The sequence below is a fragment of the Nicotiana tabacum genome, chromosome 11, assembly GCF_000715075.1.
Source record: "Nicotiana tabacum cultivar K326 chromosome 11, ASM71507v2, whole genome shotgun sequence".
NCBI lineage: Eukaryota > Viridiplantae > Streptophyta > Magnoliopsida > Solanales > Solanaceae > Nicotiana > Nicotiana tabacum.
Window position 1 is genome coordinate 115,436,588 of NC_134090.1, and position 72,089 is coordinate 115,508,676.

Below are 72,089 nucleotides of genomic sequence, written 5' to 3' on the forward strand. Positions count from 1 at the left end.
TCTACCGTTTGATCGAGTATATCTGACAGGAGTTCACTACAGAAAGTTTAAAGGGAAACCTACTTATCCAGATGCAATTAATCCTTACTTACGAATCACACAGTTTTTCATGCATACTTCCTTGATATAGCCATTCCCCATTCATGTAGGGGATAGTTGGTTTTTTTTATGTATTTAATTAATATATTAAATACTTAAAAGAGGGTGAATGGGAAATGGAGGGAAATAAAAAAATTTAGTGAAATTTGAAGTTTCCCCCTTGGTAAATGGACATTATCTCATATTGGAAGAGGAAGAGGTTTTTATGGGTATATAAGCAATTGCTCTTCTTCTAGCTCTAAAAGAGTTGAGAAGAAGACAAGCCTCGTACCGTCATCGTCGTCGTCGTCGTCACTCGCTTGGCTCGGCTTCGGATTCGAATTCGGATTTGGATTTGGTCAATGATCGATTGATTGATTAACTTTTTGGGCCAAATTTATTTGTTGATAGTAAAATATTAACAGAAATGTTATTAAATATTTGTTTTAATAACATAATATTAATATTAAACATTAATATTAAATCCAATCCGTTTTTCTGTTTTGGTAACAAAAAATTAACTACTATCTTCAATTTTCCCTCTTTATTGTTGAGTAAATAGCCATTTATATAATGGCATTTATGGTGTGGCCATTTTGCAGAAACAACCATTCTGAAGAGTTGCACCTCTTCAGATTTCAGCCCAACTTTGGCTATAAATACAACACTATTCTGCTCAGAATTTCACTACGATTTTCTGAGATTCTCCTCCTTCTTCTGCATACTTTTAGCATTAAACAAAGCAATAGTAAGTGTGATTTGCTACCGAACTTTATGTTCGCTATAACACTGGGGTTTGAAGTGCCACTACACCAGTGTGTAATTCGTTCTATCCTGGGAGAAAATAATCCATAACCTTGGGTACTTGGAGGGGATTAAATTCCTTAAGGAAACACTGTGAATTCAGTGGGCTCGAATTGATTTTCTGTTATTTCATTGTTCACTTCTGTTTATGTTCATTTATATTTTCATAATTATTTTACAAATACAGTTTACTAACAAGTTTAAGGAATTTAACTATTTTCTGTATTTGTACTCACTGTTTCTGGAGAATAAAACCTTTGTGGTTTTGTACTCTATTGGAGATTAAAATTTACGTGATTTTAATGTTCATCTCATTCTTTTACAGAAATGACTAATGATAATGGAAACCAAGGTGTTTCGATGGTGACTGCCAATGCCTCAATGAGCCGAACAAACCGACAGCATTGGCACCAACGGAGAAACCTGAAAAATTTTCCTGGATTGATTTCAAGCGCTGGCAGCAAAAGATGTTCTTCTATTTGACTACTCTAAGTCTCTAGAAGTTCATCAAGGAAGATGTTCCTGTTCTGTCCAATGAAACTCCAGAAACTGAACGCTTTCTCGTGATTGAGGTGTGGAAGCATTCAGATTTTTTGTGCAAGAATTATATTCTAAGAGGGCTGGAGGATGCTTTGTATAACGTCTACAGTGGCGTGGAAACGTCAAAAGAACTGTGGATTGCGCTTGAAAAGAAATACAAAACCGAAGATGCCGGGTTGAAAAAGTTTGTTGCTTCAAAGTTTTTGGACTACAAAATGGTAGATAGCAAGTCTGTTATTACCCAAGTCCAGGAATTGTAAGTGATTATTCACGATCTCCTTGCTGAAGGTATAAATCAAATTAATATTGATGTTCAAAGTAGTAATCTTAGTATTTTTACTAACAGAATTTTCTTTGAAGGCCTTATCATCAATGAAGCATTCCAAGTAGCAGCGATGATTAGGAAGTTTCCTCCTTTGTGGAAGGACTTCAAAAACTACTTGAAACACAAACGCAAGGAGATGTCCCTTGAAGATCTCATTGTTCGGTTGAGAATCGAAGAGGACAACAAAGCTGCTGAAAAAAGAGGCCGTGGAAACTCAACAATAATGGAAGCAAATATTGTTAAAGAGAACAATAATAGAAAGAAGGCTTCTAGACAGAAATACAACCCAAGCAAGAAGCGGTTTAGTGGAAACTGTTGCAACTGTGGAAAAATCGAACACAAATCTACGGAGTGTCGTGCTCCGAAAAAAGACAAGAAGATGGGTCCAGCAAACATGGTTGAAAAGCATGATGATGTTGATGACTTATGTGCCGTGATTTCGGAATGCAACTTGGTAGGCAATCCTAAAGAATGGTGGATTGATTCTGGAGCCACTCGCCATGTTTTTGATGTTAAAGAAACTTTTGCTACTTATGCTCCTGTTGGACCCGATGAGACGATTTCTATGTGAAATGATGCAAAGGCCAATATTGAAGGATGTGGGAAGATATTTCTCAAAATGACTTCCGGGAAAGTGGTGAATTTGAACAACGTCCTTCATGTTCCCGAGATTAGGAAGAATTTAGTCTCTACTGGACTTCTTATTAAGAATGGTTTTAAATGTGTTTTTGTTTCCGATAAGGTTGTAATAAGTAAGAATGAAATGTTTGTAGGAAAAGGTTACCTCGATGAGGGCCTTTTCAAGCTGAACGTAATGGCTATTGAAAATAATAATAAAATTTCAGTTTCGTCTTACTTACTTGAGTCAAATAAACTATGGCATATACGTTTGGGTCATGTTAATTATAAAACCTTGCGGAAAATGATTAATTTGGAAGTATTGCCTAAGTTTGAATGTAACAAATCAAAATATCAAGTATGTGTGGAATCTAAGTATGTTAAGCATCCTTATAAGTCAGTTGAAAGGAATTCAAATCCTTTAGACTTAATTCACACAGATATTTGTGACATGAAGTCAATACCATCTTGCGGTGGAAAGAAGTATTTCATAACTTTTATTGACGATAGTACTCGATTGCTATGTTTACTTACTTAATAGTAAAGATGAAGCAATAGACGCATTTAAGCAATACAAAAATGAAGTTGAAATGCAACTTAACAAGAAAATCAAAATGATAAGAAGTGATATGGGCGATGAATATGAATCTCCTTTTGAACAAATATGTTTTAAATCCGGAATTATTTATCAAACAACGGCCCCTTACACACCTCAATCCAATGGGATTGTAGAAAGAAAGAATCGTTCATTAAAGGAGATGATGAATGCGTTATTGATAAGTTCTGGTTTGCCACAGAACTTGTGGGGGGAAGCCGTTCTTACAGCTAGCTAAATACTAAATCGAGTACCCCATAGAAAAACACAATCCATTCCATATGAAAAATGGAAAGGAAGGAAGCCCAACTTGAATTATTTTAAAGTGTAGGGGTGTTTGGCAAAAGTGCAAGTTCCTAAACCCAAAAGGGTAAAAATAGGACCGAAAACCGTTGATTGTGTTTTCATAGGATATGCGACTAATAGTAAAGTATATCAATTTCTGGTTCATAAATCAGAAAATCCAGACATTCATAATAATACGGTTATAAAATCAGATAATGCTGAATTCTCTGAAATATATATCCATATAAAAAGGAATATGAGTCGATTGGTGAAGGATCTAAACGACCTCGGAAAGAAACAAAAGAAAGTACACTTAACTAGGAGGATCCAAGATGTAGTAAACGTCAAAGAACGTCTACTTCATTTGGACCAGATTTTGTGACTTTCTTATTGGAAAATGAGCCTCAAACATTTAAAGAAGCTATGTCTTCTTCGGAATCATTATTATGAAAAGAGGCAGTCAATAGCGAAATAGAATTCATATTGACCAACCATACATGGAAATTGGTTGATCCTCCTCCTGGAAATAAACCGTTGGGGTACTAAATGGATCTTTAAGAGGAAAATGAAAGATGATGGAACTATTGACAAATATAAGGCAAGACTTGCGGCCAAAGGGTATAGACAACGAGAAAGTCTTGACTATTTTGATACATACTCTCCAGTTACAAGAATTACGTCCATACGAACGTTAGTAGCGTTAGCTGTAGTTTATGGTCTTGAAATTTATCAAATGGATGTAAAGACGACCTTCTTAAATGGAGAGTTGGAGGAAGAAATCTACATGGAAAAATCTGAAGGGTTTGTGGTTCCAGGTAAAGAAAAAAAGGTTTGTAGACTTGTTAAGTTCCTTTACGGATTAAAACAAGTACCCAAACAATGACATGTAAAATTTGACCAAACAATGTTGTCAAATGGATTTAATATAAATGAATGTGATAAATGTGTGTACATTAAAAATATTCCAAATCACATAGTCATTGTTTTTTTATATGTGGATGATATGCTCATAATGATTAATGACATTGCCAACATAAAGGCTACTAAGCGTATGCTAACTAACAAGTTTGATATGAAAGACTTGGGAGTTGCTGATTTAATTCTGGGAATTAAGATCCATAAGACTTCTCAAGGTCTGGCATTGTCATAATCTCATTATATTAAGACAATACTTGAAAAATTCAAGCACTTGGGCTTTAAATTTGCAAACACTCTAATTGACGTGAATCTTGCATTAGCAAAGAACAAAGGCCAAAGCATATCACAATTGGATTATGCTCGTGTGTTGGGTTGCTTAATGTACATCATGAATTATACACGCCCAGATATATCTTGTGCTATAAGTAAATTGAGTCGATTTACGAGCAATCCAGGCCAATCTCATTGGATGGCAATGAAATGAGTTTTGGAATATTTAGAACATACCCAGGGCTTTGCTTTGCACTACAATAAATATCCTGCAGTGATAGAGGGATACTGTGATGCAAAATGGATCACCGATTCAACTGATTCTAAGTCCGCAAGTGAATATGTATTCACTATTGGTGGAGGAGCGGTTTCTTAGAAGTCATCCAAACAAACTTGTATTGCCCGCTCTACAATGGAGGCTGAGTTCATAGCCTTGGATAAAGCTGGTGAAGAAACTGAATGGCTCCGAAATTTCTTGGAAGATATTCCATTTTGGCCCAAACCGTTGGCACCAATATGCATACATTACGATAGTCTAACGGCAATTGGAAGGTATGGGAGCGTTATGTATAACGGTAAATTTCGTCATATACGACGAAGACATAAAACCGTTAGACAATTGCTCTCTAGAGGAATTATCACGATTGACTATGTAAAGTCAAATGATAATGTGTCGGATCCACTTATAAAAGGCCTAACTAGAGAGATAGTTGAGAAGTCATCAAGAGGAATGGGACTGTGCCGAGAACAAGTCATAGTGGCGGTAACTCTACCTAGAAAACTGGAGATCCCAAGATCTAGTTTCAAGGAGATCTAACAAAGTCATTAATGATGGTTTAACATTGTCAACAAAACTTTTGGTCCATTCTCGTGATGAGACAATGTTCAGTACCAAGGATAAATCATTAAGGCTTTTTAATGATTTCTAATTTTGATACGGGGTATATCAAATAGTGTATCTACGAGATGACACGTTTAAGAATCACCTATGTAAGTGTGAAGTGTTAGCCGCTTCAAGGAGAACTTTGTAAAGCCAGTTCTCTATGCACTTATGAAACCAGGCAGTGTTCATGGCTGAAACGAACACAACAATGAGAACTAAAGACAGTTAAGGTTGGTTGTGTAACTTGTGGTTGTCTAGGTATACACCAAAGTTTGACGGTTCAAAGATATCAAATCTACCGATTGATCGAGTATATCTGATATAAGTTCACTACGGAAAGTTAAAAAAGAAACCTACTTATCCAGATGCAATTAATCCTTACTTGCGAATCACACAGTTTTTCATGCATACTTCCGTGATATAGCCATTCCCCATTCATGTGGGGGATTGTTGGGTTTTTTATGTATTTAATTAATATATTAAATACTTAAAAGAGGGTGAATGGGAAATGGAGGGAAATAAAAATTTTGAGTGAAATTTTAAGTTTCCCCCCTTGGTAATGGACATTGTCCCATATTGAAAGAGGAAGAGATTTTTTATGGGTATATAAGCAATTGCTCTTGTTCTAGCTCTTAAAGAGTTGAGAAGAAGGCAAGCCTCGCGCCGTCGTCGTCGTCGCTCGCTCGGCTCGGCTTCGGATTCGGATAATGATTGATTGATTAACCTTTTGGACCAAATTTATTTGTTAATAGTAATATATTAACAGAAATGTTATTAAATATTTATTTTAATAACAGAACATTAATATTAAATCCAATTCGTTTTTTTGTTTTGGTAACAGAAAATTAACTACTCTCTTCAATTTTTCCTCTTTATTTTCCAGTAAATAGCCATTTATGTAATGTCATTTATGCTGTGGCCGTTTTGCAGAAACAGTCATTCTGAAGAGTTGCAACTCTTCAGATTTCAGTCCACCTTTGGCTATAAATACAACACTATTCTGCTCAAAATTTTACTACGATTTTATGAGTTTCTCCTCCTTCTTTTGCATAATTTTAGTATCAAACAAAGTAATAGTAAGTGTGATTTGCTACCGAACTTTGTGTTCGCTGAAACACTGGGGTTTGAAGTACCACTACACCAGTGTGTAATTCGTTCTATCCTGGGAGGAAATAATCTATAACCTTAGGTACTAGGAGGAGATTAAATTCCTTAAGAAAACACTGTGAATTCAGTGAGCTCGAATTGATTTTCTGTTATTTCGTTGTTCACTTCTGTTTATGTTCATTTCTGTTTTTGATCATTTATATTTTCAGAATTATTTTACAAATACAGTTTACTAACACGAAGTACATCTAGGTTGTCTCTAAGGTGACCAATATCTTCATATACGTTCTGCACAGATTAAGGTGATGAATTCTGTCCCCGCAATATCAGTACCAATTCCTTCGCACCTAATTAATAGGACATGAATCTTTCTCCATCCTTTATGAAATGAATCTGTTATCCTTATTTATCAAAAATCGTAGACTAATATGTTTCTCATGCTCCTAAATACTGAATAAAATAATTCGACCCCGTATGGTCGTAAATTACATTACAAGTAAATCAGAGGGAAACTATAGTTGAGAAAACTTGAAATTATATTGTGTAATAAAAATCATGTTAAGGCCTTCATCTCTTTCTATTTTTCCTTAATTTGCTTGAGTTTTTTAGCTATTTAAAAGTAAAAGAAAATTGTAGCTTACAACAACAAAACTATGATTAATTTTTAGACTAATTACAAATGGTTTCATACACGAGAGCATCCTACTAGGCAAATCTTCTTTTCTAGTAATTAAGAGCATATTATAATAAATTTCGTAAAGCTCAAAGCTATGCCACATGGGTGGAAGACTGAAGAGTGTCTCTGTTGCCACTTGTACGTCTCCTTTGCGTCCCAAGGCGTTGTTAGACTTTGAGAAAATTTATTAGTATTAACTTTTTTGAAGATTTTATATTATATACGGGTAAATATTTTTATATTATTTGAGTAATTTAACTTATTATAACATATTATCTACTCTATTTCTTGGTTATAGGATCATGCTCGTATATAAAGTAGTTACCCCGTTTCATATTAGATGATGTACTTTCCTTTTTAGTCCGTTTCAAAACCAATGACACATTTTTAAATTTAAAAATAATTCAACTTTAAACTCTTTCATTTTACCCATTTACCTTTAATGAAAGACTTTTATAGCCACACAAATGTCATGGCCCCACAAACTTTTTAACAACTTTTAAGACCACAAGTTTCAAAAATCTTCTTCTTTTTTCTTAAACTCCTTACCGAATCAAACTACCTCATCTAATATGAAACGGAAGGAGTACATATTATTGTAGCCAATTTAACCGCATAGTGTATAAATTATATGCTATCAGTATACATAACATAAATGGAACTTTTTTAAAGGGGGAATAAATATACCTCTTGTTGGTAGAAACATATATGATGCTTCAACTTCAATCTCAAAACTTTCTAATTAATATTTCACCTTCTTATATAGTATATAACTACTTTTCTTTCCAAGGCAAAAACTATTTTTACATCAAATTTTTTCTTTTCCTTTTCTGTTTTATTTGTAAAAGCTGTGGCTATCTTATTAGGAGTATATCATTGCTAGAATATTTTATTATTGAAGGAAGTTTCTAAATCAAATAAATAAACAAACTGTGATCCCCATTTAGGAAGGTGGGCCCCATTTTCAATCTTTTAATACTCACTCTATTCCAGTTTATGTGAACCTATTTACTTTTTGGTCCGTTCCAAAAAGAATGATCCATTTTTAAGTTTGGAAACAATTTAACTTAAATTTCCAATTCCATCCTTAATGAGGAGCTTTTATTACAACACAAATACTATGAACCCCTTTATGAATTGTTTAAGACCACAAATTCCAAGAGTACTTATTTTTTCTTAAACTCCGTGTTCGGTCAAACTAGGGATGTTCTTCGGTCGGTACGGTACAATATTTAGATATTTCGGTTCGGTATTTTCGGTATTCGGTTTCTTAAAATCCTATACCAATACCTTAACCTAATTAAATTTGGTATGGTTCGATTTTTCTCCTTTCGGTTTCGGTTTATTCGGTTCGGTAGCTTCGGTTTATTCGGTTTGAATACTAACTAATGCATAAAGCCATACACTCTAATATTCCTAATTAAAGTACTCAAAAATATAAAATTGAAAATATTTTTTGACAAAAAATTTGTCCAAAACTAGCAAATATCGAATGAAATAGAGAAAATTGTACATAAAAGAATATTTGATCATTAGAAATGTCTTGTTAGTTGTTTAGAGTTAATTGATGAACTTTGAGAATAAAGGAAAGTAAAATTTTAGATTATTTTATATTTATATTATAATTGATAATATGTGTTTTGTGTAATATAATATATTTTTCGGTACGGTATCGGTATTTCAGTATTTTATTTTAAAATACCAAATACCATACCTAATACCAATTCTTTAAAAAACTTAAACCAAATACCATACCAAATACCAAAATACCATATATCAAATACCAAAATTTTCGATTTCGGTACGGTAATTGGGTATCTACCAAATTATGCCCAGCCCTAGGTCAAACATATTAATATAAATTAGAATGGAGGGAGTAGTATTTATAAAGCAGATGAAACTTCCCTTCCTCGCTTCCCTCCTGACACAAACACCTTCAAAACCAATGTACATTTAACAGTTACACATAGCTCAGTATTAAAATATTCTTGTATAAGACCATACATACAGAAGAGTGATTCTTTTCTTCTTCTTTTTTCCTCTTTCTCTCATTGTAGGTTGTGCCATTCCTTAGCCAGTTAGCCAGCTTGTGTTTTCTTTCTTCTAATTTTTACCTCTATGTTGAAGACAATCAAGCCAAGTTACTGAACGTAAAAAGGACCGATTTTTCTATTGAGAAATTCATTTTGGTACAGGGGTTGAACTTGGAAAATGCAGAGTGTCAATGTGTTACTGTTGCTGTCTTTGTTTTTCTCTTTCTTTTCATTATTTTGCTCCTCTGTTAGGGCCACTGTTTCATATGATGACAGAGCTATAATCATCAATGGGAAAAGAAGGATTCTTATTTCTGGTTCAATTCATTACCCAAGAAGCACTCCCGAGGTAATTATGCAAAAATTTAGTTGTAACGTTTTCATATTTTTTCATGGCCTTTTTGACAAATGGATATTTTTGTGATTTGAGAATGGTTTCTGACAAATGGTCGTCTTCTTTTTGCTGTAATTTATGTTTACTTTAACGCTATGTGGCTGTGAGAATTTTTCTGAAGGTTGTCATTTTTGCAGATGTGGCCTGGTCTTATTCAAAAGGCTAAAGATGGAGGCTTGGATATTATAGAGACTTATGTCTTCTGGAATGGGCATGAACCCTCTCCTGGAAAAGTAATGCTTAAATATTCGTCATGCTATTAATATCAAGAAAAAGATAAATTGACTTTTTCCTTCTGTTTTCAGTTTAATTTTGAGGGGAGGTATGATCTGGTTAAATTTATCAAATTGGTACAACAAGCAGGCCTCTATGTTAATCTCCGCATTGGGCCTTACATTTGTGGAGAATGGAATTTTGGGTAATTCAAATAAAAGCAAATGGACTTTATTTTTCCAGTTTTCTCTGGTTTTACAATCTTTATTTTATGCAGGGGATTTCCTGTTTGGTTAAAATATGTACCTGGTATGGAGTTTAGAGCAGACAATCGCCCTTTTAAGGTTTGATTTATGACTTTGGATTTCTTCCTCAGTTACTCCAAATGGGATAATTGTTGACTATGTTGCAGTTGGCTATGCAAGGATTTGTACAGAGAATTGTCAACATGATGAAGTCAGAAAATTTGTTTGAACCTCAAGGTGGACCAATTATTTTGGCACAGGTTTGAAAATATGCTCATTTCTTGTCTTTAGTTTCTAATTATCTGTAGTCCCATAATTTGAAAATTTGTAGTGCAGATAGAAAATGAGTATGGACCAATTGAGTGGGAAGTTGGTAGTCCTGGTAAAGCTTATACAAAATGGGCAGCTGAAATGGCTGTGGGTTTAGAGATTGGAGTCCCATGGATCATGTGTAAGCAAGAGGATGCCCCTGATCATGTGGTAAGCAATTCTCAATTTCTGAAACAAAAACCTAGAATTCCTAAGACTTGTGTCAAGATTTTTTGGTCATTTCTCCCCAGAACTTACAGTTGTTGATTCTGCTGCAGATTGATACTTGCAATGGCTTCTACTGCGAAGATTTCCTGTTACAACCCATGTTTTTGTACCTGAAAGTACGTCGTGAGTCAATTGATGTAAGCTCAAAAAGGATGAAATCCTTCTACAAGGACAAGAAAGGTTTGCCGAAGTGTTAAGCAAGTTAAGATGAATATGAGACTTTTTAATCAAGATTTAAATGAGTTTAAAGTCACGATATGACTATATATGATGTTTGTATATGAAATATAAAGTTTGAGAAAAATCGGATTTAAGTTGCGGAAAAACCGACTAAGGATTTGCCTTGTAATGAAGCTTTTTGAGTAATAAATTTCGTGTGCTATGTGAGGTCTTTTTGGGACATATTATATACCAAATTGAAGGTCTTGGAATGTAGTTTCCAATTCTTTTAACCGTTTGCTCATACGACACCCGGATAAAAAGTTATAAACGTTGGAAGACGAGCCAATTATAGGGTGCCAAGTAGCACCTTTTGACTTTTCAACAAAATGGAGATTATCTCCTTTATCTCGTCTCTTTCTGCATATTTCCAGAGAGCACGACCAAATAAGACCCCTAACATCACCCTTAAGCTCTCTACAAGGGTTTCAAATAATACCATCATCCCGGGCACGAAATCAAGAAGCAATAACACTAGAACGATCCCCACAACGTAAGTATTGCTATATTGCCTCTCTTTGTAGTTTGAGTTTTGAAAGGTATTTAATAGTTAAGGAAATTCTTAATTTCTGGTTTTATTCTCTTAAATATCAAGGAAGGTTGATTAATTGATTTCATAATAGTTAGAACTCACGGGACGGTGATCGGAAGCCGTGAGTTCGAGTTATTTGACTTGTAATGGACTGTTTTTGGGCTGTTTCGTGTAGCTTTTGGGTTGTCTATTTTGTTGCTGTTAAATGGAGTTTTTGGAGGATAAATGGTGTGGAGAAACACCACATAATGGCAAAATCATGGATTAGTCATTATGTTTGACACTACTATAGTAGTCGTTTTGGATATGAATTGATTGGGGTGTATTGGGTTGTTGTAAGCTAAATATAACATGGGTTTCAACTTGCATCTACTGTATGAGGTAAATATATTGTGTTCCTACATGTTCTTAAGGTTATCTTGACATTGGTTAAGTTATATGGATGAACTAGACATGAACTAGTGAATAAAGTTGCTAATTAAGAATAATTGGAGTTGTGAATCATTTTCTTTGTTATGGATATATGGTATAAGGCTAGAATTATTGATGAATGACTTCATTATCATGTTAATGATACTATTAAGTTAAAGTAAAAAGTATATAAGGGATGATATGGGGTATATGAATTCCAATTGGAGCTTGTCGCTCGTCGTAAAATAGTTATGACTTGTTGTTGTTTTATGGTGTCTTGTTAGTGATAATTATGTATTGCTGGATTTCTCTGGTAATTGTTGTTGGTATATGATATTGGAGGAGGCTCTTGTTACAGGGGAGATGCTGCCCGAATTTATATAAACGAGCTACAAGTTTAAGTTGCAGACTTAGCCTTTATTCAACATTGATTTTGAATCTCCTTATACAATGGTAGATTGAGTTGAGTTGTTTGAAGAGTAGCTTGGGAGGTATTAAGGACTCACCATGGTTAATGTATGTTAAGGCACTTCCCTCTTCCTTTTGGCATGATCTAAAGTGAAATGAATACGCTATTTCATAACGGATCTACTCCTAGAAACTAAGGTTGCCCATGTTGTTCTTTCCTTATAAAGTTATTTTAAGCAAGTATGTATGATCCTTGAATCCTATAGAAGCTCATATTGATGGTATGATGTCCATAATGTTAATCGAATGTGCAACGACCTTAAGTCACTCCAAAAGATTTAGAACGTGATTCCATGAGTCTAGCATGCATTATATATAGTATCTATTTTACTTTACCGAGCCGGCTATAGTAGGCCGGGTACGACACCTATTGTGCAACCACTGATTAGTTGGATTTACCGAGCTCCACGTGGCCGGGTACGATTCTACCGAACCTTATTATGGCCGGGTACATTTTTACCTAGTCCTCTTTGAGGCCGGGTACAATATGATGGTGATGATGATGCCTACAGAGGTGTATGTTTTTAAAAGTTTATGTATATATATATGTATTATGCATTTCATGTCAGTAGCCCCAGAGGCACGCAGATGTTACAGGTTGTATCTCCTCTATCTCTCTTTATATTACTGTTCTTGTTTATGCTTTCATGCCTTACATACTCGGTACTTTATTTGTACTAACATCCCTTTTTCCTGGGGACGCTGTGTTCATGCCCGTAGATCCCAATTGATAGGTTGACATTCCTCCTAGTAGGCTATCAACTCAGCGGAGGTTTTGGTGCACTCCACTTGCTCCGGAGTTGCCTATTTGGTCAGTATGCTTTGGATATATATTGATTGATATGGCGGGGCCCTGTCCCGACCTTTATGATTTTATGTACTCTTAGAGGCTTGTAGACAGATGTCGGGTTTATGGATACTTGTATGACCTTGTTGGCCTATGTGTTGAGTTTACACATGGTCATGTCGGCCTTATAGACCCGTATGTCACATGTATAAGTTTGTATATCATGTTGGGTCGTCATATGTTGAGTATTCCCTTATCTTTTATTCTTGTTATCTCATGACGGGTTTCTGGCTCATTTACTCAAGATAGTATAATAAGAAAGATATGTTATGTTGGTACTCGGTTGAGTAAGGCACCAGGTGCCTGTCGCGGCTCTTCGGTTTGGGTCGTGACATTTCCGTCCTAATAAGCCCTACAAACCTAAAATGTGGACAGAAGTCTGGACTGCCTGGTAATTTCCAAGAGTTTAAAAATATTTTGTTTTTGGTTAAACTGAAATTTTTTATTTAACCATGTATGGAAATATGTACAATTTGACTCATGAGTCAGTTCTCAAAAGGAAACAAAACTTTCAACAAACTACTCCTATACAGGATAACTATTCAAATATTCCAGATGCCTTTGCCATGTATCTATAGTACTTTTGCCCATAGAGGTGAAGTTGCACAATGTTCTCTCTAACTAGTTGACACCCTTCTCTTCTATGAGATCTGAACCTACGACTACGAGTATTCCTTTCAGCTGCAGACAGAAAACAAGTGATGCAATGCTCTTGGTTTAGAGTTGTTAGTCTTCCCAACAGCCCATACTACCTCAGCCACCTTCCTTATCATTAGTTTAATGTCAATTAACTTTCTATTCTACTTGTTCAGGTATACGAAATTCGGTGGTCCAGTTCCTCGTAGACCAGCTGAAGATTTGGCTTTTTCAGTTGCAAGGTTTATTCAGAACAATGGCTCATTCTTCAATTACTACATGGTTAGTTTTGTTTTTGTTTAAGTGAAATTGTTAACTAGAGGATCTTATTAAAGATGAGCATCTTTTTAATTAAAATATTTTTTTCCATGTATATGCAGTACCATGGGGGAACAAATTTTGGTCGGACAACTTCAGCACTTTTCATTGCCACTAGCTATGATTACGATGCTCCGCTAGATGAATATGGTATGGAAAATAAAGCAAGTCATATAACTGTGTTTTCTCAAATTTAGACACATTTGCACATAAAAAGTAAAATAATGGAAAGGTGATTTATTCTATGATGTAATAGGGCTGTTGAATGAACCAAAGTATGGGCACTTGAGGGATTTGCATAAAGCTATCAAGCTATCTGAACCAGCTTTAATTTCCTCATATCCCACAGTAAATTGGCTTGGAAAGAATCAAGAGGTCATTCTAATATAGAATCTTTAGCCTTCTAGTTGAATTATGATCTTAATTTTCATCTAACTATGATTTACATTTTTATATCCAGCAACAGGCTCATGTCTTTAGATCAAAATCCGGGGATTGTGCTGCGTTCCTATCCAACTATGACACTAAATATTCAGTTAAAGTCACCTTTCAGACTATGCAGTATGACCTGTCTCCATGGTCCATCAGCATTCTTCCTTATTGCAAAACTGCTGTTTACAACACCGCTAGGGTGATGAGAGAAACTCTTACTGAATCTATCTTTACTAGTTCTGATTTTCGTTGTTAATCTGGAAAGACGTCATTCTGATAAGATATACTAATATTTTCTTAAAAAAATATAAAAGATTTGTTAAAATGCATATGAATGTTCAGGAGCAGAGTTTCTAATATCTTCTTGCAAACTGCTGCAGATTAGCTCCCAATGCTCACAGATGATGATGGCACCTGTAGTTGGCAGTTTATCTTGGCAGTCATACAGCGAAGAAACTCCATCTGCTGAAGAAAGCGACACGCTTTCAGCCAATGGACTACTGGAGCAGATAAATATTACTAGAGATTCCTCAGACTATCTGTGGTACATGACAGAGTGGGTACCTTCATCTCCTTGCTTCTTTCAAAAGATTTTTATGTTTAGTTGGTAGATTCAATATTTTTTATAATCTTTTGGTTACTTGCCCCAGTGTAAACGTAGGGCCTGATGAAGGATTTCTAAAGAATGGAAAGGACCCTTTTCTCACTGTTATGTCTGCTGGCCATGCTATGCATGTCTTCATCAATGGCCAACTATCAGGTAGTGACACCTGCACTCTATTTGGGAATAGGGATTGATAAATACGTCTAATTGTCCGTTCTTATCTCCATTTCGCTTCTATTTGGCTTTACCTTGTGGTAGGAACTGTTTATGGGGGATTAGATAATCCAAAACTGACATATAGTGGCAATGTGAAACTAAGAGCCGGTATTAACAAGATTTCTTTGCTCAGTGCTGCTGTTGGTCTCCCGGTTAGTTCTACTTCCTGTTTCGCTGTTCTCTTTAAAAGGAAAATTTAAACTTTCATGGTATTTATGCTAGTAAATGCATTTCAGAATGTTGGTTTGCACTTTGAGACATGGAATACTGGAGTTCTTGGTCCAGTTACATTGAGTGGTCTCAATGATGGGACAAGAGACTTGACAATACAAAGATGGTCTTACAAGGTTTTTTCCCTAATAACTCTCCCTCTTTTCTACCAAGTGTTTTGTCCAAATCTAAAAGCCAGTGTCTTCCAAGATAACAAGAAATTTTGCGTTTATGTTTCTTTGAATAGACAACTGTAGATACTAGGATCCACTCCCATCTGTACATTCCAAGCTATTAGAATGTAGGAGAAACCAAGAGAATGGAGGTGTAAAACATCTATGGTTTTTTATCCGCAGGTTGGTCTAAAAGGTGAATCATTAAGTTTTCATACCTCAAGTGGAGGTTCCTCTGTTGAATGGGTTGAAGGTTAACTTTTGGCTCAAAGGCAGCCCCTCACTTGGTACAAGGTAAATTCCTTATGTAAATGTCAACATTATGATACAATTTTTGATCACATTAAATGTACACCATCGGACATGGTTTGTCAGTTTTACGACTTGAATAAAATAGCACAGTTAATATACCAAAGATTTTCCAGGCTACATTTGATGCACCTGAAGGAAATGATCCAGTAGCGTTAGACATGGTAAGTATGGGAAAAGGTCAAATATGGGTAAACGGTGAAGGTGTAGGCCGCCACTGGCCTGGATACATAGCAAAGGGCCACTGTGGGGAATGCAATTATGCTGGAGAGTACACTGAAAAGAAATGTCAGACAAACTGTGGACAGCCTTCTCAAAGATGGTAAGGGATTTATATTATTTCCAGCAAATTTTGGGTTGGATTATGGACTACACTGATTTTCCTACTTTGGGAATTGAGGGGATGCATTTATGCGTCATATTCACTAGAATCAAACATGCTTTTAAAAGCTAACAAGATTGACCATAGAGAAAATTAGCCTACTTCTTCAAGGTGCAATCTGAAGAGAACTTGAGCTTGTTGTCTGAAAGCAAATGAATTGTGAAACTGATGATTTTTAGGTATCATGTCCCAAGATCATGGCTGAAACCAAGTGGAAATCTGTTGGTAGTTTTTGAAGAATGGGGTGGTGTTCCAACAAGAATTTCTTTGGTTAGAAGAGCAACTGCCAGAGTTTGTGCTGATATTGTTGATGGGCAGCCAACTCTAAAAAACTGGCGAACGGTGAGCTCTGGGAAATCAAATAATATGCATCCGAAAGCTCACTTGTGGTGTCCAGATGGGAAGAAAATCTCAAAAATACAGTTTGCTAGTTACGGAGTGCCACAAGGAACTTGTGGAAACTTCCGAGAGGGTACCTGCCATTCTCACAAGTCATATGATGCATTTGAAAAGGTGTGTCATTTTTTTTACATTATGTAATTACTTCAAAGTTTTCTGAGACCAAAGTGCTGACTGATGACTGGAAATTGCAATTACCTGGTTTCCTGATTCAAAGTTCTTTATTTTGCTTCGTGTCTAAACGCAAGATTCAGCTTTAGCCTCAGTTTTAACATATAGTCTGTTTGCTAGCCAGTTAAAGGCGTTCGTGATAAATATTCCTATGCTTTGCTTACATTTGCTAACTTTCAAATGGATATCACAGAATTGCATTGGACGGCAGTCTTGTTCACTAAATGTTGTGCCTGAAGTTTTTGGAGGAGATCCGTGTCCAAATACTTCAAAGAAGCTATCTGTGGAAGCTATTTGCAGATGAGATTATTAAAGGGAGTTGGAGACAAAGTGAAACCAAAATCAATTCATTATAAATGCAGAAATACGTGATTACAGGAATATCATTTTCAGAAAAAATTTCCTTGCTTCTCTGCAAGCTCTGATTTCAGACACGAGGGCTGCTGATTCGGTTATTGGATTTGAAGAAATTGTACAGCATCTCGATACCATAGGCCAGTATAATTTTGAATTTAGATAAGCTTCTTGTATGGATATACAACTACAATTCATTGATCCAGGCCACCATTCCTCCAAAATGGTTGAAAACCTGGAATAGAAAGGGAATATATAAAAACTGTGTTTATGAAATAACCAGGGAGCCAATTTTCCCTTTATATTTGTAATAATCTCACTGTGTAACAGTTATTTGAAAAAATTCTATAAAGGCATTGCATCGTTTTTTGCATCTTACTATTAGGACTCTTAAGGATTTATCTCATAGCAATATTTGTAATTATCCCATATATGTGAAGGACTCTATACTTATATGATATATTTATCCTTGTATATACCCATATTACTGTAAATATAGCAATACTGGTTCTCTGTTCATTGAGCCATTTATTAAAGATTATTATGGTATCAAATGAGCCAGCAAAATCCTCATATAAACTGTGGTGACTGAACGAAACATCAACATAGAATCAATATAATGCATACTATCCTTACTTACCATCCCAATTTTGGGTTGATGCTGTTTTTTATGTTACTGTAAATATAGCAATATTGATATTCTTGTAGTTACTGCACCTTTATCTCCTTTGCAGATATATGCCCACTTTAGCTCTAGTGGGTCCACTTCTAAGTCGTCTTCTCCGCCTCCCTCAAGTGTTTCTCCCCGTGCTCTACATTAAAATCCACTGATCATGTGTCCATCATAGATCCTTCTGCTGGGTATTGCTCTAGTGTTCTCTCTTCGTGATCTCCACCTTGCTCACTGCAAACTAGCACTTCTTCCCCTCCTACTTCGGTATCTCTGCTCATTCAATACAAACTCACTCTAGGTCTGGTATTTCTAAACCAAAAACAAATATTTTCTTTGAACGCTACTGTTCAAGAAATTGAACCTTCTTGTTTCTCTTAGGCAGTGAAAAGTTCAAAGTGGCAGCAGGCCATGGCAAATGATATTAATGCACTTTTATCAAATAATACTCGGGTTCTTATTCTTTTTCAACCTCACTTGAACTTAGTCAATTGTAAATGGGTTTATCGTAATAAATATAACCCAGATGGATTAGTTGTGTGATACAAGACACGATTTGTTGGACGGGGATTTCATCAACAACCTGACCTTGATTATCATAAAACTTTTAATTTGTTGCCCACGCTGCCACTGTTCGTATTGTACTCTCCCTTACTGTTTTCTTTTCTTGGACTATTCGTCAATTTGATGTCAGTAAAGCTTTTTTGCATGGTGTTCCTAATGAGGAAGTTTTATGAAACCTCCCCAGATTTTACTCATCCTAACTATCCTCAACATGTTTGCAAACTAACCAAAGCGCATTATGGTTTGAAGCAGGCACCACATGATTGGTTTATCGTTTAGTTCATTTCTCCTAACTCATGTTTTTTTTTTGCAGCAAATTAGATGGTTCCATGTTTGTTCGCCATTTTTTGTCTGGTATTCTTATTTTATTACTTTATGCTGATGACATCATTCTTATTGGCAACCATTCTTATCCTCTTGATCAATTAGTCGTCTCTCTGGGCAATTGTGATGAAAGACTTGTGATCTTTATTATTCTTGGTATTCAAGCAGTTCGTTCTTCTAATGGTCTTCATTTGTCACAACAAAATCATATTTTTGATTTGCTTCTTAATTTTCATATGCATACATGCACGCCGACTCGCACCACTATTACTTCACCCACTCTCTTTCTATTATAGATGGTGAGTTAATTTCACATCTTAGTAAATATTGGAGTATGGTTGGCACTCTTCAATGTTTGACTATGGCTCGTCCAGATATTGACTATGCTGTTAAAATTATTTTTAATTTATGCATGCTCCGGATACTACTCATTTTCATTAAGTCAAGCGTATTTTCAGTGTACATCACATTTGGACTGTTCTTACGTACCCCCGCATCCACCTATCTGATTGTTGCTTATTCAGATGCTGATGGGTCTGGTTGTCCTGATAGTTGACTGTCCACCACAAGGTATGCATTTTTTGGGTTCTAATCTTATTTCGTGGAGTGCAAAGAAACAACCAATAGACTCAAACTATTCTACAGAGGCCGAGTACAGAGCTATCGCATATACTGTTGTTGAGACATCTTGGATTCATAATATTCTTTTTGACATTGGGCTCCGGTCCAGATTGAGGGGGCGTATCAGGAGTTTGAGGATTTATCTCATAGAATTATTTGTAAGTATCCCATGAATATGATAGGCTGTTGGTACTTATCTTTTATAGGTGATATACTTATCCTTGTATATATATCTATATCCCTATAAATAACGGTAATAATACTGGCTTTGTGTCATTTAGTCATTCATTAAAGTCTATCACTTACCACATATTTGCTTCATTGAAAGTTGAATTTGATAGCATTTTCAAATACTTCCTTAAAAGAATGAAAAAACTTAATGAGCTAAACTATTACCATCTCAAACACCTGATAATTCAAATAGTTCGGGCGGCCAACAATAGAGAGATGATTTTTGACATTAAAATATGTCGAGTAAAATAAAAATGCAGCAACAGAGAGAATTATGTTTCAATAGTTAGAATTGGTATTAATGTGAAGCATCTAAACAAAATGAATTTTTACGTGCATAATTGGAAGCAAAATCGTTGCTTAAGCATAATGCTAAAATAACACCATGTCTATATTGTTTAACCAAAAAATAAATTTTTAGTCAAAGCTAGAATTTAGAAGAACACGAGTTACTGATAATCAAAAGAATGTATAAAAGGAAGTAATTTAAGTAGCAGGAGAGTAATCAAGAGAAAAACAAGTAAACCAAAGTTTTATAGCAATAGTATTTCGTGTCATTACAATTGATCAGATGTCTCCCTTTTATAGATATCTTGGAGATATACGTTTTACCCAAATCATAATGAGGTTATTATGAGTAATTAAAGACATTTAATGCTACGTTACATAATCATTATAATACAAATTCTCTAACGTATTCTACATTTAATGCCTATTAAATGTCGTATCTGCACTCTTTTCTATTGTCAGATTCATTCCTTTTGATTCTCGGACATAAATGACTTAGATAGGTACGGGTGCTGGGTTATTTGTATTCCTGCCCGTGCCTCTTCCTCTGCCATTTGCTCGTATCTGTTGCAACTCGTGCTTCCTGGCTAGTTGTAATTCTTTGACCATTTGACCAGTCCACGTGTTTCGATACGTATTCGTCACGTCACCTTTATATTTAAATACAATTTTTCCCAATACAGATAGTCCCCCCACTTTCCATTTATTCATCAGTTGAATATTTGGGAAGTGGATTTCATTAAAAGAGAATTTTTGTCACCATTAATGCTATGACAAATTAACGCTTCCATTTAATGCTCCGTACACGTGTCTTTTTTTCATTAGTTCTGCAGTTTTGCAGCCCTTTTTCAAGGCTTTTTACGGCTCCACTATTCACGAAGTGCCAGTTATCATTATTATGGTCCTTCCATCACTGCACTTTTACCTTTGGCGGTGGCGTATTAATATAAATATAACTTCTCTCATTGTCTTTTACCACATAAAGTTTATTGAACACTTAATTCCTGACATTCTTCTTCTTCTTCGCTATGTCTTCACCAAATCCTAACCCTAGGAGAGTTCCCATTGTTGATACCTTCCCTAATGCCCCTATTAGACATAGAAAGGGCGGTAGACTTCGTAGCTTTGGGTTTACTCGCGGTGGTGGTTCGTCTATACCTTCACCTAGTTCTGGTCCTTCTTCCAGAACCAGAGGTTCCCTTTCTCATAGATCTTCTTCTAGGGATAAAGAACCTCCTGAACCATTACGTGAACCTTTAGTAGAGGAAATAGTCCCTATAGAATTATCTTTTTACCATGATAGGGAATATCTTAGAAACCAGGTTTCCGCCTTAGATCGTGCTGGCGCTTACCCCACTCAAATTACAGAATTTTTAACTCCTGTAGTTCGCAAAGACTGCCATTGGAGTAATGCTTTTCCCATTATTATCCCTAATACAAATCAAAGAATTACTTCTTACTTGACTGGGTTCTCTTTTGTTTATACATACCCTTTCACTTTAGGGTTAATACCAGCTATTGACCCAGTTATTCATGAATTTTGCCGTTTCTTTAACGTCTGTTTGGGTCAAATTGGCCCAATCATATGGAGGGCTATTGCCTGTTTGAGGCATCTAACCAATTTGGCTGACGTTTCCTTTACTTTCCCTCAACTGATTCATCTTTACTCCCCTAGACTTTTCCATAATGGCGTTTTTACCCTAGTGGTCAGGAGTAAGAGGGTTTTAGTGAGCCTTGAAGATGACAAAGACCATGGCTGGTACGCCCGATTTGTTGCTGCCCCCACTGTTGGTTTAGTGGGTGAGAAAACGTTCCCTTCCTTGAGAAGCGGAATTTTTCATGTAAGTCTTTTATCTATCTCGTACCTTTTTCCTTCAAGTTTATCAACTTCTCTAATTTTTGCTCCTCCTTTTTTTTAGCAATCATGGGAGTGGTGGAAAATATTTCTAATTTTCGTTGTTGGGTAGATAAATTGCGGAAGGCCGCACCAATAGATGGTAGATCTTGAAAAATACTTTCTAACCGTTACGGTTGGAAAGTAAAGACTCATGGTAAGAGTTTTATTTCATCTTTCATGCATGTATATATTTTTCTTTATGGTTCTAACTTCCATCCTTCTTTTTATCAGGATTTGCTATTCGAGGAGTTACTGCTGAAGCAGTTGCGGCCTCTCGTGTCTTTTCGGGAACTCGTACTCCTTCGGAAACCCGTATCTCTTTAGAAAGAGCCTGAGAAATAGTCTTGGGTTCTTTTTCTGCAAAAAGGAAAACTGTTGAAGAAGGATACTCTGAAGAAGAGGAAGATGGGGGTTCCCTGGTGACGAGGCCACGAGCTAGGAGACGCATCGTCTCTGATGACGAAGTTGAAGTTTCCCCTCGTCTTTCTGTTCCTCTTACCGAACCTGTTGAAACCCCAGTAATAATTCCTGACGATGACGTCACTCCCCATGATACCCATGAATCTATGATCAACTTTTCTTCAGTGGTTTTGGCAGTGGAAGTTTAGGGCCTGTTTTAGACGAAATACCCTTATCTTCTTTCTCAACTTCCGTGCCTATGATTCCTTCCTTACCAGCCCCAGCTGTTTCTGTTACTTCTTCTACTGTTTTCACTTCCTCTACCTCTCCTCCTTCAACAACTCGCCCTCCTATCGTTCACCATACGGAAGCGAGCTCTTCAAGTAGAAGTGCCACTATGAGGAGGGTAACCATTGAAGTTCCTGCTGATAGCAGCCTTTTGAGGAAGTCAGGTCAGGCAGACGTATGGCTGGAACCTTTAATCGGTCCAATTGAAAAAGCAAAGCTGGAAAGCCATAGTTCCCCGACTCTAATGAATGATATCGTGCATGCCACTTTGGAGGTACTTTCCTTCTCTCCCTTCTTTACCTTATAATTTTTTTTATCTTTGGGATTCTTATATTCTTATTTCCTTTCCTTTTTTTAGGCCAATCTTATCGGCACAGAAATGATGAGCAGAATCCCTCTCTTGGAGAAGGTAACACGTGATTCCCAATTGGAGGCGATCAATTGGAAGGAACAATTTGAGAGTGCACAAATTGATATGGAAGATTTACAAGAAGGCAAGAGTACCCTAGAACAGCAGATGCGAGCTTTAACTTCAGAGTTAGCGGTTGCAAAGGTTTCCTCAAGCCAAGCAGAAAAAGACAAAGAACGTCTCGAATCTTCTTTTTCAGAGCAACAATCTAAAGCCAGCGAAGAGAACAGAGAGTTGAAGGCTCTTTTGAGTCAAAAAGAAGTTTACGCTGGGGATCTCGTGCAAAGCTTAACTCAAGCACAAGAAGAACTTCGAGTCTCGGCTGACAAGGTTCGTGCTTCAGAGAGCTCCCATGCCTCTCTTCAAGCTTCTTACAACTCCGCCTTGGCTGAATACGAAGAGCTAAAGAATGAGATTGCTGTTTGGGAAAAGGATTATGAGACCCTTGAAGAAAAATCTGCTATTGAGATAAGTTGGGCATTTTTGAATTCTCGTCGAGATACCCTAATTGAAGCTAGCCAAGAAAACTTCAACCTGGAGTCAGAGTTAGCTAAGATCAATGAAACCATTGAAAAAGCTCAGCAAACTCAGGACTTCCCTTCTCCCGTGGTTGAAGCTCCCGTAAATGTTGAAGCTGATATGGGTATCCCAACTCTTTCAAGCCCAATCTTTCCTGTTGCTGCAAGCCAAGTTGAAACCACATCTGTTGATGCACCTGCCCAAATTGAGCCCACTGCTATTGATGCTCCTGGTTTAGTTTCGCAAACTTCTTAGTGAGCAGTTTTAATCATTTAAATGATTTTGTTTTTTGTTTTTATTTTGGAAAATTGTAATCAAACCCTTAGCTTTATTTGAGGGTTGGATTTGGAAACACAAGTCCCCATGTCTTTTATGGGGAAATTTGTATAAATAATTTCATAGCTTTATGACTAAGTTCGTACTTAGTCTTCAGTTTTTAGATATTAAGAAGTTTTTCATGTTATTATCTTAAACTTCTGTCAACTTTATTCTTGCCTTTATTTTTAAGGAATTATAGAGTAATTCACATTTTTGTTCTTCGAAAATGCTTATGTTAATCTCATGACTAACTAATTAAACATGAGTTTCATAAAAGAGGGCCCTTTTATATTTCGACACTTAATGAAGAAGACGTCTCAACTTCATAATGGTGTTATCATACGATAAAAGAAATAGGAACACACATGTTTCTTTGAAATAACTTTGACAAGTTTTGAATAATACTTTACATGTATTTGAATTACATCTATAACTTTCTCGTAACTGTTTTTCTTGTAACAGATTTTTTCAAAAGAAGAATAATAGAAACGGGGTTTTCTCTTATAACCCGTTTTAGTACATAGCGTTTACCCTAACTATAGTGAGGTTTTTCTTTAGCCTTAGATCGTGGCTTCATCTCGTGACCTTATGACTTTTACTTTGCACTTGACTCTTTTAGGCTCGATTTTTCTTAATCTTCTTTGCCTCTTTTATACATATATGTGTATATTATGTAGTCCCCCAAGTGTTTGAGTGTTGAAGTATGAAGCCTCGAGCACTTGATAGATTCTCTCATTTGGTCCTTTTCCTGAAAAAGAAAAACATACGGGACTCGGAGATGCGATTTTAGATGAAGACTGCTTAACCCGTATGAATTTCTATTAGATTAATTGTAACCCTAGGCCAGGAATTTTAGGTTATTCCATGTGCCTTATAGGTTGTGACTCATGATTTGGTAAGGGTTAGTTTTTTGCGTATTATCTAAAATTGTTAATAAAATTTTAACAATTCAAAAATTAAATTTGAAATAGTGATACCTGACCGTGGGTATTTCTTAGAAATAGTTTCTCTTCAAATGAACAACATTCCAATGTGAAGGTAGTATCTTGCCATCCATTGTCTCCAGCTCATATGCTCCCTTGGCTGCAATATTACGAACTCTATAGGGTCCTTCCCATGTTGGACTTAATTTACCCGCGTTAGCTGCCTTTGTGGATTGAAAAACCTTTTTAAGCACGAAGTCCCCCACTTTGAAGAATCTGAGGCGTGCTTTGCGGTTGTAATATCGTTCTTTGACTTGCTTTTGTGCTGCCATTCTTATCAATGCAGCTTCTCTCCTCCCCTCGAGTAAATCTAGATTGACCCGCATGTCCTCGTCATTATATTCTTGTGTCGCCTGTGTGAACCGTGTACTTCGTTCCCCTATCTCAATTGGAATTAAAGCCTCAGCTCCATAAACCAACAAAAACGGTGTTTCTCCTGTACTTATTTTTGCAGTTGTGCGATATGCCCATAAAACTCCAGGTAACACTTCGGGCCAGTTACCTTTTGATTCCTCTAATCGTTTCTTTAAATTATTGATAATAACCTTGTTCGTTGATTCTGCTTGCCCATTACCCTCCGGATGATAAGGTGTTGATGTAATCTTTTTAATTTGCCAACTTTGAAAGAACTCTGTGATTTGTGCTCCAATAAATTGAGGACCATTATCACACACAATCTCCTTTGGTACACCGAATCGGCATATGATATTCCGCTAAAGAAAATCTTTGACTTCCTTTTCTCGCACCTGTTTAAATGCTCCTTCCTCCACCCATTTAGTAAAATAATCAGTGAGTACGAGCAGAAATTTTACCTGTCCTTTTGCTTGTGGTAATGGACCCACGATATCCATTCCCCATTTCATAAATGGCCATGGGGCAATGACCGGATGTAATAATTCCGCAGGTCTATGCATATTGTTACCGTACCTTTGACATTTGTCACATTTGGCCACAAAACATTCTGCTTCTTTTTCCATTTTAGGCCAATAATAACCTGCCCTAATTAAGGTTCTTACCAATGACCTTCATCCTGCGTGATTCCCGCAATGCCCCTCGTGTATCTCTTTCATTACATACTCCGTTTGTGAAGGTCCGAGGCATCTTGCTAGGGGACTACCGAACATTTTACGATACAAATTGCCTTGCTTTAAGAAGTACCGAGCAGCATTCTTTCGAAGCGCATGAGCTTTCTTCTTATCATCAGGGACGGTACCATACTGCAAAAAAGCAACAATCTCGTTCCTCTAATCCCAAGTTAAATTATTAAAATTTACCTCATTCTTATCAGGATCGAGAACTGAATGAAACAAATGTATAACTGAGGCATTTGCATCGCTTGCCAAATCAGCTGCAGATGCGAGATTAGCTAGGGCACCTGCTTCAACATTTTCATCCCTTGGTATTTGTATAACTTTCCAGGTTTGAAATTGCTTTATGAATTCCCGTACCTTTTCTAAGTATTGTTGCATCCTTGCTTCCCTAGCTGCATAAGTCCCCAGCATTTGATTAACCACGAGTTGCGAATCACTCTTAATTATAATCTGATTTATGCCAAGCTCTCGTACCAATTCTAGACCTGCAATCATAGCCTCATACTCCGCTTCATTTTTAGTTATAGAGTGACATTTAATAGCTTGTCGAATGGTCTCACCCGTAGGTGGTACCAAGACAATTCCTAAACCTGCACCTTTTACATTAGATGAGCCATCAGTGAATAAATTCCAAGTTCCCAGGTTTGCCCCATTGAATACCTGTAATTCTTTTTCTGCTTCTAATTGCATCTCTTGGCTAAAATCGACCATGAAATCAGCTAACACTTGTGATTTTATAGCAGTTCTGGGTTGGTACATGATTTCGTATTCACTCAACTCTATTGCCCACTTAGCTAACCTATCTGATAACTCATGCTTATGTAATATATTACGTAAAGGGTAGGCAGTTACTACAGCGATAGGATGACACTAAAAGTAAGGTCTTAACTTTCTAGATGCCATGATTAATGCAAGTGCAAGTTTTTATAACTGAGGATACCACGTCTACACATCTAACAAAGATTTACTAACATAGTAGATAGGGGATTGTTTACCTTGTTCTTCTCGGCCCAAAACAGCGCTTACCGCAACTCCCGAAATAGTAAGGTAATGAGTAGTCTTTCCCCAGCCTTTGGTTTTGCCAGCAAAGGTGGATTTGATAAGTACGTTTTCAAATTCCTGAGTGCCTGTTGACATTCCTTATTCCATTCGAAATGACCCTGCTTCTTAAGGGCTGAGAAGAATTTAAAATACTTCTCTAATGATTTAGAAATGAATCTTCCCAAGGCTGCAATTCTCCCTGTTAATCTTTGAACTTCTTTCTTGTTTGAAAGTATATCGGGGATTTTCTCAATGGCCTTGATCTGTGCAGGATTTACTTCAATACCACGGTTAGAAACAAGAAAACCCCAAAACTTGCCTGATGCAACGCCAAATGCACATTTTTCGGGATTTAACTTCATATTAAATTTGTGCAAAATTGAAAATGTGTTAGATAAATGTGATATATGATATTTTGAATACTGAGTTTTAACAAACATATAATCTATATATACCTCCATAGTCTTTTCTAAATGTTCATGAAACATTTTGGTAACTAACCTTTGATACATTGCACCTGCATTCTTCAGACCAAAGGGCATTACTTTATAACAATAAGTCCCCCTGTCTGTTATGAATGAAGTTTTTTCTTCATCTCCCGGATCCATTTTAATCTGATTATAACCTGAATATGCATCTTAAAAAACTTAATAGTTCGTGACCTGCAGTTGCATCAATCAATTGATCTATGTGTGGTAGTGGAAAAGAATCTTTAGGGTAGGCTTTATTAAGATCTGTGTAATCTACACAAACCCGCCACTTACCGTTCTTCTTTGGAACTACAACAGTGTTAGCTAACCAGTTAGGATATTTTACCTCACGAATAGAACCAATTTTTAGCAATTTTTGAACTTCTTCCTGAATCACCTGATTCTTGAAAGTTCCTTGCTTTCTTTTCTTTTGCTTGACAGGAGGTTACGATGGATATTCATTTAGTTTATGGGTCATCACCTCCGGGGGTATTCCTATCATGTCAGAATGGGACCAAGCAAAGCAATCCACGTTAGTTTTCAGAAATTCAATTAACTTACCTCTCATACCTTGGTTAAGATTGGCTCCAACATAGACTTTTTTATCTGACCATTGAGCAAATAACACGACAGGCTCTAATTCCTCTATTGTTGTTTTAATATTTTCATTCTCTTCTGGTTCTTGAATGGTATCAGGCCTTGAATCTACATCTGTTTGCCCTTGTTCAGTTGAGGTTTGTGTTGTGGTGACCTCAACTGTCTTCTGTGATTGCTATTTACCTTCATTTCTCGTGTTTGTATCTGCAACAGAGTTGATAGCCCTGGCTGTATGTTTATCTCCACGAATTTGAAAGATTCCCTATGGCGATAGAAATTTAATAACTTGATGCAAGGTTGAAGGAATATCATCCATTTCGTGGATCCATGGTCTCCCAAGAATCATGTTGTAAGCCATATCCATATCTACCACCTTGAACTTTGTATCTTTAATGACTCCTTCAGCGAATGTGGTGAGTGTTACCTTGCTTTCGTGAGGACACTAGAATTATCAAATCCAGATAGAGTATGCGCCTTTGGTATCACTTTATCTTCAGCTTGCATCTCACGTAATACTCTCAGTAAAATAATGTTTACGGAACTACCTGGATCAATCAAAACTCGTTTCATATTAGTATCATGTATAATTAAAGATATTACCAATGCGTCATTATGAGGGGTTAATACGCCATCTGCATCATTGAATGTAATGTTGTCTTCCTCTAAAACATGCCGCACCCGTTTCCCTTGGGTAATTGTTACTTTGGAAACTTTGTTAGCTGCAGTATATGATATACCCTTGACGTTTTCACCCCCACTTATAACGTTGACAATTCTTTTGGGAGAAGGTGGTTTTGGAGGCTCCTGCCTGTTCTTCATGTAAGCTTGCTTGCCTTTCTTACTGAACAACTTAGTAAGGTACCCTTGTTTTAATAAATGATCAATTTCACTTTGTAAAAACCTGCAATCTACTGTTTTATGTCCGTGGTCATTATGAAACTCGCACCAATGGTCAGGGTTACGCCTGTTTGGGTTCGATCTCATTTCCTTTGGCCATCGAACCTTATCTCCCATGCTTCTCAAAACAGCTACGAGCTCGGAGGTGCTGACGTTGAAGTTGTAACCATCGAATTTTGCTTTTAAATTTTTATCATCATCTCGTGACTCATAGTTATTTCTCTCGTTCCTGAATCTTGATAAAGAACCTGATTCTCTGTTTCTTGATCTATGATCGTACCTTTAATTATCCTGCTTTGACCGTGAATCCTTTCCCGCAGGTCCCATGTAAGGCTTGTACCTATTTTTACCGGATCTTTTTTCGGTCTCCGCACGTCTCGAACTTACCTTTTCTTTTTTTTGAAATCGCGAAACAGTATCTTCCGCAATCCTCAATTTCATGCTATACCTGTTATAAACATCATTCCACATTGTAGCAGGGAATTCTCGAAGGCTTTACTTGAGCCTCCTCGTAGCTTCCGAGCTTTTTTCGTTCAAATTACTTGTGAAAGCTATAGCTGCCCAGTTGTCATTCTTACACGGTAATGTCATTCTTTCTCATTGAAATCTGTCCACGAATTCTCTAAGCAGTTCTGAGTCCCCTTGCTTGATTTTGAAAATATCCTCCATTCTTTTCTCTACTTTTTGAGCTCCCGAGTGTGCTTTGTTGAAAGAATCTGCAAGCTCAACAAAAGAATTTATAGAATTTTCGGGTAAAAGAGAATACCATGTTAGCGCTCCTTTGGTGAGAATTTTACCAAAATTTTTGACTAATACTGATTCAATCTCCTGCTTAGTCAAATCGTTGCCTTTTACACCCATCGTGAATGCAGTCACGTGATCTCGTGGGTCTGTCATTCCATCATATTTTGGAATATCAGGCATTTTGAACTTTTTTGGAATTGGGAGTGGAGCAGCACTAGGCTTCCAGGTTTGTTGTGAATATCTATCCATATTTACCCTTTTGATTATGGGCGGCACCCCGGGTATTTGCTCTATGCGTTCACTTTGCTCCTTGAGCTGTTTCTGCAAGGTTAGTACCAAGTTTTGTAAATTTGAATTAACTAAATTACCTGGTTCTCCATCGTGAGATTCACTAGGGGTTCCACCGCTGCCTGAATTAATAAGCCCGGAACGAGGGTTCTTCAGAGTGTTCTTTTTTGGAGTAGGGGTGGGGGGTACGGTAGGTAACTGGCTAACCAAGGCTTGAACGACTTTATTGACCTGTGCGGTAATAAGTTTTTGCAAAGCCTCATCCATAGCTTCAATATTTTTGAATTGAGCCTGTCCATCAGTATGAGATCCCTCAGGAGTGCCTTCACGAGATCGCTGAGGAGAGCCTTGTGGAGAAATAATCAGTGCGTTATTATCCTGAGGGTCTATCTGAAGTTGTTGGTTTATCTGGTTTTCTTGGTTTCCTTGGATGTTGTCATTGTTGTTCGACATAGTTGATGCAACAAGGAAAGTTAAGCGAAAAGAAAATAGATTATCAGATTCCCGGTAACGGAACCAATTTGTTTAACCAAAAAATGAATTTTTAGTCAAAGCTAGAATTTAGAAGAACACGGGTTACTGATAATGAAAAGAATGTATAAAAGGAAGTAATTTAAGTAGCAAGAGAAAAATAAGTAAACCAAAGTTTTATATCAATAGTATTTCGTGTCATTACAATTGATCAGATGTCTCCCTTTTATAGATATCTTGGAGATATATGTTTTGCCCAAATCATAATGAGGTTATTATGAGTAATTAAAGACATTTAATGCTACGTTACATAATCATTATATTCAATACAAATTTTCTAACGTATTCCACATTTAATGCCTATTAAATGCCATATCTGCACTCTTTTCTATTGTCAGATTCATTCCTTTTGATTCTCGGACATAAATGACTTAGATAGGTATGGGTGCTGGGTTATTTGTATTCCTGCCCGTGCCTCTTCTTTTGCCATTTGCTCGTATCTGTTGCAACTCGTGCCTCCTGGATAGTTGTAATTCTTTGACCATTTGACCAGTCTACGTGTTTCGACACGTATTCGTCACGTCACCTTTATATTTAAATACAATTTTTCTCAATATATATATGACAACTAAAGTTCCTTAAAGGTCTGTGCTTTTCATTTTGCAAAATTCAGATTGATATTGCACGAGGTCTCTCAGATTATGCTGAAGAGCAGTCATCAATTATTTCATCCAACTTCTGAAATTTTGAAGAACGTATTTCGCTTGACGCCTCCCAATGGAGCATTCTATATGTAGATTTGTTGCATTTGTATAAGCTTTTGACATTGTTATATGAAAAGCATACTTATTATCTTCCTCGCACCTTATTATTAATATGTTCTTATGAATTGTATAAGTTATATAAAGTGAGTATCTTTTGACTAAAATATCGTCACTACTTTGTTGAGGTTAGTCTTGATACTTACTAAGTACACGAGTTTGGTTGTACTCAAACTACACTTCTGCACTTTGTGTGCAGATTCTGGAGCTGAGCGATTATGGATTCCAAGAGAGGGAATTAAGGATATATTAGCGTTCCATTTATTATCTGCCATTTTTTTAGGGTAGTCGAGGATTTTATATTTCTGTTAATGTTCAAAAAATGTTGTAGCTCTCTTTACATTGCTATTGTAAATTTGTTCTTAGTGACTAATGACTTGTGAGACTAGTTCTTGGGTAGTTAATAAAATTTTGCATTTTTGCTTCTTATCTATATGATTTTCTTTAATTGTGGGTTAAACTTATGTTGCTTGGTTTGCCTAAATGGCTGGGCTAGGTGCTATCACAACCTGGTGAGATTTGAATCATGACAAAGTGGTATCAGCTCACTAGGTTCACATGTCTTACGAGTCATGAGCAGTTTTTTGTAGAGTCTTGTTTAAGAATAGGTAAAGCTCCATATATATAAGCGAGAAGCTATAGAGACATTAGGAAAGTGTTCCTTTCTTTAATTAAATCTTCATGCTATAGGCCTGGAGTAGGATCCTAACATCCTTTCTTGTCTTTCCTATGCGATGGTGGGATACATTTTCTGCTTGGGTGCTAGCGGCTTGTGATGATATCGCGGATGAGGTGAAATATATTTTCCCATGATATACGGGTAGGCCAGTCTGGAGGACATAGTGTCCAGTTATAGACTGCAACTTAGGCATGGTGGATTCACTTGAATGAGGTTGTGATATAGGACTTATTAGTCCGATATGTCCCTAGAGTTAGGAGAGATGGTATGATGATCTATGAGATAGCTAAGTGTTCATAGTTAGTTGCATGGAGATTTAGGAGTACCTCCATAGCCTTTAGGATAATAGAGTGTACTGTTGCGGAGTTGGATTGGTTACCGAGATGGCTATACAATAAGTCTTATGTGTCTAAGAACTACACTTGGAAAGTTTAGGTATAAAAGAAAGAGCTTGCTTGAGATGCAAAGTGAAATTGAGAATACATCAACATCGACTTGGTTGACTACTAAAGTCTTATGACATAGACGTACCAATGGGATCTCAGTAGTTCATTAATAGTGTGGAACGAATTCTTACATCTAATGGATGAGTGAGATGGGGATAAGGACAAAGATGGGTAAGATTATCGTTGGTTTGGGAGATCCAATGTTTGTATAATTCCTTATGATATATTTTCCTCCTATCCATCAGAATGGATGTGTCACCATGAGAGTTTGTATGGCTTGAATGTAACGATCCATCCGGTTATTTTGAATTCCAAAAACCCATTATCATATTTGAAGCTTTCTGTAGGTTTATTTGATAATTTATGACTTGTGGAGATGGGTAGTTTGGGTCGCAAAAGGTGCGGGAGTGTTTTGGAATGCCTAGTCTAGGCTTAAAACTAAAAGAGTTGACCAAAGTCAACATTTTGGGTAAACAGACTCGGATTGGTGATTTAAAGCTTCCAAATGATTCGTATGATGATTTTTTGTTTAGTACGTATGTTCGGATCGGGTCTTGGGTGACTTGGGGAGGATTCAAAACTTTTGGTTGAAAGTTGAAAATTTGAAGAACTTAGAGGTGCGGGAGTGATTTGGAATACCTAGCCCCTAACTATAGGCTTAAAACTAAAAGAGTTGACCAAAGTCAACGTTTTGGGTAAACAAACTCGGATTGGTGATTTAAAGCTTCCAAAAGATTCGTATGATGATTTTTTGTCTTGTACGTATGTTCGGATCGGGTCTTGGGTGGCCCGGGGAGGAATCAAAACTTTTGGTTGAAATTTGAAAATTTGAAGAACCTTAGAGTTTGTAAGTTTGACTTGGGATTAACTATTGTGTTATTGCATTTCGCTTCATGCTTGGAGCCCTTGGATAGGTCCATATAGATAGGGATAAGGTCCGCATACATACTACCCTCCCCCAGAATTCACTTATGGGCTTACACTGGGTTTATTATTGTTGGATAGGTCCATATAGTTTTTTTAATTGTAATCACTTTTTCATATATATATAATATAATGTACAACAAAGGAGGGGGACATAAACCTGGCCTCCAGACATATGATGAAAGAACACTTGGTTGTCCAAACTTGACAATCAAATGGATCCTGAATGCTATGATGGGTTAGACCTATGATGATTTTCCAATTATCTACCCAGAAATGATAGATAATTGGATATACAAAAATAAGTTGAAGTAAGCCTAGGCCAACTATACAAAATTGCACAAGTGATCCTAAATCTACCAAAGTATTGAACTGGAATATCATCTTCTATGTACAAACAATTCTACATCAAATAAAAGTGTAAAAGTTCCATATTGAGTGTGACAAAAGACATGTGAAGGACTATCTTCAACTCTGCTTTGACATTGAATACAAAGAAAGCTAGGTTGAAGATAGTTATCAAAAAGGCCCAGGGAAATAGGTTGAGTATCTGCCGCTTGTTGTTGTTGACAGAAGGGATTGAGCGTTGTCTTGCTTAATTTGTCTAGTAGAGGTTGTGGCCTAAAACTGCCTTCTGATTGCTGGGTAAACTGTTGTCATGAGTGTGCTTTTGTTGCTGAGGGCTGATATGTGGAGAAGGCAATGTGACTAGGTCTGAGTCCCTAAAAATTTCATGCTTTGGACTTGAATGGATGGCAGGTTGTTGTGAGTGCTGCTGCTGCTGCATGAGATCAGGATAAAGAGGGATCTCCTGGTAGTGTTTGCTTTGTGCAAGCAAAGAGCAACATATTTGGAGCTACCACTCACATAATGGTGAATGCATCAAAGTTGTGATGTTTACTATAACATGTGTCCAAGAGTTGAAGAATTGGTGTGTGTGTGTGTAGATGGGTTGGGAGATGGATTGTCAGACTTGGTAAAATTGATGCACTTTCAGCAGAATGGGCATCTGAGATGCTGATACCACTGACTGAAAGTGCAGCAATTGACTAAGCTAGTTCCATGTACTAGCAAAAAATAACAAACATGTTGGTGAAAGAAGACTCTGTTTTCAGGTTCTTGTGGGGTATGGAAATGAGCGTTGGTGTAGGAAAGGAAATGGTATCTCTGCTTTTGGTTGAGAAAATGTTTGCAGGTTCTTGTGTTGGCTTCAGGCAGTTGTATGGTTATTTCTGTAGTTGAGAGAGTATGAAGTAGGTGGGGAGGTACATGTGTAGATATAAGGAACCTTATTGAGGGTTGGAGCTGGAACTGATGCTTTATTTTTGGTTTTTGTAGGATGTTCTACTATTATTTGACTGATGATATTATTGCAGTGGTGGTATGCTTTATCCAGTTGATATATTTCTAGAGGAATGAGCATCGTAGATTCTATTACCACACTTTGAAGATATATCAATTGGTTAATCATAGGAGGAAGATGGAACCTATAAAAAAGAGAGCAGAGTTAGGTAAAATTTGAGAATTTCTGCCCAGATTTCTGGATTTGCTGCTGTCATGAGGTTCAATGTTGTTTGCATTTAGGTTCTTGTGAATACTGATGCAACATGAATGAGGTGGGTGATTATTGACTGGTACATGTAGGTATATGGTTGGTTATATGGGTGTTTCTGTGGGTTCTTGTGTTTGGAAGGAACAAAGAGGGTGCTGTTGTGTTCTTTCATGGGTAGTGAAATAAAAGTGTATCTGTGGGGTCATATTGTATGCCTTAGAGGGTGAACTTCCTTATCTCTATAACCTATATCATTCCTTTGTTGTGATTCCAGGAGAATGAGTACAACGGCTAATACCACACCCTGAAACAACAACAAAGAACTGGGTAGGTCAGAGGAGAGCAAAACCTGCAAAAGAACTAACAGAGTTAGTGAAAACTTCATCACTGTACAGTTCCACAGGAGAGAGGAACTATTGTTATTGGTGCTGCCATACTCAATGGTAATTTGTACTGTTGAGACTATCCCACTATGTTGATCATGGTCGACCATAAGCAGTAGAGTTGTCAATAAGCATCTGTGGTGGTAATACCAAATATGCTTCAGCTGCAGTAGCTTGTTGTGATGGAAGTCTATTTTTTATGGTCTTCTTGTGCCTGAATGCTGGGGGTACCTAGAGAGCCTTGTAAGATCTGACCTCTTATGTGACTAGGCAGTGAGGAGAGTGTGGTACAATTGGTTAGAGTTGGTAGTTGATGGCTGAGCTTTGATAGAGAATCTGCAGGATAGTTGGCTTCTCTATAGGCATGTGAGCATATGAACTCCCCACATTGTTGACAGAGATTTGAGAGTTGTTGAAGTTTCATCTTCATGGACCAGGGAAAGCCTTTCCCATTATTTAACCATTGAACTAAGAGAGTAGAATCTGATTCCAGATAGATCTTAGAGAATCCATTACTCAAACACCATTGGATACCTAAGAGAGCTGCTTCAATTTCTGCAAGGTTATAGGTACCTTTCCCTAAAGGTGCAGCAATGAAACCATAATTATGATCCCTAATAATCATCCCTGCACCAATCGTTTCTGGGTTTGTGAGTGCACTCCCATCACTGTTGATCTTCACAAGGCCATGGATTAGCTTCTTTCAAACTACCTGGGTGGAGATGGTTTGATGTTGGAGGTTCTCAATGAAGGGGTATAACTCCTACCAGTTAATGAGCCATTTGATTTATGAAAAGTTGGCTCGAAGCAACAGGTTGATGTCAGAGTTAATGGAGAATAAAACTCTGGTCAAAGAGGATGGTTTGGCTCCATATTTGGCACTGCACCTATTCTTCCACAAATTCCGACATATTATGATAGGCAAGGTGTTTAGGATGAGTCTTTGGACTTCATTGTGACTGCTAAGAAGCCACCACTTCATCAGAAGTATTTTGAGTGGCATGTCTTCAGTTTGAATTCCAACTGGTCCTCCAAATTTCCTCCACACAATTCTGGCAAAGTTACTCACACTAAAGAGGTGGTCGATTGTTTAACTGGAATGAACAGAGCAGCAAACACACCTAGAAATAATAGGATTGCTAAAAACTAGTACCCTGTCATCAGTTGGAAGTTTATTTCTGAGGGCTCTCCACAAACAAAAGGACCATTTGAATGGAATCTTTTTGTGCCATGTCATCTTATTGGAGATCTTGGGTTGCTTCTTTTTTCTAGTTAATTCCCATACAGAAGCACAAGTGAACCTACCATCCGTAGTATGGGTTCAGATAATTTCATCTTGCAAGTTGTTGTTGAAAAAGATGGGGATCTGAATGATCAAATGGATCATGTGAGGTGGTGCACTCTCATTGAGTCTTTGAAGGTTCCACTGGCCATTTTTCCAAAAATAGGAAACTGAAACATTCTCAGTTCTGCCTCCTTCATTTCTATGAGATGCTAGAGGGCCTGACCCAAACCAGTTATCCCACCAAAAGCTACAATTTCCAGAGTGAATTCTCCATTGGATGTTCTTTTCAGCTTCTTTCTTATTAACAGTCAATCTTTTCCATGCTTGTGATTGTTGTGTATCCTATTTTTTGGAGATGGGATTAGATCTTTGACACTACTTTCCTTTAAGAAAGCTACTCCACAAAGATTGAGTAGATCTGAAATGCCACACCATTGTTTGTATTCCATTGATTTGCAAATGCCTTCTATGGTTTTGAATCCAAGAACCCCTTCATTCATAGGGAAACATAACTTGTGCCATGATGCCCAGTGGTACTTCCTTTTGTTATCTTCCATGCCCCAGAAGAAGTTTGCTGCTAGCTTCTCAATTTGTTTCATGACTGTCTTCGGAGGAGAGACTGCTGATAGCACATGGATTGGTATATATTATAGAACATGATTTATCAGATTAGCCCTTCCTCCATGTGACAACATTTTGCCATGCCAGCCCCTAATTCTTCCCTCAATTTTGGAGATTAGGTTGTTGAAGTGGATGATTTTCAACCTGCCAGTGTACAATGGACATCCCAGGTAAGTGAGAGGGGATAGCTTCCTGGAGAAACCTCTAACTGCTTGGATTCTTCTAACTGTTGACTAGAATGCACAGAGAGAGGTCATGAAGTGACTTTTGTGCCTATTAATCTGTTGTCCAGAAGTATCCTCATACTTATTCAATATCCACATGATTTTCTGAAGTGATGACCTTTTCCTAGAAGTGAATATGATGATATCATTTGCAAAACTGAGGTGATTGACTTAAGGGCCCCTTCTTTCCATATAGAAACCATTGAAAAATTGATTATGATTGAGGGTGTTAAGCATTCTAGACAAAAGCTCAGCCCCAATGATGAACAGAGAAGGGGCAAGAGGGTCTCCTTGCTTTAATCCACTTGTAGAGTGGAAGAAACCACGCCTAGTTCCATTTATAATGATTGAGTACCAGTTGTTGGACATGGTTCTCCATATCATATCAATGACCAGCTTACAAAAACCCATTCTCCTCAACATTATACAAGTGAAGCTCCAGGAGACCCTATCATATGCTTTAGCCATATCTAACTTGATGACTACATTGGATCCTTATTTGGTTTCTTGATACCATGGACAATTTCCTGAGCAAGCATGATGTTCTAAAAAATATTCATTCCTTTTACAAAGCCAGATTGGTTAGCAGAGATAATTCTGGGAAGTATAGGCCCAAGTCTAGTACCTATGACTTTAGAGATGGTCTTGTTTATGAAATTGCTCAGGCTGATGGGTCTGAATTCAGATAGAGAATTTGGAAATTTCACTTTGGGGAGAAGAACCAAGCATGAACTGGTAATGTATGTTGGCATAGCGCAACCGCCAAAGAAATCTAATACAATATTTAGAAGATCATTCTTATTGATGTCCCAACAAGATTGGCAAAATTTGCCATTGAAACTATCTGGCCCTGCAGCACTGGTGGGGTTCATAGAGAAAACAATCTCTTTGAGTTTAGGTAAGGTAAGATCTACATACAGAATAACATTATCTTCCGGAGTGATCATGGAGGGGATGCATGATAGTAGATCTTCCCTGATAGCTCCTCCTGGATTTGTGAAAAGGTTTTAGTAAAATTCACAGGTTGCATTACCAATAGCCTCATTACCTTGGATCCACTATCCATTCTCATATTTGATTTTGTGGATATAGAGTTTCCTTCTTCTGCCTCTAATAAGACTGTGAAAGTATTTACAGTTGGCTTCACCTTCTTTGAACCACTGAAGTTGTGTTTTTTGTTTCAAGAATTTCTCCTCTAACTTCATATATCTGATGTATTAAGCTTTAAGATCATGCAGTGTTGCTCTATCAGATTCATCATTGGTCTGAGCTAGAACCATTTATGATGCCTTCACTTGTTCTTCAAGTTCTTTTTTTTGGAAGATGTCACCATATTCTTGTCTTGACTATTTACTTAGACCAGTGCAGAGTGCCTTAAGCTTTTGATGAAATACCCATATAGCACTCCTATTCACTTGTTTGTCCCAAATGCCTTTAACAAATGGTTTGAAGTTAACATTATCAACCCAGAAGTTAAGAAATCTAAAGTACTTGTTGCCAGTGTCCTGTCTAACATTTATTTCCATGAGAAGGGGATTGTGGTATAACCTTGTTGAAGCTAGATGAGAGACAGTAGTAGTGGGAAATGCAGCTAACCGTTGATCATTCACAATACCTCTATGTAATCTTTTCCAAACAATAGAGCCTTGCCCTCTACCATTGGACCAGGTGTATTTAGGACCATAAAAACACAGGTCGACTAGTCCACAGTCTTTAATCATGCAAAAAAAATCCATACTCTTGCTCATTTGGTATAGAATTCCCCTTATCTTCACTTCAACAGAGGCAATTACATTGAAGTCTCCAATTACACACCATGTAGAGTCATAGGTGGCAGATTTTTGCCTCAACACCTCCTAGAAAGGTCTTCTCAGAATTGGCATACATTTGGCATAGATTACTGTGAGGAAAAAGAAGTTGTTATTTTCAACATGCCTCATCTCTTAGGTGAGTTGTTTTTCATCATGATCAGTAACTGATATAGTGAACTCTTTATCCCAAAAAACCTAGATTTTATTATTAACATTGGAGGCCGCTTGGTGCATGGAGAGTTGGATTTTGAAATGGTTGATATGGAGAGTTGGAGTTTGAAGGAAGGGTTCTAAGACAACAATAAAGGATAATTTATGAATGTGTTTTAGAATTCTGAGCCTTTCAATAGCTCCAGAGGTTCTGATGCCTCTTGCATTCCAAATGATTGTACTAATCATTGGAATAAGGAGGAGGTTTTGTGGGATGGTGGGACACTTCTATTCCTAGTAGCTTTGCTTCTGGTGATCTTTGGTGAGGGTCTATTTCTGGAAGGAATTCTTGTAGATGCAATATTGTCCTCCTTTACAAATCTATTTACTGCAGCAATCAGAAGGTCACATTGATGTTATTCTTCAGGATCTTCCTTACTAGATCCTTTTTCATCATCTTGATCCCCAATTATGTCATCCTCAAATTGTATTGGCCTGTATTCATCTTCCTGCCAAGGATATCTGCTGAGTGGCCATTCCTCTAGGATCTTTTCCACTGGATTGCAGATGTTGGTTTTCTTTGAGGTTATTGAGAGGAGCAGGAGTGATTTTATGCGTTCTGGATGAGTGGTTATCATTATTGGTTGGTCCACCAGAGGTTGTTTTTTTCTTGGACAAGAGAGGTTGGGAAAGGGAAGGATTGGCAATTACAACACGTTTGTAAGTAGGGGCTTCCTTTAATTCATTAGAAACAAGACTACATCTTTTCTGGGAAGCAGGGCTCAAAAAAGGATTGTCATCATGAGGCTCATTATGTTCATTAATACTAATTCCTGCATTTTATTTTCTCATAGCTTTTCTTCTTTTCTAACTGGGTTTGTTACTTGATTTTGTGGCTTAATTTGGAAGTCAGCTACAACATGAGCTTTTTCTTTAAGCAAGACTCTCATTTAAGCAGAATGATCTTCTTCAGAACTGAGGTTCTCAGAACCCTCCTCAGTATCCACATTTTCTAACTACTGTGCCATTTGTTTATCTGAATTTGAAACTGTGGTGGCAGGGGTTGGTTGGTCAATCCTATGGTCAGTCAATTGTGCAGAAGTACACTCATGCAAAACATGAGGAATCCCAACCCCTGATGGTACCTCTTCCTGTTTTTCTATTGGTTTCTCCTGACAATACTCCATTCCTCCTTGAACATCCTTGTCAAACATATTAACATTAGGTGTAAGGGATTGATAAATAGTCGGGTGACTTGTTCCTGGACACCTAGAGTCACCAATTGAGAACTAGAAGCCATATCTGACTCCTTGTTCTGCATGGTGAATGCATTGCTGACCTACTGTTGTGATGGTTGTTTTTGTATGTATGTCTGTTGTTGTTTCTTGATTTGGTTATTGCCTTTGAAGTTCTTTTTCTTTTGGGTTTTCCATTCATCTTTTGATATTTCAGTTACTGCATTTTGTTGACTTGTTTGCTTTTGGTGCTCTATTGCATTTTGCTTGTTTTGGTTCTGTGCAATTGCCTTTGTTTCTTCTCCTCGAGTCTTCTTTTGGTTTTTGCTTGTATCTGCATCATCTTTGCCCTTGTTTTGATTGTTGATCTGGTATTCACTAACTTCAACAACTTCTTCTTCCTTTCTTCTTTTCATTTGCTCATCCTTACTTCTAATTTCGCATGCATATAGAGAGTGTCCCTAGTGTCTGCAGTAGGTGCAATATGCAGGAACATTGTCATATTAAACTTCAAGCCATTGACCATCTCTATTAACATCTTGGTCTTCATCATAACCTAGCCAAACATGACTAGGTCTTTCTTTAGTGAGGTCAATTTGCATTTTTACTTTGGCCACACTACCTTTGATTTTTTGAAATGTTGCTAGGTCTAGAAAGAGAGCCTTACCAATATGAGATAACAAAGGGGTAAGTATCTCCATATCGTAAAGGTGCCAGGGAAGTTCAGGGATTACAGTCCATACTGGAACAATAGGGGAGTCCTCGTTAGGATTGAACACTGAATTCCATGCTTCAATTTTCACCATCTGACCTTGGATGTACATGTACTGCTTGGTCCATATTGTGGAGTGGTCGTATTTGTTGTCCAAGTCAATGTACACTGTTTTTGCATTGGAATGAGCTATTTGGCACCACCTTTGAGTTCAGTTTGAGCTATAAAGCTTTTCCTGATCACTTCCATCTTGGGCATGGTGTTTGCAAACTTGCCCACTACTATATATTTGCATATGTCAGCAAATTTCACCATATAATCCTCTCTTCTGAGATAACTGCTGGTTTTCCTTGCTTGGTAGTGATAATGGGAGGGGAGAATTCAATGGGGGCTATCTCTGCTTCATGCTTAGCTATCAACCTATTAACATACGAGTGTGTGACTGTTGGTGGTGATGGAGGGGGTATATTAGTTGGTTGTTTGTTTTTGTTTTCGCTGGTATTGGGTTGTGGAGTGATGACTATAGTTGGGTTGGGCTGGGAAGGTTGCATAGCTTTTTCCTGAGGTTTTATGTTGTTCTTTTGGTTCCTTTTTGGAATGCTTGGTCTCTCAAAGTTAGAAGACACCTTGAGGGGAGGAGTGTGGATTGGTTTAATAGGGTTTTGAATAGTTGAGGGGGCATGATTACCTAAATTGGATTGCACTGCTACAACAACAACTGATGGAATAATGTTATTACCTGCAACCAATAATTGAGAATTTTGAGGTTGTGCTTCTTTGTGGTTATCAGAAGTAGTGGCAGAAACATTTGTTGTGGCATCAGGAAGGCTATCCTCTTGGATTTGCTCAGCTTGGACAGTTGGAACACTATTATAGACCCCCTGTGTAACTGGTGAAGATGACAACAAATGATCGTCATTATTTTGAATTGGTTCTTGTAAATTGACTTGACGACTATCTTTTGGAGGAATTTGGGAAGCATGAACAATAGATTGCCTCTCAATTTGGACCTTAGAAACGGCTGTGGCATTTTGTCGAGCACTTGGCTTGCTCGACTCTGCAGAGATAGAGTTTTTGCGGAATTTGAATAATTGGGCTACTGATGTTGTGGTTTGAGATGTTAGAGACAATCTCTATACCAACATAAATCAATACACATTGGTTTCTATTATTTTGGACTACGAGAACTCCATTTCCATCCACTTGGTGCTCAGCGGAGAGTTGCAGCGCATTTGGGACGACGATTGGCACGGTAGAGGGGGCTAAAATTTGATGAGTAACTGGTATTTGACTTGGAGAACAATCTCCGCTGCTTTGAATCATGTAATTTGGCCCCGAATTGGGAGGGGTGTTTTTTGAAGTGCCCTGGCTAAGATTTGCTACAGTGAACCCTGCTGTATTTAGAAGATTTGGGGCAGCTGGATTCGAATTGGGATATGAAACCATTTGAGGGTTTTGCGTAATGTTGGTGCTACATCTCGCGTTTTTGTACGTTAAACGTTTCATCTTCAGTTAATTGACATAGACTCGGGGATGATATTATCTTGAGGTTAACATATTTACGCTATTATAAAAAGCAATAAATAAGTGTCATGAAGGATAAAGAGTACACGAATTAAAGAAAACGAGTTTCGTTGAAGGTTGCCAATTTAGGATAAAATACGGGTCGGGTGATAATACCCGATATTTATGAACTAGTACCATACACGATACCATATGACCACGGTAGTATGATGTATAAAGTATATTAAAAATAAGTAATATTTTAAGTAGTTGAGATAATTCTTAATTATACGGGTAATTGGTTAATTATCGGGTAATGAAATATTACCTAGTTAATTATTAAATCAGGAGGATAAGATATGTCAGAAAAGGGAGCAACAAAACCAATGACTAATTAGTCACATAAGATTAGTGGCCATCTAATATAACGTGTAAGACCTTTAGACACTCAAAGTGTATCTAAAATGTTTGGTCTATATTAAAGTTGGTCTCTTTTAAAATTCTTGGATCATTTCTGACAGAGAATAACGAGTGGAACTATAATTCTTTCTTCCTAATTCAAAATCTTCAAGCATAGACGCTAAGTTTCTAGCCTTCAACGAAATTCTTGCAAATAGTTGTAGAATCTGGATTACATGGGCCAGACCTGGTTCAGCAAGCCATAAAAAAAGTAAAGTTGATTCGGGATCGACTATTGACAGCTCAGAGTCATCAGAAGTCATATTTTGACGTGTGGCGACGAGATTTAGAGTTCGGGGTTGATGATTGGGTATTCTTAAAAGTGTCACCTATAAAGGGTGTGATAAGGTTTGGCAAGAAAGGAAAACTTAGCCCACAGTATATTGGGCCTTACATGATCAATCGGAGGGTGGGCCAAGTAGCTTATGAGTTAGAATTGCCCTCATAATTGGAGTCTGTCCATCCGATTTTCACGTATCTATGTTACGGAAGTGCATTAGCGATCCTACCGGAGTGCTGCCCATGGATGATGTACATATTATAGAGGACTTGTCATACGAGGAAACTCAAGTTGCCATCCTAGACCGACAAATTTGCAAGCTACGGAATAAGGAGGTAGCCTCCGTGAAAGTACTTTGGAGGAACAACAATCTGGAAGAAATGACTTGGGAGACCGAGGAAGACATGAATTCTAGATATCCCTGCTTATTTACTCCTCCAGAGAAGGGTTCGAGTGAGACGACATGACCATAAAGTCCGCGTATAAATTCTTGTGTTAGTTATTGTCGTTGGTCGTGTAAGGCCATTGTCATTATTGATAATTGTGGTCCTGTGTGGCATTGGATTATTAAGTTTCTACAGGGAGAGTTGGTAGTAATGTTGTTACAAAGGCGACCCTGCCAAAGTTATATAGATCCCGGGGAGTTGAACATTCAAGGACAAAAGTTTCTAAGGGGGTTCCTACGTTAAAAGTTTCGTCTTCAGTTAATTGACATAGACTCGGGATGAGATTATCTTGAGGTTAACGTATTTACGCTATTTATAACAAGCAATAAATAAGTGTCATGAAGGATAAAGGTTACATGAATTAAAGAATATGAGTTTCGTTTAGGGTTGCCAATTTAGGAAAAAAGTACGGGTCGAGCGATAATACCCGATATTTATGGACTAATACCATACATGGTACCATATGAGAACAGTAGTATGATGTATAAAATATATTAAAAATGAGTAGTATTTTAAGTAGTTGAGATAATTCTTAATTATACGGATAATTGATTAATTATTAGGTAATGACATATTACCTAGTTAATTATTAAATCAGGAGGATAAGATGTGGCAGCAAAGGGAGCAACAAAACCAATAACTAATTAGTTACATAAGATTAGTGGCCATCTAATATAATGTGTAAGACCTTTAGACACTCAAAGTGTATCTAAAATGTTTGGTCTATATTAAAGTTGGTCTCTTTTAAAAAGCTTGGATCATTTCTAACAGAGAATAACGAATGGAACTATAATTCGTTCTTCCTAATTCAAAATTTTCAAGCACAGGCGCTAAGTTTCAAGCCTCCAACGAAATTCTTGCAAACAGTTATAACGAGAATTGTTAGAATCGTATCAAGGTAAAGTTTTGCGGTTCTAAAGGAGTACATTATAATCTTTTCCAAGAATATTATACGGGGTTTTCTTTGCTCTAGTTATGTTAAGGCCATCCCTTCTTTCTTTTTCGCATGGTCCAAGTTATACATAAGAAACGAGAAAATGCACAGTTTTCTATAAACGACTCTATTCATAGAAATACTAGGGGTCTCTGTGTTTTTGATTCCCCATGTGACAAATTATTATATCTTCTGTTCATGGGTCTCAGAATAATACGTAGTTGAAAAAGTTTATCCGAAAGGAATATTGAGATTATTACATATTTTTCATGCATTTCATTTATTTATACATGTACATTGACCCATGACCACATGGCATTATATATGCGTATTTATATGTATATAGGATATGAGAAAAAGGTTACAGCGTTATATACGTACCACCACTTGATCAGTTGGTATATGTTGATGATATTGCCCACAATGGCCGAGATGATATCATGTGATGCCTTCAGTGGCTTGATGATGTTATGTACACCTATATCTATGCATGACACGACATTTATATGCATGTGCATGACATTATAAATGTTTCAGAATTTACAAAATTATACAGATTTACAGTTGGATCTCTTTATTTTATCTTTTATCTATGTCTTTTACGTACAAATTTTCATGCCTTACATACTCAGTACATTTTTCGTACTGACGCCCTACTTTACAGGGCCTGCATTTCATGCCCGCAGGTGCAGGTAGGCAAGCTGACGGTCCCCCTTCTTAGGATCCTTGATCAGCGAGAGTTGGCGTGCTCCACTTGATCCGGAGCTGCTTTTGATTTTGGTACGATATGCTTGTATATATATGGTATGCCGTGGCTCAATCTCGTCTTTGTACAGTTATATATATATATATGGGATATGGAATTTGTACAATTGTATTTCTATTAAAGGTCTATAGACAATTATGTACAACTGGATAGTATGTGGTCTTGTCGGCTTTTGATTTTAGATATATATAGTTATCTATAGCAGCCTTGCCGGCTCGTCCCACTGTATTCCGCATGTTTATGTATATATTTCTTTGGGATAGGTGCCTCTCACGTACATTATTCATGTTTATATTTTAAATGCCTGCTTAAGGATATTCGACATGTAGGATTCAGGCACCCGTCGCGGCCCATCGGTTTGGGTCGTGACAGCTGGGACACGTATTTTGGGGTTGGTCCGATGGTTTTCCACCACCGGACGACGTCGTGGTGGCCATATCGCCGCTTTTGGACTACTATTCAATTTTGTCACACTGTACAGAGAGGATTATCAAGTCTCTTTTGAATTAATTTTTTCCCCAAATCTAGAGTTTCATGGTAGAATTCTATATAGGTTATTTGGACTTGTTAGAATGGTTTAGAGGTGATCCAAATGGTTTGAAACTGGTTTAGACCTATTTGTGAAATCGGAACTTGAAGAAATTAAGAAAGTTCATATTTTTGGCTTGGATCTCGATTTTTAATGGGAACACACATAAGAATTGTAAAATTTCGAAAAAAGAAAAAAAATTTCCAAGTGAAAACGGTATTTGAAAATTAGAGCTGTGTTTGAACATGAATATAATTTTTGGTTATTTTTGAATTTTTGTGAGTTAACTGCGTGAAAATTTTGAAAAATAACTTTTTGGGGCTTTTTAAATTTTCGAAAATTTTTAAAATTTATCTTCAAGTGAAAATTGGAAATTTTATGACCAAACACTGATTTCGAAAAAAAGGTAAAAAATTTTCAAAAAAAAAAAATGAAAAACTTTTCATGGCCAAAGGATCTCTAAAGTTGTGATGTTTCTCAAAGTATTTTGAGCCCTTGAACAAGCTTATATAGGATGTACGAACTAGTAATTGGAAAGCGTCTGTTGGGGCTCAAGTGAATTTCAATGTGTTTGAAGAAGATTTGGAACTATTTTGGACGCACAGCTAGTCTGAGCACCTATATCACCGTGATTAGTGGCTGGGGAGCCCAAACCAATAGGTTTTGGGGAATACATATGTTGAGTGCCAAGCCCACCGATATGCGATGGCTGAGGCTCTGTAAGCAGATTTTTGCCCAATATTTAACGACCGGATTTTGTAATTTCTTATCTCATTTTTTACCATTTTGGAGACTTAGGTAGCTTGATTTTGAGAGGTCTTGACCGATATCTTCATCCAAAAGCTTGAGGTAAGTTATTCTAACCTAAATCTATGATTTATACATGAATCTATCATTAGACTTAACATCAAAATATGTGATTGAATTAGAGAGATTGGGATTTTGTCCAAACTCTGTAAAACTGTATTTTAAGGTTTTGGATACCAATTTTGGACCCGAATTTGGGAGCTAATCACATATTTAGACTTTTGGGGTTATGGGTCAATGGGATCCAACCTTGTACTCAGGTTTTGACCAAGTGGGCCGGGGTGTATATTTTGTTGACTTTTGAGATTTGATTAAATATTGAAGTTTTCTCGTTAAGAGTTGGATTTATTTGATTTTGTTGTCTATTATCTGGTTAGATTCGGAGCGTTGGAATCCAATGATAGATAAAAAGGTCATTTTGGAAGGTTGAGTTCTGTTGCGGAAGCCAAATGTATATAGTGTGAATGAGTCACAACTACTATACCAAAAATTATGACAGCCACCAAATAATAAATAAGACAATAAAACAACAATAAAAGGAACACCAGAATTTACGAGGTTCGGCCAATTTTGCCCACTTCCTTGGACACAACCAATATTTTATTCCACTCCAAAAATACAAGTGAAATAATACTAAAGAGAGAATATACAAATGCCTTAAGAAGATAAGAAGGCAAATGAGAGGTGTATCTAAATCCTACACATTAGGTCTTCTTTTATAGGGAGAAGTTCTTCCCAAATTAAATCTCCCACCGATGTGGGAGTTTGCCATTTTCAACAAATCTCCACCTTGGCAAAATTCCACATCTTCAATTTTCTCTAGGTAACAAATTTTGGTTGTGTCTTCATCTTCAATCTTCAGTGTTCAACAATGTTGATCAAATCCAAACAATGTTGAAACTTGACCGCAGTCACCACTTTTGTCAGCATATCAACGGGATTCTCTATAGTATGAATTTTCTTCACAGTGACTCCACCTTCTTCTATGATTTCTCGTGCGAAATGATACCGAACATCAATGTGCTTCATCCTTGCATGATAAACTTGGTTCTTCGCTAATTGAATAACACTTTGACTATCACAAAAAATTGTGATACTTTTTTGTTCAACACCAAGCTCTTTTAGCAACCCCTGAAGCCAAATTGCCTCTTTCACAGCCTCTGTAATAGCCATGTACTCTGCCTCTGTTGTAGACAAAGCAACTGTTGACTGCAAAGTAGACTTCCAACTAATTGGTACCTTTGCAAAAGTAAACACATAACTAGTAGTTGATCTTCGTTTGTCCAGATCACCTGCAAAATCCGAGTCACAATATCCAACTACAGACTGATTGCCTTCCTACTCAAAAACTAACCCACCATCTACAATATTATGAATATACCGTAGAATCCACTTCACAGCTTGCCAATGCTCCTTTCCTGGATTATGCATATATCTGCTAATAACTCCAACAACTTGTGAAATGTCAAGTCTCGTACAGACCATTGCATACATCAAGCTACCAACATCATTTGCGTATGGTACCTTTGATATATACTCTCGTTTAGCTTCATCTTTTGGCGACATAGTAGTACTTAGCTTAAAATGGGGAGCAAGTAGAGTACTAACTGGTTTAGTCTTTTCATCTATGCCAAAACGTTGTAGTACTCTTTTCAAATATTCTTTCTGAGATAAACAGAGTTTCTTTGAACATCTATCTCTTATTATCTCCATGCCAAGAATTTTCTTTGCCTCACCCAGATCCTTCATCTCGAACTCCTTCTTCAGTTGAATATTCAACTTATCAATTTTTTCCAAATTCTTGGAAGCTATCAACATATCATCAACATATAGGAGAAGATATATAAATGAACCATCTTTAAGCTTGCGCAAATACACACAATGATCATATTTTCTTCTCTTGTACCCTTGTCGCAACATAAACTCGTCAAATTGCTTGTACCATTGTCTAGAAGATTGTTTCAATCCGTACAATGATTTTTTAAGTTTGAACACCATATTTTCTTTTCCAACAACTTTGAATCCTTCTGGCCGAGTCATGTAGATTTCCTCCTCCAAATTTCCATGTAAAACGCAGTTTTTACATCCATCTAAACTAGTTCCAAATCCAACTGTGCTACCAAAGCCAACATAATTCTAATGGAGGAATGTTTTACAACTGGAGAAAACACTTCATTGTAATCAATTCCCTCCTTTTGAGCATATCCTTTGGCCACCAATCTTGCTTTGTAGCGAACATCTTCTTGGTTAGGAAATCCTTCTTTCTTTGCAAATACCCATTTGCACCCAATTGCTTTCTTTCCCTTCGGGAGATTGGCCAATCTCCATGTATGATTCTGATGAAGGGACTGTATTTCATCATTCATGGCAATCCTCTACTTATCTTCTTTTGAACTTTGGACTGCATCTTTATAAGTGGTAGGAACATCAGCAGCTACAATTGAGGCGGCACAAGCAACCGTCTCTATAAGACGAACAGGTTTTGTTATTGTCCTTTTTGGCCTGCTAGTTGCAATTGATTCAAGTAGTTGTTGAGGTTCCTGAGTTGGAATCTCCCTCTATACTGGCTCTTCTTCCAGAGGAAAATCTTCATTTGTTTCCTCCTCTGCTTCTTGTGTAGGAAAAATAAATTTTCCCTCAAACTCCACCTGCTTAGAAGCACCCTCTTTTGTTTGGTATCTTCTGTTACCTTATTTACCATAGCAGATTCATCAAAGGTAACATCCCTGCTGAATATTACTTTCTTTGTCATAGGACACCATAAGTGATATCCTTTGACTCCAGAAGTAATCCACATAAAAATAGCCTTCTTTGCCCTTAGATCCAATTTTGACTATGTCACATGATAATATGCAGTTGAGCCAAACACGTGTAAAGAGTCATAACCTACAACAGGTTTTCCATACCATTTTTCAAATGGTGTCTTTCAATCAATAACAGCAGATGGTAATCGATTAATGAGGTGGCATGCATATGTAACTGCCTCAGCCCAAAATTCTTTGCCCAAGCCAGCATTAGACAATATACACCGTACCTTCTCCAGCAAGGTCCAATTCATACGTTCTGCCACTCCATTCTGTTGTGGTGTATGTCTAACAGTGAAGTGTCGGACGTTGCCATCATTTTCGCAGACCTTATTAAAATGATCATTTTTGTATTCACCTCCATTGTCTGTGCGAATACACTTGATCCTCCTGCCTATTTGATTCTCCACCGTCATTTTCCATTTGAGAAAAATTTCCAACATTTCATCTTTTCTCTTCATTGTATACACCCACACTATTCGGGAAAAATCATCAACAAAGGTTACAAAATAGTGCTTCCCACCCAATGAAGGTGTTTTGGAAGGACCCCAAACATAAGAGTGTACATAATCCAATATGCATTTAGTATTATGGATCGCTGTACCAAATTTAACTCTTGTCTTTTTCCCTTTGACACAATGCTTGCAAAACTCCAAGTTTCAAACCTTTACTCCTTTTAACAATCCTTGATCTGATAAAGTTTTCAAGGATTTTCCTCCAGCATGTCCCAAGCGCATGTGCCATAGCCTGGTTGCTTCTGCCTCTTTTTCGTCACTGGATGTTACTGTCATTGTCCCAATAACTGTACTACCGTGATAACGGTACATATTATTGTTCTTCTGATTGGCCTTCATTACCACTAGTACACCGGAGCATACACTCATCACTCCATTTTCTGCAATGATTTTGAACCCTTTTGATTCTAGGGCTTCCACAGAGATGAGATTTTTATTCAAACTCGGTACATATCGAACATCTGTTAATGTTCTGATTATTCCATTGTGGTTCCTTAATCGTATTGAACCAATGCCATATGAGGTAAGAGGGTTGTTATCCGCTGTGTGGATGACTCGATATTCTCCGTCTTGAAAATCCACGAACCAGTCCCTGTTGGGACACATATGATAGCTACAAGCCGAGTCCATCAACCATATGTCTGATGATGTTGATGGCTCTTTTGTAACTAATGAGAAGTCTGAATCATCACCATCAACTACATTTGAATCCATAATGGCCTTTCCATTGTTATATTTGGCCTTATTCTTCAACTTCAGACAGTCTTTCTTCCAGTGCCCCTTTTTCGACAAAAGACACATTCATCTTTGTTAGGTCTAGATCTTGACTTGGATCTTCCTTTCTTTGTCCTCATTTTATTTTGAAGACGACCCCTCACAACCAGTGCTTCTCCTTCTCCGCCCTTCTATTTTTCTCCCTTTCTTTGTTCATAGCTGTATAAAGCCGAACAAACTTCTCTGAGAGAAATTTCGCCATTCCCATGGAGTAGAGTAGTTTCAAGGTGCTCGTACTCATCAGAAAGTGACCCCAACAACATCAAGGCCAAGTCACCATCATCAAAAGTTGCATCTATATTTTGCAAATCTGCGACCAACTTATTGAAACTGGTGATATGTTCATTCATCATGGTACCAGGAACATAGGTGAAGCAAAATAGTTTCTTCTTCATGTACAATTTATTTTGATTGTTTTTCTTCAAAAATTTATCCTCCAGTGCTTTCCATAATTTACTTGCAGAAGTTTCCTTTGTATATGGATATTTCTGCTCTCTAGCAAGGTAGGATCGAATGGTACCGCAAGCAACACGATTGATAATTCTCCAATCTTCTTCTCCAATAACATCTAGTCTCTTTTCTTCAATAGCAAGATCCAGCCCTTGTTGAAAAAGGACATCTAGAACTTCGCCTTGCCACATCCCAAAATGTCCTGACCCGTCAAAAATTTCTACCGCAAATTTCGCATTTGACACAATTCTTGTCATAAGCGAAGATGCCAATGATGACGTATTATTAACACTTGATGTAGATTCTTCTTGTTTATTTTCTCCCATCTTTGACACAAATATTATTTAATAATTGACATCACAAATCAACATTATTTCCTTTCTGGTGTGGAAGATCAGACTAAGCTGCAACCATAGAGCATACTTAGACAGTACCTTGGCTCTGATACCAATTGTTGCGGAAGCCAAATGTATATAGTGTGAATGAGTCACAACTACTATACCAAAAATTATGACAGCCACCAAATAATAATTAAGACAATAAAGCAACAATAAAAGGAACACCAGAATTTACGAGGTTCGGCCAATTTTGCCTACTTCCTTAGACACAACCAATATTTTATTCCACTCCAAAAATATAAGTGAAATAATACTAAAGAGAGAAGATACAAATGCCTTAAGAAGATAGGAAGGCAAATGAGAGGTGTATCTAAATCCTAAACATTAGGCCTTCTTTTATAGGGAGAAATTCTTCCCGAATTAAGTCTCCCACCGATGTGGGAGTTTGCCATTTTCAACAAGTTCCTCATAAGGCAAGTATCCTGACTAACTTTGATTTGAAGAAAATTTTCATAAAATGGACTTATGCGCTACAAGCTACGTATTTGGCGATGACATATATGCAAAGTGACGAATGTTTGGGGGGGGGGGGGTAGATTTTAGGATTTTTTTTCTCCTTGTATGAGATATGTTTCTTCTTATTTTATGCCTTATTTGTTGTATGACTACTTGAGAAAACTATATCCATGATAGAGATCATGTCTAGACTTTTGATGCCTTATTTTGACATGATGACTACTTTGTACGTTGGATGCATATTGTAGTCGTAGTCATACTTCTACACATCAATACTTCTCTACATGTCTATTTCTCTATCCATGTGCATCAAATATACTTATTTCTTGTTCACATGTATACATCCCTGTTTACGGTTTTTGTTCTAGATTGATGACTTGGCATGTGAGCTATCCATGCAGATTATATTATGCTTATTGAGTTGTCCGTGTGGTGCATAAAATTGGATCTATCCCTTGAGAATAATGTGATTACTAATTATACTTTGATTGCTGTGTGTGCAGTAATATTGGGTACCGAGGAGGTGTCCGTTAAGGTAACTTTTTAGTCTATATCCTGCATAGACATTCTAAACTTATGTAGAAGCATTTATCTTAATGTTGGCTGTTGCATATCATCTTTATATGTGTCTTTGGTGCCTTAAGTCATGCTTTAATTGCTGTCTCTGAAAACATGCTTATTACCTTCTTCCTTGACTGTGCGTCACACTATGTATATCCGTAATGTTTGGTTATTTCTCTATTCTTGTACATGTTATGATTGAATAGGTTACGAGGGTGAGTGTCTTTTTTTCCCATCTCAACCTCACCTATAATTCATCGGGGTTATACTTGATACTTATTAAGTATATTTTAATTTATACTCATACTATACTTTTGCACATTTTATACAGATCTTGGTGTTGGTCCTTGCAATTTCTAGGAGGGTTCTTAGTAGCTTGTCTTTGGAACATCGTGGTGTGCTTCTACGTTAGATTTGAACCGTATGGTGTACCCTTCTTATCTAACCTACTGTTTATTTTATTTTAGACTATACTGTTATATTTAAGAATCGGATGTACTCTATTTTAGTATCTCATGACTCTTTACTATTGGGTTTTGGGATTGATGTAGTAGTGTTGTATTATTATGTCAAATTCTGACGTATTTATACTTATTTATATTAGGACAACTAATTATCCTTTGTTTTGTCCTCCTTTGGTGGATTATTAATGTTGGCTTACCTAACGGGTTAGGTTAGGTACCATTAGGACCTTGGTGAGATTTTGGATCATGAAACGTTGGTACTAGAGCCCTTGGTTCATACGTTTTAACAGTCATGAGCATGTCTAGTAGAGTCTTGCAGATCGATATGGAGACATATATACTTATCTTCGAGAGGCTACACGGGATTGTGAGCACCTAATTTTTTCCCTACATTAAAATAACTCCTAAAATATACAAAAAATAATTTTAATTGATTTTTAGGAGTTTTTCTTTATTTAGTTGCATTTCATGCATTTTTTTAATATTTTAAAATCATAGAAAAATAATACAAATTGTCACGTTTTAATTTCATGTCATCTTAGCTTCAAATTGCATGTAGGAATTAATTTTATTAAGCAAAAAATCACAAAAATGGTCATTTTTTACATATTTAGATTTTTGCCTTTAAAATTAGCATTTTTCTTTAGTTTTAAGTTAATCAGTCGTTTTAATGTTAAAAATAAATAAAGAATTTTAATTTCTACAAAAATAGATTGATTTAGGATTTTAATTAATTTAATTATGATTTTAAATTAAAGAAAAGAAAAAAAAAGAAAAACAAAGGGAAAGGAAAATAGGCAAAGAATTTGATTTAGTCTTGGAATATTGGGCCAAAATCTAACTAGCCCAAATACAATACCCAAATTCCACCAGCCCAATCTCCCTACCCGAACCGCCTGACCCAACTCCTCCCCCTTTTAATTAAAACCTAGGCTAGACCTAATAAATCGGATCCACCCCCTCAGCGCCGTTTCCACAAAAAAGACCAAACCCCTCTTTCTTCTTCTTTATTTTCTCCACACGACACACAGATCAGAGACCCAAAAAGATGAAGCACCTTTCCTCTATCCCCACTCTGTCCACTATCGTAGAGTGCAAATAACTGACATATTTGCTTAAAACCCTCTTTCCAATTTTTTCTTTCTTCCTTTTAAAACACTTTTCAAAGGTGAATACTGTACAACTTCAAGAATCTATTGAAGCATTAATTAACAACTAAAAAAGATGGAGGAAAATGGTATAGCAAGCGATGTAGCTCGACCTATTGTGGCTGCCCTTGATTGGAACTCTTCTCCCGATGCTCGTAAAGCCGTTTATTCCTATTTAGGATCCAAGTTGTCGAAGCTCTAATTGGAGCTGTCTTGCTGCGATTGTTGTTTGTTGTGGATGGGAAATTGCTGCTGAGCTTCGTTTCGCTTTTCCTTCGTTTCTTTTAAAATACAAGGTAGGTACACTTCTAATTTTCTGATTGTTTCTAGTTTTGAATGAATAAAATACTGATTTGATTTGGCTCCAGTTTTTTATGTCATTTTGTTAAATCTGTTGCTTCACTTTGAACAAGCATATAAATTTATGAATCTACTTGGTTTAGACATGTTGGATTATAGTTCGATATGACTCTATGATCACTGATTTGATATTTGATTGGTGAGAATATTAGTATTTAATTGCTTTGAGTTTACATATGAATAAGGAGCCTACTTGATTTTAACTTTGTTGTTTGAGGCTGTCCCAGTATATTTGTTGAAAAGATCTGTTCATGTCAGTTATTCCAATTTCTATTCTCGGGATACCTGGAGATGTTCGTTTTTTTTCTTGGCGTCTGAATGAAAAGGAACATGTGCTTTCTTCACTGACAGAGACGTCTAAATACTTGCATATTTGGTGATTACTATTTTAACTGTTGCTTCATATTATAATATATATTTTGTAGCATTGTTAATGAAATGTATTTATCTTAGGCATGTGTGGCAGAGTTCTTTGAACTCTTTTGTTGAAAGAAATAAAAAATAAAAAATAAACTGGATGTGGAAATCAAGTGGAACACGAACACACCTTGTGAGCACGTGATTTTTGCTTCACGGAAAATCACTCCAAAAAGAAATCGAAAATAAAGCAAGTTGCCTTCGGGTACAGTTTTGAGAATTTGCATGACAATTTTGGTAATTGTTTTGTCCGTAAATACTCACTTTGTTGTAGACAATTAAAAATACAAAAAAATATCGTTGCATGCATTAAGAATTAATTGTGCATTTTTAGGAGTTAATTAACCGTAATTTGGTTAAAAAAGGAAAATCACAAAATATGCATTTTTATTCTATTTTTTGTTATCATGGTATGATTTTATTTCTTTAATTAATTATTTTATTTTTGTGTGTTAATTGTTGTTAAGTGTTAGTCAAATATTTGTTTAATTTAAATTTGGTTTGACATTTTTTAGGAATTTTTGTTTAATTGTTTAATTATAAAACAAAAAAAAATGAACGGCCCAATCTATGGCTGACCCAGTCCACATCGACCTGGTCTCACAGGCGGTGAAACGACGCCATATTGGTATCCCCATTCTAAGCCATTGATTGATTAAAATGAACGGCCCAGATCAGGCCATTCACTTACCCAAACGACGCCGTATAGGTCCATCTGATCTCAACCGTTAACCCAATCCCATCCAACGACCTCAAGCCATCCCCAGATGCCCGACCCATTTAACCCCGGACCAACCCGATCTCCTTTTAAGTGGAACGACACCGTTTTACACTAGCCAAGGGATCCTGGCCATTGAACACTCTCTATCCAACGGCCAGGATTAATTCTTCTAAGCCGTATATAAGCCTAACCCCCTTACCCCGCCCCCCTATCCGAGCACCCCCCTTTCCGTCGTCTTTCTCAGAGACAAACCAAACATCCCCATTTCAAACCCTAGACGCCACCCCTCACTCTCGTCGTAAACCTAGCAACCATGACGCCGATGACCACCAAAATAACACCCCTGATACACCCAACCACCCTGAACAAGAATCCGTTAACATCTTGCCTCGAATCATTCCCCATCGTCTCGAATCTTCGTTTGAAGATTCGAGCAAAACCCTAATCAATCCCAATCCACCCCAAATTCACACCAGTCACTCCTTTGACATCCCTCATACCCTAATCAACGGTGGTTCCGTTCGAATCTAGGTAGAACTCTTCGAGCCCCAAATCGGCTTGCATGAACCCTAGAGCTCAAAATCATGGGGGTCTGTCCAATTAAAGGAGGAGTTGGGGTCCAATAGACTCTAATCAAGGTGTTCTCAGTTGAGAACACTTCGATTAAAGTTCGTTCGACCTCAAATGGTCAAGGTCGGTTCGAGACTGGGTCGTTTTTATTCATGAGCTTTCAAAGTTAAGTCTTTCTTCTCCTTCTATTCATATTTTGTGTATTATTTGGTATTTGTTTGTATTTTAGTTTAATTGATTTTATATTTTTTTTTCTTTCTCTCAGTTCTGTTTATCTCCCACAGACCTTTTATTTGGTCGATTTTTTCGGTTTGACTGTTAAATACATCTTTATGATGAACTATGTGCGAACTGGATTAAAACTCGTCAAATATTTTAGATAGGTTCTCTGCTAAGGGTTCAAAAACGTTGAAGTCATTTCGTGACCTGTTTGGTATATGTTGTTTGTCGATTAGTTGTTACATATATGTAATTCGTATAGTCGATTGGATAAATGTCGTCGATTAGTTTTACAGGTTTGAATGTTAGAATAATCTGATTCATACTGCTTCACATTTTGATCGAATCATTGTTTGAATTTAGTTGTGAATTGGTTATAGCTATAGTACATTAGAGATCAGTTAGAAATCAGCTGTTAGGGCAGTAGTTCAGATTCCCAGAGGGGTATTTTGGGATGTTAGAAATATGAAAATTGTTCAGTTTTAATGGTATGCCAGTTTAATACTAATATACCACTAAACTAATGAATAAAATAGGGATCAATGGTGGGAGTGATAATGTGTTAAGTGCCTTTATTGGCTGGAAATCAGAAATAACATGGGCTTTTAATATAGAATTGAAGAGCTGACACCATTTTAAAAAAACCTTTTGAGGTGGAAATCAGAATATCATGGGCTGAATGATAAAAAGGGTTAAGGAGTGCACATGTGAAAGAATATACAGGCTGAAAAAGCTAAAGTTTGAATAAAAAAGGGGGTTGACTGGTCTTTTAAACAGACACTTCTTTGTTATAAATAGGGGACACTGAGGACAGATTTAAATTTTTTTTTGAAGATTAGCAGTTCAGTATTAGAAAAACAGATTTGGAGAGTAAAGAAAAAAAACAAAACCTAAAAGTGAGATATAGGGAATTTTAAGAGTCGTATATTGAGTGCATATAGGCTGGAATTCTTACCCTTAGAATTTCAGTTAGTTGAAGTGATAAAAGCTAAAGCTTACACCCCAGAAAAAAAGATTTGCAGTTGTTCTCCTCTTGCATACTCAAAATCTGAGAATTACTGTCCATTCCCGCTTCACCTTGTGTTTGTTTTCTTAGATCATTGGGATTCATTTGGGCATTGCTATTTGGTTTCTTGTGGTTACTATCGGGTATTCTTAAGTTTGCTGCTGGTTTTCAATCTGCTACTGGGTTACCTGTTATTGGTTTTACTGGTTGTATTGCTGGTTGTTGCTGAACCTACTGTTACTGTTGCTGTGTGTTTACTGCTGCACTACTGATCTTCCTCTCCTTCTTTGCTTTTTCCAAATATCAGGTACACAATTGATTTGTTGAACCTTGTAAGTCTGAAATTTGAAGCATGAATATGAAATGAAGAACTGAAGTTTTAACATTTAGCTTTGTATATTCTGAAATTTTAAGTTGTGTAATATAGTAGTTAGTTTCATCTGTTAAAAGCATGTAGTAGCTTTGCTATGTACAACTGAGTATCGAGCAGTAGTATTGGATAGACTGCCCTGCATGTTAGTTTAAAGAACCAATAATGTAGTGGTAGCATTCTGATATTTCAGTTTATTTCTTTACAAAGCATGTTTCAAATACGTATAAAGACTTTAGGTTAATTAATCAGTAGTTTAAACTGTTTTAGTTAGCAGACTTGTTTATTTAGAGTCATAAAAGGGGTTTTTGTAGTTCTTGATTCCATTTCTGCCTTATTGTGAATACCAAAAAGTGTAAAAGTAAGTAGCAGGCCAGACGCTAAAATAGAAATGGCCTAGGTCCAGTTCTGCGCCCGGTATGCTGGGCCTGGGCCCAAAACTGTTCTGCCCCCATGTTCCCGTCTATTTTCGATGTTAACTATTTAGGTTCGAAATTTTTCAATAATAACTCTCAAGCATGTAAATAAATTAGGTATTTTTCTTCTTTTATTCTAGAGACAAACGAAATAGAAAACGTAGTCGCTTTAGGATATCCTTAAAATAAATGAGTTGTGCCTCGCCGAAATAAATCACAAACTGTGGGGCCCTCATAAATGTAGATATTGACTCTTTAGATTTTGGGAAGGGTCGTTTAGCGAATTTCATGGCCTTCACAAAAATAATAATGCGTTAGCATCTTTAGGTGCGTATCTAATAATGTTATCGTCCCTAAACTCGGGTGTGCATTTCGTGCGACCCAAATCCAAATCCCAAAACGTCGAATCGGATGTGTTCAGGATTGCGGGTTCATTTCATGCGGCGCAATCCAAAGACATGTCTCAGACAACGTTCAATTTTCTTTAATAAATCGAATAAAAGCGGTTAAAAGTTAAAATCGGTACATAAGTTACAACATGTAAAAAATCAGATAAATAAGCTAAACATGACAGTTGAGCAACCGTGCTAGAACCGCGGAACTCGAGAATGCCTAACACCTTCTTCCGAGTTAACAGAATTCCTTATCCGGATTTCTGGTTCGCGGACTATTAAACAGAGCCATTATCTTCCTCGATTCGGGATTCAATCGGTGACTTGGGACACCACAAACCTCCCAAGTGGCGACTCTGAATCTTAATAATAAATCCCATTTCGATTGTCCTTTAATTGGAAAAACTCCCTTACGCCCCTCGCGGGGCGGTAAAAAGGAGGTGTGACAGCTCTGACGACTCTGCTGGGGAACTGTGGAATCCAGAACGTTTTGTTCAGGGTTCAGAATTCGAGCTTGGAATAATTGTTGTATTTGGCTTTGTTTGATTTTGTTACATGATATGTGCCTAATGTGCTAATTGATTGCCTTTTACCGCTTTGATATTATGTGAACTGTATATAAACTGTGCCGAAACCCATCTCCTCTCTAAGTCTTCTAAATCATGAAGAAGGGTGTACTTCGTACGAGTTCTTTTCTGTATAGTGTCAAATCCCAATTTAGAACGAGGTTTGGATAAGTTGCAAAGCCGGTGAAGCTTCTGTATTCCCGGATTGCTGCCTCCCCCTCGGCTCGAGCTGTCCGCTCGGGTAAGCCAGGTCAGGTTTTGAACCTAGAATAACTCAACTTCATGCCGGATCCCTAGTAGGAACGCATATCTGCATCATGTGCATGTTGACTTAGGGGACTCAACACAGGGGTTGGGTCCGTCTAGGGCTAGTAACCTGAAATGAAAAGACCATCCTGATGCATCCTATTTGTTTTCTGTGCATTTATTTGCTCGGGCTTGCATGTTGACCGACTTCTGAATCTCAGGAATGTTAGAAATTTAAACAAAAAAAAAAGAGAAAAAGAGAAAAAGATAAAAATAGCAGTTGAAGAGTTAATTGATTGTTTTGGAAAAAACAAATACCCAAATACTGTCGAAACTCTGCCGAAATTTTGAGAAAAATATTTTATTTTTAAAATAGTGGTTTTATTCAAAAAAAAAAGTCTATCATTTTTAGTTTGTCTGGTCTGCAAAAATGGAAAATGAAAAAAATAGTTTGTTCTGTTATGGGAAAAGAAAAAGAGTCTTGATTTTTGTTTCAAAATAGTTTATTTGCCAACGGAAGTGAAAATATGTTGTTTTTAAAAGTAGTTTTTTTTATTCATTTATTTTGCTTGAAATGATAAAATTAAATAAAAAAAAGAGTCATGTTTTAAAATCGTTTGTTTAATTTGCCGAACTACGCTGGTTTGATTCTCACCGGATGTGAGATACGTAGGCAGCCCTAATCGGGTCCAACTTCCCCTTTTGAAAAATAGCCAAAAATTGCAAAATTTTAAAATTTTTATCATAATTAAGTCTGGTGATGCCGTTTGTGCAAAGATAGCCGAATGTCCCCGAACAGGACGCCGGAAGGCTGACCTTGCGTAAATAGCCACCTTTGGTCTCATTTCGAGTTTCGACCCTCACAGCCTTAAGTTTTCGTCCTAGAGGCGTTGAAAGGCCGTGTTTGCAATACTGTATTTTTTATGCTGAAAAGGGCAAGAAAAATAAGTCGAGTAAGGCTATTTTGCCATAAATAGCCGAATGTTCCCGAAAGGGACGCCGGAAGGATGAATTTGCACAAACGGCCATTTTTGTGATTTTTTGACCGGTAGACCTACACAGCCTTATAATCTTCGTCCCCGAAGTGTTGAAAGGCCGTATTTGAAAACCGAGTCCTTCATCTTCAAAATTGAAAAATGGAATATAGATAGTTTTATTTTGAGTCGAATAAAAGTTTTTATTTCTTTAATCACCTTAATAAATGTGCAGGATGAGCACAAATCAAAATGAACCGTTCTCAGTCTTTAGCGAGGTCCCTCTACAACTCCACATGTGGTGGAATGATCTGAAAGACGATAGTAAAGAGATAGTGGGAATAGTTTTGGGAGGTTTTGTCAATCTGTTGAATATCAAGCCGAGGACAGATATCATCGAGGCTCTAATACCGTTCTGGGACCCAACCCGCAATGTATTTCGTTTTGTTGACTTTGAACTTTCACCTACACTAGAGGAAATCGCAGGATATGTGGGGTTGAATGGAAAATTAAGGGGACAATATTTGCTTTCACCAAGACCGGTATCTCCGCACGGGTTTTTGGATTTGCTAAACATTAGTCGGAAGGTGCAAAATAATGATTTGTCAAGAGGATGCTGCGCTCTCCAATTCTTATATCAACGGTATGGTGCTCCTAAGGGTTTTGAAGAGCTGAACCTCGGACTAACTCATGCTGGGAATAGGAACAAGTGGGAGGCGAGACGTACTTTGGCATTCATAACAGCATTCCTGGGGATCGTGGTTTGTCCACGCAAAGATAAGAAAATAGAGATACGCCTTGTAGGGATGGCTGATGTTGCAATCAAAAAAACTAACAGTACTGTGGTCCCTTTGGTTTTGTCCGAAATCTACCGAGCCTTAACTATATGCCGAGAAGGAGGCGATTTCTACCAAGGATGCAATCTATTACTCCAGTTGTGGATGCAAGAACACCTCTGTCACCGAGTAGGATACATGAATCACGGGTTGACCGAAAAAACTGTATCAGTGGTTTTGAGAAATGGATGACAGGCGTTGTATTCCCCGAAGGTGTTGAAGCATGGCTTGCACGATTAAGGTCAATGACGGCCGACCAAATTGAATGGGCATTTGGGTGGTTGCCTGATACTGAGGTAATATACATGGCGGTTGAGGAATGTCATATTCTTTTGATGGGAGTTCGCAATATCCAACCATATGCTCCTCATTGGGTATTGCGCTAGCTAGGAAGATTTTAGGTAATTCCCACTGATAAGGATCTAAGAAAGCATGCCATTGAGTTGAGCCCAGGAGTCGTATTCCCCGAAGGAAAAATTAGAAACCTGTGGCACGAATGTAGATTCCTTGAGCCCAAGACTATGGTTCGAGAACTGGCTAAGGGTGAGGTAGACCCAAAATACAATGCTTGGTTCAGAAAAAGGTTCCAGATTCGTCCGAGACCTGCTAAAAGAGCTCATGTCCAACAATTTATGGATGATTCGCAAGAACAGTGGGGTTGGTTGGCGAGAGAAGAAGGTTACCGGGCTGAAATCGGGAAGCTGAAGCGACAAGTTGAAAGGCTTAAATTTGAGAACAGCGTGCAAGTTACCTCGGAGCAGGGTGAAAAGAATAAATTGACCAAAGAAAACCAGGCACTGAGAGCCCGAATTCGCCAAGTCAGTAAGAGTAACAACGACCGACAAAAACGTCGCTCCGATAAAAGGTTGATAGCAGAGTTGAGAAATCAAGTCAGCGAAAGCTGAGAAGGTTTGGAAAGATCCGAGGCTTGCCTAGCAAGGATGTGGGTTAGATGGGCAAAAGGTACAATAGCACGGAGAAAGCATCTACAACAAGTCATAAGGGATTATGAAATAAGCATTGGGCTATTATGGGAAACCAATTCCACTCTCCAGGAGCGGGTCTTTAAACAAGCCCGAGATGCCAGGACAGACAGAAGACGCTGTTATGATCTAATGGCCAGAATGGAAGAACAAATGGAAAGGTTCCAGGATCAACTCGTCGACAACGCTCAAGTACTTGGACTAAAAAACCGGCGAATAGAGCAGTTGTTCAGAGAAAGGGATGACATCCGGGGTAGGATTGACGAGATTAGGCATTACATATACATGAGGTGCCTAACATGTGAGCAAATGCCCCGAGATACCCTCTTCTTATCCATCATGGGTTACGTCCACCAAATAATGGGTGAATTGAAGAGCTTACGAAGGGGTCTTGCACCAAAGCCCGCGGAAAGGCCGAACGATGCCTCGCGGGCACCTAAACTGAAAGCTTTAATGTATCCCTAGTTCGAACCTGTTGTTTGCTGTCTTTATGAGTTTGTTATCTTCCCATGTGTTTTGTTTATCTAGTCATGTTAAGCACTTTGGAGTTTGTATTTTTTGTACTTTGGAGTCCGTTTGTCCGCTGTAATCTATATTTGGTTAAAGGCTATGGTGTGTTTCAAATTTTCTCTTCAAAAATGTTTTTGCGTTGTTTTGATAATTAAAAAAAAAATTAAAATTTGAAATGATGTCTTTATTTTTCACATTTGTGGCAGAACTACGCCCGGTCTGATTCACGCGGAGACGTGATACATAGGAAATCCACATAAGATTCGACCACCACTAAAAACGAAAAAAAAGAGAGAAGAAAAGAAAGAAGAAAAGAAAAATAATAGAGAGGAAAACGGAGGGTTCCCAAAACACTTTAAAGGCACAAATAAAATAAGCTGGGATGACGCATGCGGTTGGAGCAAAAACATGTTAGAAATGGTTAACTGCTTAGGAACATTGCATCCCCAACGTGCAATTACCAAATCTGTTAAAACTCTAACGCTAACAAATTTGTTGTTTTCCAAATATCAGACAGTTAGTTGTTAAAGCGTTCTGGCATCACATCATTATCAAACCAGATCCAAAGGACATATACCAATAATCATGACTACTTCAGAAAACAGTGTCGAGGAAGAAAGGCCAGTAAGCCAGTTGCTAAAAGAGGCAATGGAGAAGATAGAGAGGATCGGATTGGAAATGAACGCGATGCAGTTAGCCTTGGCTAAAGTGCAAAAGAGCCCTGAACCACCCGTTACTCCTACACTAGGGAATATGTCGGAATACCCTCACCCTGGACCTTCAACAAGCCTCCCGAATCACCACTATTATCAGGGGAGAAGCCCCTATGATTTCCAAGCTCCACCACCCCATCAACATTTCCCACCACCAAATGTTCCCGCTTTTATGGGACCCACACCAGCCACGCTGCAAAGATCAACTAGTGAGCCGTTGTTTCAGGCTCACGATGCGCAATACTATCCCCCTGAACACACATTCAATGCACCAGAACCCCATACCTATAATCCCCACTTAGAGGTCCCGGCGGAGATTGAAAAGTCGGCTAAGGTTCCAGAACAGGATGAGGTAATGAGGAAGTCCAAAAGCCTGGAGCAATCCTTCAGGAGCATGCACGGATTGGGCAACTAGGTCAGCGTGGCCTACAATGATCTATGCCCTTTCCCTGACGTCCAATTACCAGCAGGGTTCAAGATGCCCAAGTTTGTCTTATACGAAGGGCACGGTGATCCTATGGCACATTTACGGGGCTTTTGTAGAAAAATGAGAGGAGCGGGTGGCAAAGATGAGCTACTGATAGCTTACGTTGGCCAAAGCTTAAGTGGATCGGCACTGAAATGGTATACCAGACAAGATCCCAGCAGGTGGTACACTTGGGATGATCTAGCGCATGCTTTCGCAGGTCACTTCCAATACAATCTCGAGATAGTCCCTGACCGTCTCACATTACTAAGGACCAGAAAGAAGCCTGGGGAGAGCTTTCGTGAATTCGGTTTCCGGTGGAGAGAACAGGCAGCCAGGGTTGATCCTCCCATGAGAGAGGGGGAAATGGTGGACTACTTCCTGCAAACGCTGGATCCAACTTACTTTGGTCACTTGGTGATGACAGTTGGAAAATCCTTCAATGAAGTAGTAAAGATAGGGGTTATGATAGAGGAGGGACTGAAGTCCGATAATATCCTGAATTACTCGGCGCTTAAGGCAACAACTCAGGCTATTCAGAGCGGCACGGGAGGTGCGTTGGGGAGGAAAAAGAAAGAAGAAGTTGCCACGGTTGAGGCAGGCAGTTAGTCCAGGTCCGACAAACCATACTACAACCAACCCAGACCCCACAATCCAAATTATCCATATTCCCCATACAGCCCACCACAACACTACTATCCACCTCAAGAACCACACTTCTCCATGCACCAAGCCCAAACATACACTCAGCCTCCGGTTCGCCCGCAATGGCGCACGCCGGCTCCCCAAAATGCATATGCACCTCCACAGAACACCTATCCACCTCCACAGAACACATACCCACCACCCCAAAATGCATATCCTCCACCAAGGGCCTACAGGAACCCTCCAGGGGCAGGTTTCCGAGGAAATCAAGCTTCTATAAATGAAAGGCTACAGAGACAAAGAGCCTTTACTGAGTTGGGAGAAACCTATACCGCCTTGTTCCACAAGTTGAGGCAGTTAGGTTTGTTGAGTCCTGTTGAGCCTAGGTTGCCAAACCCCCCACCCCAAAATGTGGACCAATCGATAAGCTGCGAGTACTGCTCAGGAATGCTAGAGCATGATACCGAAAAATGTTGGACATTGAAGCGTGCAATACAAGATCTCATTGACGCCAACAAGATCGAGGTCCAGACGCCGGAGGCGCCCAACATCAACCAGAACCCATTGCCAGCGCACCTTGAATCTCACATGATCGAGCTTGTGCACGAAAGAGGGGAGCTAAAGAAACCCTCACAAACAGTTATGATGATCCGTGCCAGTCCAAAAGAAAAGTCGACCGATGGAGAAGAGGTGATACCATTGGAAAGGGTAGACATCAAGCCAGTGGTGATAATAGGGAAGAATTCGCCTGTTGTTGCAAAGAACCCAGGGCCGGTCAAAGTAATAGTGCAAAGGGTACCAAGCAAGCCAGCATACATAGGGCCAGTTATTATCAGGCCAGTACTGCAGTTGCCGATAATCAGCGGTAAAGCCGTGCCATGGAGCTACAGTAAAGCGATGGTAATGTACAAGGGGAAGGAAGTTGTGGAAGAAATATGTGAGGCCCACGGATTAACTCGTTCGGGGAGGTGTTTTGCTCCCGTAGAGTTAAGAAGGTCCAACCCAGTTGTGGTAAAGAAGCCAGTGACGGAGGAAGAGGCCGAAGAGTTTCTAAAGAAAATGAAGACACAAGACTACTCCATTGTGGAGCAGTTAAGGAAGACTCCAGCACAAATTTCGTTGTTGTCCTTGTTAATTCATTCCAGCGATCATTGTCAGGCACTGATGAAACTGAACGAGGCTCATGTTCCGGATAAAATCTCTGTAAACCACTTGGAGAAGATAGTGCACAAAATCTTCGAAGTAAATCGGGTGACGTTTTCCGATGATGAGTTGCCAAAAGAGGGTACAAAACACAACAAAGCCTTGTATTTGACCGTGAAATGTGAAGACTCGGTGGTCACCCGAGTATTAGTTGATAATGGGTCAAGTGCCAACATCTGTACTTTGGCTACTCTGAACAGGTTGAAAATTGATCATGACCGGATTCACAAGAACAACGTCTGCGTCCGAGGTTTCGATGGAGGTGGTACCGACATGGTGGGTGATATCATACTGGAATTGACCATTGGTCCAGTGGAATTGACCATGGAATTCCAAGTGGTTGACGTGGCAGTATCATACAATCTTCTACTTGGGCGACCTTGGATCCATGCTGCCAAAGCAGTACCTTCTACATTACACCAGATGGTGAAATTTGAATGGGACAGGCAGGAGATAGTGGTGCACAGAGATGACAGTACAAGAATTACAGGTGATGATATTGTGCCATTCATAGAAACGGGTGACGACAAAGGGCCTTGGGTGTACCAGGTTTTCGACGGGGTTTCAGTGGATAAATTTCTGAAGGCGAAGACCTCCCACTCCCCAGGATAGCTCCCGCAGCCTTCATGATGGTTTCAGAGATGCTGGGTAATGAGTTCGTGCCAGGAAAAGGTCTGGGGGCTGAGCTTTAGAGGATTGTTCAACCTGTCTCCTTGCCCAAGAATTTAGAGACCTTTGGACTGGGGTTCAAACCTACAGCGGTATATGTAAAGCGAGCACGGAAAATGAAGAAGAGAGTTTGGGTTCTTCCCAAACCAATTCTGCGTCTCTCCAGATCCTTTGTTAGAGTAAGTGCCAAGAGGTCATCGGTCCCAAAAATTCTCGGACCATTGATTGGGATGGACGGGGATTTGAATCAAAGCTTCGAAAGGCTGTTCGCTGATGTCAATGTGATAGAAGTTGGAGAGGGCTCCAACAGAGCAGACATAAAGTTTGTGGGGCCTAAGGCCAATATCAACAATTGGACGGCTACTCCTCTTCCTACCCGGGGGGAGTCCTGGTAGTAGGCTTTGATTTTTCTTTCTTGTTTTCTGGATTATTCCAGAGTGTAATCCAAATCTCATTTTATTTTGTAAAGTGTGAACCCTGTTATCCCGCATTTTTAATAAAATGAAAATTTTCTCTTCTTATATTGTTTTAATTTTGTTTTATTCTTTTCTCTTTATGAACAATTCTCTTTTTACTGGTTCTAATGACATGGCATGCACAATGGATCTTCAACCTAGTCTAAAAAATCAATCTGACTCCGACTTAATTGTACAAGAGATCGATTATGATGATGAGTCTGAATACGACGAGGATGAAGCCTTCGAAGAAATAAACAGAGAATTGTCCCAGTTCGAAGATAAACCCAAGCCTAATCTAAATGACACCGAATCTGTCAATTTAGGGGATGCAGACGATGTCAGGGAAACCAAAATCAGCATCCACATTGAGTCAAACATCAGGGAGGAATTAATCAAAGCCCTCATTGAGTTCAAAGATGTTTTTTCTTGGTCATATGATGACATGCCGGGATTAAGCACCAATCTAGTGGTTCACAAATTGCCCACTGACCCGGCATACCCTCCTGTCAAGTAGAAATTGAGGAAGTTTAAGACGTATATGAGTGTGAAGATCAAAGAAGAAGTGACCAAGCAGCTGCAGGCAAAAGTTATTCGGGTCACTCGATATCCCGATTGGTTGGCCAATGTGGTACCAGTGCCGAAGAAGGATGGGAAAATCAGGGTATGTGTCGACTACCGCAATCTCAACAAGGCAAGCCCTAAGGATAATTTTCCATTGCCCAACATCCATATCTTGATCGATAATTGCGCCGGGCGCGAGATCAGATCCTTGGTGGACGCTATGCAGGATATCATCAGATCTTAATGGATGAAGAAGATGCAGAAAAGACGGCTTTCATTACACCATGGGGAACTTACTGCTACCGGGTAATGCCATTCGAATTGAAGAATGCTGGGGCAACATACATGAGAGCAATGACTGCTGTGTTTCATGACATGATACACAAAGAAATTGAAGTGTACGTAGATGATGTGATCATAAAGTCCAGGCGTCAGGAAGACCATGTAGCAGACCTAAGGAAGTTCTTTCAAAGACTTCGAAGGTATGATATTAAGCTCAACCCGGCCAAATGTGCCTTTGGGGTTCCATCAGGAAAGCTGCTAGGATTCATCGTCAGTCGATGGGTATTGAGTTGGACCCATCCAAGATCAAATCCATCCAGGATTTTCCACCGCCGAAGAACAAAACGGAGGTGATGAGTCTGTTGGGAAGACTAAATTATATCAGCAGGTTCATCGCTCAACTCACGGCGACTTGTGAGCCCATATTTCGGCTGCTGAAGAAAGATGTTGCGGTAGAGTGGACGGCGGAATGTCAAGAAGCATTTGACCAAATCAAGGGGTATCTATCAAATCCACCTGTATTGGTCCCACCTGAGCCGGGGAGACCATTAATTCTTTATCTAACAGTCCTGGAGAATTCGTTTGGCTGCGTGTTGGGGCAACACGACATTACAGGAAGGAAGGAGCAAGCCATCTATTATCTTAGCAAGAAGTTTACAGTATATGAGGTCAAGTACACTCAACTCGAGAGGACATGTTGCGCACTAACTTGGGTGGCTCAGAAATTGAAGCACTATTTGTCCTCGTATACTACTTATCTCATTTCCCGCTTGGATCCACTAAAGTATATTTTCCAGAAGCCTATGCCTACAGGGAGGTTAGCAAAATGGAAAATTTTTCTCACAGAGTTTGATATCGTCTATGTGATGAGGACGGCCATGAAAGCCCAAGCGCTGGCCGATCACTTGGCTGAGAATCCTGTTGAAGAAGAATACGAGCCATTGAGGACGTGTTTTCCTGACGAGGAAGTAATGTATATAGATGAGTTGGAATTACCTGAGGAACCAGGTTGGAAGCTTTTCTTTGATGGAGCCGCCAATGCGAAGGGAGTTGGAATAGGAGCGGTACTTATTTCTGAAACAGGACGTCATTATCCTCTTACAGATCAGTTGCGTTTCTATTGTACCAACAACATGGTTGAGTATGAGGCATGCATTTTGGTCTGCGACTAGCTGCAGACATGGATGTCCAGGATGTTTTGGTCTTGGGAGACTCGGACCTCCTGGTGCATCAGATTCAGGGCGAATGGGAAACACGGGATTTGAAACTCATACCATATCGACAATGTTTGCACGATCTGAGCAAGCGATTTCGATCAGTGGAATTCAGACACATCCCAAGAGTTCATAATGAGGTTGCCGATGCATTGGCCACTTTAGCATCGATGTTACACCACCCAGATAAAATTCATGTTGACCAATTGCACATTCAGATTCGTGATCAGCATGCTATTGCAACATGGTAGAGGAAGAAGTGGATGGCGAGCCATGGTTTTATGACGTAAAGGAGTACCTCAGGATAGGGATATACCCGGAGCAGGCCACCGGAGACCAAAAAAGAGCCATTCGCCGATTGTCAAGTGGATTCTTCCTTAGTGGAGGAGTGTTGTACAAAAAAATCCCAGATTTGGGATTGCTGAGATGTATAGACGCCGGTCAAGCCACGACAGTTATGACAGAGGTGCATGCTGGAGTTTGTGGGCCACATATGAGCGGATATGTATTGACAAAGAAGATTCTTCGAGCAGGGTATTATTAGCTCACTATGGAGCGTGATTGTATCAATTTCGTGCGGAAATGCCATCGATGTCAGATACACGGAGATTTGATTCATTCTCCGCCGACAGAATTGCATACAATGTCAGCGCCATGGCCATTTGTTGCATGGGGCATGGATGTCATTGGACCTATTGAGCCGGCAGCGACCAACGGCCATAGGTTCATTCTGGTGACCATCGACTACTTCACTAAGTGGGTTGAAGCTAAAACTTTCAAGTCGGTAACCAAGAAGGCAGTGGTGGATTTTGTTCACTCCCATATCATCTGTAGATTTGGGGTCCCAAAAGTGATCATCACGGATAATGGAGCTAATCTTAACAGAAATTTGATGAGAGAGGTATGTCAACAGTTTAAGATTTCCCACCGCAATTCCACCTCATATCGTCCCAAGGCGAATGGAGCAGTTGAAGCAGCTAACAAGAACATCAAGAAGATACTGAGGAAGATGGTAGAAGGGTCTAGACAATGGCATGAGAAATTACTATTTGCATTGTTGGGTTATTGCACTACAGTTCGTACTTCAGTAGGTGCAACTCCTTATTTGTTGGTATACAGAACTAAAGCAGTGATACCAGCAGAGGTCGAAATTCCATCCCTCCGGATTGTCGCTGAAGCCGGGATTGATGATGATGAATGGGTCAAAGCTTGACTGGAGCAGTTGAACTTAATAGATGAAAAGAGATTGGCAGCAGTATGTCATGGCCAGTTGTATCAGAAGAGAATGGCAAGAGCATACAATAAGAAGGTGCGCCCCAAAAAATTTGAAGTAGGGTACCAAGTATTGAAACAGATCCTCCCACATCAGGTCGAAGCAAAAGGCAAGTTCGCCCCAAATTGGAAAGGGCCTTATATTGTGACCAGAGTATTATCCAATGGCGCTTTATGTCTGACAGATGTCGAAGGAAGATGCATCGACATGGCTATCAATTCTGATGCAGTCAAGAGATATTATGTGTAATTTCTTTGATTATGATAGTTATTTGTTCGTTTGTTTGTACTTGGTACTTATTGAATAATGAAATGACAAAGGCAATTCTTTCTTCTATCCAAACACTTTAAACCTTTGCTTCCCCCTTTGAGCCTTATTTATTCTTTCATACCCCTCTTTTGGAATCATTAATGAAAATGAAAAAAAAATGAAACAAGGAGAGAAAAAAATAAAAGAAGGAGAAAATAATTTAAAAAAAAAACAAAACAAGAGAAAAGTCACAAGAAAAACAAAGGAATCAAGTGAACTACGTTCGACCTGATTCCTCCAAGAGGATACGTAGGCACTTCACGGCTCGGTCGCAATGTGACAAAATGTCACGAAAAATCAAAAGTCCCCCAAGCAAGAAAACTGGGGCAGAAGTTATGTTTTTTTTAAATTTTGAAAAAAAAGAGGTTTGATTCCAAGAGTTGTAATATCTTACCCATCAAATTATTTTGAATTTCTTGATAACCTTTTCTTTTCTTTACCCACACAAAACCCACATCTTATGTCCAAAAAGACCTCCCGATCGTTATCTGAGAGGCGCCAAGTCAGGCAAATGAAAGCCAAGGGTAATACACTAATCCCCGACCGGACGAGGGTCATAAGCTGAAGAAATTGATAGGCAAAAGAATGCCGAGTAGAGAGAATCTTATCGGTAACACTCCGATCCCCAACTGAAAAAATAAAATGAGAGAGTCTTATCGGTGAAAACCTTCACAGGCACCATAAGACGACGTAAGCTGAGAGAAACAAAATGAGAGAGTCCTATGGTGAAAACCTTCACAGGCACCATAAGGCAACGGGAGCTGAGAGAAAGGAGAAAGTCTTATTAGTGAAAACCCCTCGAAGGGCACTATGAGGTGACAAAATGAGATCGGCGGAAAGAATCCGCATATGGCAAAAGTTGGGCGTCTGTTTATTCCCGGCAAATGAGGCCATCAGGAAGATTGATTGATACAAATAGACTGGGTCGATTAATTCGGAATGCATGACATGATCGTTGGGACCAGTCATACCGTCCAGATAAGTTCTTTCCTTTTCTTTTCCCCCAGAATTTGTTCAGAAAGATTTTTCTCTTTTTCTATCTTTTCATTTCTTTGTCTAAACGACTTTTTCCAGAAATTTGTTTCTGAGAAGGATTTTTCAGAGTTTACTACCAGTTGCCAAAATGGTACAAAGCGAAATGTGAAGGGGACAGGCCAAAGATAAGGCAATAAGACAAAAGGCGTTTGTTGCAAGACCAAATGACAAACTGGCCTAGAAAGTTAAGGGAAACATGGAGAAAAGCTGGAAAGCAATGGTTGAG

General features: G+C 38.1%; 1 protein-coding gene, 1 long non-coding RNA gene and 1 pseudogene across 2 annotated transcripts; 2 read left to right on the forward strand and 1 right to left on the reverse strand.

Moving 5' to 3' along the window:
• The first annotated feature begins 9,006 nt into the window (after window positions 1-9,006).
• On the forward strand, window positions 9,007-17,566 carry LOC107792702 (beta-galactosidase-like; annotated as a pseudogene).
• A 17,500-nt stretch (window positions 17,567-35,066) lies between these two features.
• Window positions 35,067-35,742, reverse strand: LOC142165977 (uncharacterized). The gene is made up of 2 exons (XM_075224371.1): window positions 35,373-35,742; window positions 35,067-35,083 (listed from the first exon to the last, which is right to left on the reverse strand). Exons 1-2 carry the CDS (start codon window positions 35,740-35,742, stop codon window positions 35,067-35,069), a joined length of 387 nt encoding a protein of 128 aa, XP_075080472.1.
• Window positions 35,743-54,252: 18,510 nt separating this feature from the next.
• Window positions 54,253-58,335, forward strand: LOC107798659 (uncharacterized). Its single transcript, XR_001650956.2, has 2 exons — window positions 54,253-54,745; window positions 58,050-58,335. It is a non-coding gene; the product is annotated as an uncharacterized LOC107798659 (long non-coding RNA).
• Window positions 58,336-72,089: the final 13,754 nt, after the last annotated feature.

Bases quoted from the DNA above. Each gene is read 5' to 3' on its own strand.
- LOC142165977 (XM_075224371.1), bottom strand. From the start codon at position 35,742: ATGATTATTAGGGATCATAATTATGGTTTCATTGCTGCACCTTTAGGG.